Below are 60,948 nucleotides of genomic sequence, written 5' to 3' on the forward strand. Positions count from 1 at the left end.
CGTTCGTTGCAGTTGTTTTGACATCTTAAATCTCTCTTTTTTCGTTTGATGCATCATCACGCTTTTTATATATGACATCAAAAAACTGCAGTCATGTAAAGTACTACTCTCGTGCTCCAAATAGTGGTAAAGGAGAAGTGAAATGAAACAAGGATGAAGTAATATTTAGTCGATAATATTTTTCAGCTTAATTTCTGACTTCTTTTATTGACATTAATTTTAGAGTTTAGTAATTTTTTTAATTTATATTTAAATTTAGATTTTGTTTAGATGTGATGGTGTGACATTTTAATATTATAATATTTTATTATTTTAAAATTTTAAAAAATATATAAAATCTAAAAAAAATTATAAAGAAAATTTTATCAAATAATGAACTTTAATGTAATCTAAATTCAAGTATAAAATTTAAAACATGTCAAGTTTTAACTAATATGAACCAAAAAAATTTGAGTATCAAATATGAGAAAAATTATGAAATCTAGGGACTAAATACTACTTTATCTCATGAAATAAAGAAAAAAAAAACATTTCAAAATATTCTTCCTAAATCCCTTAATATAGGATCTTGTCACCCCAATGATATTTTTGCCTTCACCTCTCACTAGGACCCATCACTAGGATCCAGGAATAATATGATTAGTGGAGCTATTATTGTTGAAGGAGCAATTGACATGCAACTTCTCTAACAAAAGATTCATATGGACAACTAAAATTCAGGCTAGATTATTACTACTAAGATCCATTATTGTGATTCTTAAATTTCTCAACATCTTTTCTTGCAAATTACTCAAAACAAGCCGCAAATGGGACAACAGTAACCTGGGCCACTCCAAAGTGGGGTGGAAAGTGGAAACTTTTTCCAACCCTTGATGACATCCACCTCCTCCAATTCGTCTCCTTCTACCAAGATGTAACTGATTTTCCGAGGCTCAGAGCTATGAGCTTTGTGCGTTTCTAAATTTTACATTAGTTTCTCTTCACCTTAACTTTTTTTTTCTTGAATTGTACCAAAAATAAAATAAGGCAGTTGAGAAATATTATTAATATATTACAAATTAATTGGCATGGAGAAAAAACAGCAAAAGAATTACTACCAACCACAACTCACAATATACAAACGTATATAACTCACCAACTTTTATTTTCGACCACTTTATGAGAGAAGGGAAAAAAAAACAGTTCAATGAACTTCCAGCCTCTCCCTTTCATAGTCTCATTCTTTGTAATTAAGTTGTATCTTAATTCAATTCATTATTTTCATTTTTAATCAATTCAATTCATTATTTTCATTTTTAATCTTTTTCTTTTATTTTGTTCACATTTTTTTGTGTGTGAATTATAAGAGGAGAACAAAGCTCTAATAGCAACACGACTAGAACCCAAGTCACAATTGAATTGATAGACACCCTAACCATTAGACTAACGCACAAGATTATTTTCACTCTTTTATTTAAGTTGTTGCCCACATGCATATACTTTAATTCTTCAAGTTGATTATCACACGAGATTATTTTCACTCTTTTATTTAAGTTGCTACCCACGTGTATATACTTTCTTCAAGTTGATTTTTCACACGAGATTATTTTCACTCTTTTATTTAAGTTGCTACCTACCTACATATACTTTCTTTCTTTTATTTAAGTTGCTACATATGTGCATATTCTTTCTTAAAGTTGATTCATAAACTTAAAAAAAATGTCAAATAAATAATTAAATAAGTATTTTTATGTGATTGTCTTAATAAAACCTTTTAGCCTTTACTTTATCCTGAAATTTGTATCAAAGTTCCATATTGACGTTTAAATTTCATGATTTGATGTTGAAATTTGATACTAAATTATAGATTCTTGCATCTTAGACTTATCATTATAATTTGTCTTCAAAATTTTAAATTTTGAATTCAACATTTTTTATTTAAGGGTTATATAATTCTTTAAATTTCAATAAAAAAATTAATTAAATCATTCCATAAAAAATGCACTTAAGTCTTCAAACTCTTAAATTGTATTAATTAAGTCATTTGATAAACTACCCACAGCCTGATTTATTGAGCCCAGCCTTATACTTCTGCTATATCCTCCACACCCATTTGGCAACTACCTACAGCACCGTCGGTATCAATTTTGATCAACCCCTCTTGAGGAGCTTCCCACCCTATCTGCCTCACAACTCGCATATGCCTCTTTTTATCCTCTTGTAAACTTTTTTCAACACTTTTAGCAATATCCTCAGTAAAATGATTGCCATTATCAAAAATCACAATATTCCACTGCTTCCATAAGTTTCAACTAGTATCCCAAATAGATATAGTCTCCCATTCAATATCCATGAGACAAATACCAAGTTCATTTCTAATATTAGACAACAACCAACCATTAAGGTGAGATTAAAAATCAAACATAAGCTGTATTGGGAACGATTCTGATGTCGCGCGTGCCAACTGCCACCCATGCAGTCTCGAAGCACATGCAAACAAGCAGGGGTCTTTCCCCCTTGGATAAAACGGCTATATTCCAATTTTAGACCCCTTAAAAAAACTATTAGTTCAATTTAACCCTTTTAACATAAAATCTTTAAGTTTGGCCCAAACCAAAAATTTCTGTCTTTGTCCCCTGCAAGCAAGCCTCCTCGCAGTGGCCACATAATTTGCATGCTGCAGAATTCGCCATATTTCGACAACAGCACTCGCGATCAGTCAGCAACTTTCCTTTGAGAACAACCCATAAAAACTGCTTTATCCTCTCAGGACCTTTATACTTTCAAATACGTGACTATGCCACAAGCCCACATCTCGTGGATCCAAGCTTCTTATAGTCAACATTTTATAGGCCTTCTTGATATACCGCCGCCACATGAAACCATCGGGCCCAGCTAGTCGGTGGAGTGCTTAAAACGACAGAGTGAGCTAATTTGTCCGTGGACTTGGCCCAACGCCATTTGCCTTGTTTATCCACCATATATAGGACTAATACAATGTTCCTTGAGAGTCCCCCATTCTGAAATCCATGAATCAGTGTAGCATTTTTTTTCAAAAAAAGAAAAAGAAAAAGAAAAGTATCAGTATAGCAGTTTTTGGTTCTTGAACCGTCACCATAGACCAACCATGCACACTGTAGCACCATATCCTAAACCTCTGTCAAAGACCTCCAAACATAAGAGATATAACATCAAACACACACACTGCCCCACCATGTTCTAAACCTAAAATTTTCATCATTTTAATAGCACCCAAGAACTAGAATATCTTTTAGTTACTTATAATTGTTTATTATTTTATGTATTTATACGCGTTACACTTTAATTTTTTATTATTCCTTGCTCATACAAAAAATATAAAAATAATATATTTCAAATATAACAACATGCATTGATATCAAAAGTAAAAGAAATATATAAAATCAATGAGAAAAAGAAAGAAAGAAATGTTTATCAACAAATGGCATCTTTTATCAAAAGAGTTTATCAACGAATTGCGACATATCAAGTACCAACATGAAAGAATGTGTCAGGGTCAAGGACCAAATGTGTATTTAAGATAAAGAAAATAAAGGAAAAAAGGATTAAATTTCTAGAAAAGCATAGAAATTATACTTGTGTAACTTGACCTAAATTTTCATCTAAAATTATGATAACGTGCCACATTAGTTTGTCATTCCATCGTCAATGGAAGTTAATGGCTCAGTACCCTAAATGTAATAAATCGATAACATTAGTAATTGTATTGTAATTTTTAAAAAATTTGACAAACAAAACGTAATTTAAACCATAAATAAGTGACTAAATCTGTAATTTACCCTGTTTTCTAAACTGGAAACACATAATCTTGTTTATTGTTCAAACAGAACAATAACTCACGTGCTTTGGGTGTAGGGACTACGGGAACAAATGAGCAAAAAAGACATACTACCAGCTTCACCAAACTTCATTGGGTGTTGCATTAGTGATTTCTGACATCCACAAAAAAGTTCGTAATCAATGACGTCCACAGAATGTCACAAAATAACTGACCAATCGTAACCCTTGTCAAAGAATCTCAATAATAGCATAAAGTGCACTAGGATCTAGAATACCATTCAGTTGGTCATAGTTGATGATTATTCTATGTATTTATGCAAGTTTCGTTTTGGATTTTTATTATCTCTTGTTCGTACAGAATACACAAATTCCAACTGTAACAACCTGCATTATTGCTGGAACTAAAAAAAGATATACAAATTTTAGGAAGAAAAAATGATTATCGACAAATGGCACCACCTCTTACCAAATAGGTTACAATTATAGTGTAAAGCCAACTAGAACCACGTAAGCTTTTTTTTTTCCAACGTAAGTATATCTCACGTGCTTCGTGTGCAGAGACTATGAGAATAAATAAAGGACTTCTTACTAGATTCACCAAACTCCATTGGGTGGTGCATCAGTGACTAATGACATTTACAAAAAGTTCGTAATTAATGAAATCCGCAAAAGGTTGTATTTATGCATGTTTTGCTTTGGACTTTTATTATATTTTGTTCATACATAATACAAAAATGCCAACTATAATAACCTGCATTATTGTTGGAACTAAAAAGAGATATATAAATTTAATAAAGAAAAAATGATTATCGACATATGGCACCACCTCTTACCAATGAGGTTTCAATAATTGCGTAATGCCCAACTAGAATCACATAAGGTTTTTTTTCCAACATAAGAATATCTCACGTGCTTCGTGTGCAAAGATTATGAGAACAGATAAAGGACATATTACTAGATTCACCAAACTCCATTGGGTGTTGAATTGGTGACTGACGGCATCTATAAAAAGTTCGTAATTAATAAAATCCGCAAAAGGTTGTATTTATTCATGTTTTACTTTGGACTTTTATTATATCTTGTTTGTACAGAATATACAAATTCCAACTATAACAACCTACATTATTGCTAAAACTAAAAAAAAGATATATAAATTCAAGGAAGAAAAAATGATTATCGACAAATGGTACCACATTTTACCAAAGAGGTTTCAATAATAGCGTAAAGCCAACTAGAATCACGTAAGCATTTTTTTTAAACGTAAAAATATCTCACGTGCTTCGTGTGCAGAGGCTATGAGAACAAATAAATGACATCTTACTAAATTTACCAAACTCCATTAGGTGTTGCATCAGTGACTGATGACATCTACAAAAAGTTCGTAATTAATGAAATCCGCAAAAGGTTGTATTTATGCATGTTTTGCTTTGGACTTTTTATTATCTCTTGTTCGTATAGAATACACAAATTCCAACTGTAACAACGTGCATTGTTGCTAGAACTAAAAAAATATATATATAAATTTAAGGAAGAAAAAATGATTATCGATAAATGGCGCCACACCTTCCCAAAGAGGTTCCAATCATAGCGTAATGCCCAACTAGAATCACATAAGCTTTTTTTTTTCCAATGTAAGAATATCTCACGTGCTTCGTGTGCAGAGACTATGAGAACAAATAAATGATATCTTACTAGATTCACCAATCTCCATTGGGTGTTGCATCAGTGACTGATAACATCTACAAAAAGATCGTCATTGATAATGCTCTAGAATAAAGTATTTTTATGTATTAATCATGTGTTTATTCTGGGCTTGATCCTACTAATTTGAGCTATTTATGCCTTTTTATCGATTAGGGACTGATTTGGAGGCAAAAGCAAAATTAAGGGACAAAAGTGCGAATTTGGAGACACAATGGGCTGATATGCGACGCAGGAAAAAGATTGTGCCAAAAGTACAAGCATGGAAGACACAAGGACTAAAAACGCAAAAAGAATAGATTTTATTTTATAAGACTCCATTTTATTAAGATAATTATTAGGATTATTTAATTTTAGGATTTAATTTTAATTATCTTTATTTATCTTTAAGTAATTGTATTTATCCTTTTAGAATTTAAGTTAAATTAGACTATCTCCCTAGCACTATAAATAGGGGGTGAAGTGACTCTATTGGGGGTTCATTTTTTTCTATAAACACCCTCCCCTAAAAGTTTAGGCTCTTATTTCTTCATATTTTCTTTCAATAAAACCCCATTTTCCATTTTTATATTTATTTTCTTTTCCACCATTATCATGAGCCACTAAAACCTATTAGCCAAAAGTTGTCAATATTCCCCAAAAAAAGTTCTTGAGGCCTAGAATCCGTACTTAGCCTTCTCGCCAAGTATTCATCGTTTCTCCGCACTACGGACTGACGCTTCCGTCCATGGCCCTTAAGAAGTAAGCTTTTCAGCATATGCAAAGGCGGCTGCTTTGTATGTTTTGGAAGGATTACACAGTCGGTTCGTTAACTTACTGCATCAGAGGTTGGCAAGCCAAAGAGACAAAATGACGTGGGATTCGCCATTGAGAAGTGTTGATCTAGCATAGATTACTGGCTAGAGTCAGGTTCTCTAAAAATCATGAGTCTAATCTTTGGAGCTGGTGGTCGTAGGCGTCCTCTTCCACTATAACTGGCTTACTTGAGTTGAGAAGGGTTATTTAAAAGTCGAGGATTGAACCCTAGGCGGAATGAGACAACTGGAGGCTGGAATCTACCAATAAGAATTTCTTTTCCTTTAACTCTCTTTATTATTTTTATTAATTTCGTAATCACAATTTCAGTCAACTTTAGATTCTGTTTTTTCATTTTTTCCAAATCAAATCATTAACTCTGTTATTTTTATTTTCCCTCTGTCACGCAGGTTTTCTTGGGCACGATTCTGCCCAGGATTTCGAGAAACAAGTATTCGTATAATCCGGTCCCTGAGGATTCGACCCTACTTCCCATTTACTGTTCTTTTTCATTATTTCTACTATTTTATAGGGAATAGGATATTTTTGGTGCTCTCAACGACCGCATCAGTCATTAATGACATCCGCAAAATGTTACAAAATATTGAAGTGATATCTATTAGCCAATGGCAACCCTTGCAAATGAGATCTCAATAATAGGATAAAGTGCAACAATATCTAGAATATCTTTTAAAATATCTTTTAATCGGTCATAACTATTGATTATTCTATGTATGTTCCACTTTAGGCTTTTTATTATCTCTTGTTTGTACAATAAAAAAAACACATAGTTTAGGGTAACAACCTACATTGATGGCAAAACTAAAAAAAAATAAAGAAATTACAGAAGAAAAAATAAGAAAATTCTTATTGACAAATGGTACCAAATATTATCAAATAAATTTTAATAATGCCTAACAAGAATTAAAATATCGTTTAGTTACTTAGAATTGTTTATTATTTTATGTATTTATGTGCGTTTTACTTTAATCTTTTATTATCCTTTGCTCATAAAAAAAAACTAAAAATAATATATTTTAAATATAACAATGTGAATTGATGTCAGAAGTAAAACAAATATATAAAATCAAGGAGAAAAAGAAATAAAGAAAGAAATGTTTATCAATAAATAGCACCTCTTACCAAAAGTGTTTATCAACAAATTGCGACAGATCAAGTACCAACATGGGAGAATGTGTCAGGGTCAGGGACCAAATGTGTATTTAAGCCAAAGAAAATAAAGAAAAAATGATTAAATTTCTCAAAAAAGCATAGAAACAACTTGTGTAACTTAACCTAAATTTTCATCTAAAATTATGATAACGTGCCACATTAGTTTGTCATTGCACCGTCAATGGAAGTTAATGGCTCAGTAACCTAAATGTAATAAATCAATAACATTAGTAATTGTATTGTAATTTTTTAAAATTTGGCAAACAAAATGTAATTTAAATCATAAATAAGTGACTAAATATGTAATTTACCCTGCTTTCTAATCTGGAAACACATAATCTTGTTTATTGTTCAAACAGAACAATAACTTACGTGCTTTAGGTGTAGGGACTACCGAAACAAATGAGAAAAAGACATCCTACCAGCTTCACTAAACTTCATTAGGTGTTGCATTAGTGATTTCTGACATCCACAAAAAAGTTCGTAATTAATGACGTCCACAAAATGTCACAAAATAACTGACCAATCGCAACCCTTGTCAAAGAGATCTCAATAATAGCATAAAGTGTACTAAGATCTAGAATACCATTCAATTGGTCATAGTTGATGATTATTCTATGTATTTATGCATGTTTCATTTTGGATTTTTATTATCTCTTGATCGTACAGAATACACCAATTCCAACTGTAACAACCTGCATTATTGCTGGAACTAAAAAAAGATATATAAATTTTAGAAAGAAAAAATGATTATCGATAAATGGCACCACCTCTTACTAAAGAGGTTACGAGAATAGCCTAAAGCCAACTAGAATCACGTAAGCTTTTTTTTTCCAACGTAAGAATATCTCACGTGCTTCATGTGCAAAGATTATGAGAACAAATAAAAGATATCTTACTAGATTCGCCAAACTCCATTGGGTGGTGCATCAATGACTGATGACATTTACAAAAAGTTCATAATTAATGAAATCCGCAAAATATTGTATTTATGCATGTTTTGCTTTGGACTTTTATTATCTTTTGTTCATACATAATACAAAAATTCCAACTGCAACAACCTGCATTATTATTGGAACTAAAAAAAGATATATAAATTTAAGAAAGAAAAAATGATTATCGATATATGGCACCACCTCTTACCAAAGAGGTTTCAATAATTGCGTAACGCCCAACTAGAATCACGTAAGCTTTTTTTTTTCCAACATAAGAATGTCTCATGTGCTTCGTGTACAGAGACTCTGAGAATAAATAAATGACACCTTACTAGATTCACCAAAATCCAATGAGTGTTGCATCAGTGACTGATGACGTCTATAAAAAGTTCGTAATTAATGAAATCCGTAAAATGTTGTATTTATGCATGTTTTGCTTTGGAATTTTATTGTCTTTTGTTCGTACATAATACAAAAATTCCAACTATAACAACCAGCATTATTGTTGGAACTAAAAAAAAGATATATAAATTTAAGGAAGAAAAAATGACTATAAAGAAATGGCACCACTTCTTACCAAAGAGGTTTCAATAATTGCGTAACACCCAACTAGAATCACGTAAGCTTTTTTTTCCAACGTAAGAATATCTCACATACTTCGTGTGCAAAGACTATGAGAATAAATAAAAGACATCTTACTAGATTCGCGAAACTCCATTGGATGTTGCATCAGTGATTGGTGACACCTACAAAAAATTTGTAATTAATGAAATCCGCAAAAGATTGTATTTATGCATGTTTTGATTTGGACTTTTATTATCTTTTGTTCGTACGGAATATAAAAATTCCTACTGTAACAACCTACTTTATTGTTGGAACTAAAAAATATATATATAAATTTAAGGAAGAAAAAATGATTATCAACAAATGGCACCACCTCTTACCAAAAAGGTTTCAATAATAGCGTAATGCCTAACTAGAATCATGTAAGCTTTTTTTTTTCCAACGTAAGAATATCTCACGTGCTTCTGTGCAAAGACTATGAGAACAAATAAAAGACATCTTACTAGATTCGCCAAACTCCATTAGGTGTTGCATCAGTGACTGATGACATTTATAAAAAGTTCGTAATTAATGAAATCCGTAAAAGGTTGTATTTATGCATGTTTTGCTTTGGACTTTTATTATCTTTTTTTGGTACAGAATACAAAAATTCCAACTGTAACAACCTGCTTTATTGTTGGAACTAAAAAAATATATAAATTTAAGGAAGAAAAAATGATTATTAACAAATAGCACCACCTTTTACCAAAGAGGTTTCAATAATTGCGTAACACCCAACTAGAATCACGTAAGCTTTTTTTTCCAACGTAAGAATATCTCACGTACTTCGTGTGTATAGACTATGAGAACAAATAAATGACATCTTACTAGATTCGCCAAACTCCATTGGGTGTTGCATCAGTGACTGATGACATCTAAAAATGTTCGTAATTAATGAAATCCGCAAAAGGTTGTATTTATGCATGTTTTGCTTTGGACTTTTATTATCTTTTGTTCGTACAGAATACAAAAATTCCAACTGTAACAACCTGTATTATTGTTGGAACTAAAAAATATATATAAATTTAAGGAAGAAAAAATGATTATCAACAAATGGCACCACCTCTTACCAAATAGGTTTCAATAATAACATAATGCCCAACTAGAATCGCGTAAGCTTTTTTTTCCAGTGTAAGAATATCTCACGTGCTTCATGTACAGAGACTATGAGAACAAATAAAGGACACCTTACTAGATTCGCCAAACGCCATTAGGTGTTGCATCAGTGATTGATGACAGCTACAAAAAGTTCGTAATTAATGAAATCTGTAAAAGGTTGTATTTATGCATGTTTTGCTTTGGACTTTTAGTATTATTTTTCATACAGAATACAAAAATTCCAACTGTAACAACTTGCTTTATTTTTGGAACTAAAAAAAAGGTATATAAATTTAAGGAAGAAAAAATGATTATCAACAAATGGCACCACCTTTTGCCAAAGAGGTTTCAATAATTGCGTAACACCCAACTAGAATCACGAAAGTTTTTTTCCAACGTTAGAATATCTCACGTACTTCGTGTGCATAGACTATGAGAACAAATAAAGGACATCTTACTAGATTCGCCAAACTCCATTGGGTGTTGCATCTGTGACTGATGACATCTACAAAAAGTTCGTAATTAATGAAATCCGCAAAAGGTTGTATTTATGCATGTTTTGCTTTGGAATTTTATTATCTTTTGTTCGTACGGAATACAAAAATTTCAACTGTAACAACCTGCATTATTGTTGGAACTAAAAAATATATATAAATTTAAGGAAGAAAAAATGATTATCAACAAATGGCACCACCTTTTTCCAAAAAGGTTTCAATAATAGCGTAATGCCCAACTAGAATCACGAAAGCTTTTTTCCAACGTAAGAATATCTCACGTGTTTTGTGTGCAGAGACTACGAGAACAAATAAAAGACATCTTACTAGATTCACCAAACTCCATTAGGTGTTGCATTAGTTACTGATGACATCTACAAAAAGTTCGCAATTAATGAAATCCGTAAAAGGTTGTATTTATGCATGTTTTGCTTTGGACTTTTATTATATTTTTTTTTCGTACAGAATACAAAAGTTCAAACTATAACAACCAGCATTGTTGTTGGAACCAAAAAAAAAGATATATAAATTGAAGGAAGAAAAAATGATTATTAACAAATAGCACCACCTCTTACCAAAGAGGTTTCAATAATTGCGTAACACCCAACTAGAATCACGTAAGCTTTTTTTTCCAATGTAAGAATATCTCAAGTGCTTCGTATGCACAGACTATAAGAACAAATAAAGGACATCTTATTAGATTCACCAAACTCCATTCCGTGTTGCATCAGTGGTTGATGACATCTACAAAAAGTTTGTAATTAATGATATCCGCAAAAGGTTGTATTTATGCATGTTTTGCTTTGAACTTTATTATCTCTTATTCGTACAGAATACACAAATTTCAAACTATGACAGCCTGCATTATTAGTGAAACTAAAAAAATATATATAAATTTAAAGAAGAAAGAATGATTATCGACAAATGGCACCACCTCTTTGCAATGAGGTTTTAATAATAGCGTAATGCCCAACTAAAATCATGTAAGCTTTTTTTTTCCAACGTAAGAATATCTCATGTGTTTTGTGTGCAGAGCGTATGAGAATAAATAAAAGATATCTTACTAGATTCTCCAAACTCCATTAAGTATTGCGTCAGTGACTGATGACATCTACAAAAAGTTCGTAATTAATGAATTTCGCAAAATGTTACAAAATATTGAAGTGATATTTACTAACCAATGGCGACCCTTGCAAATGATATCTCAATATAATAGCATAAAGTGCAACAATATCTAGAATATTTTTTAGTTGGTCATAAATTGTTGATTGTTCTATGTATGTTCCACTTTAGGCTTTTAACTATCTCTTGTTCGTAAAAAAAAAACACATTTCAAGGTAACAACCTGCATATGTCAAAACTTAAATAAATAAATCAATTACAAAAGAAAAAATTTCTTATCTACAAATGGTACTACATCTTACTAAAGAAATTTTAATAACGCCCAACAAGAGTTAGAATATTTTTTAGTTACTTATAATTGTTTATTATTTTATGTATTTACGCGCGTTTCACTTTAATCTTTTATTATTCCTCGCTCATAAAAAAATAAAAATAAAAATAATATAATTTCAAATATAACAAGAAGTAAAATAAATATATAAATTCAAGGAGAAAAAGAAAGAAAGACAAATTACACCTCTTACCAAAGTGTTTTATAGTAGCATAACGTCCAACAAGATCTAAAATATCCTTCGATTATTTATAATAAGATTTAGAATATCCTTTAGTTATTTATAATTGTTATTATTCTATATATTATGTATGTGTCACTTTTGTATTTTATCATCCCTAGTTTGAAAAAAACTGGTAAACTTGCATGGATGTCGGAACAGAAATAGAAAATATGTTTACAAAGAAATGACACTTCTTGCAAATGAGTTCTCAATAATAGTGTAATGTGCGACAAGCTCTATAGTATCCTTTAGTTGGCTGTACTTATTGATTATTACGAGTATTTATATATGTTAATTGCACTTTTATCTTTTATTATTTGTTGTTGGTATAAAAAATCATATAATACTGTTGATTGATTCTTAACTCAATTTATATGAGTATTGTTGTTAATGTAAGAGAACGTAGATTTGAGTCTATTGAAACGCATTATTCTTATGGGTTGATGAGGAACTGTGGATAATTATAAATATCATGCTAAAAAGAATAAATATAATCGGAACATATAATGAAATTATTTTAAAAAAACACATAATACTAATACAATAACTTATATTGATGACAGAAATGATAAACATGTATAAATTTAACGAGATAATTAAAAAGAAAAAAAGTATTAATTAATATGAGAATTACAACCATATCTTACTTAATTCCCACTAAAAATATGGAGGGTAATAAAAGGTGTTTGGAATCAGCGAGGATGTATAAATAATAATTCAATTTATAAAGAAAAATATTTTACATGGATTAATTATGGATAGAATTGTCTTTTCTTAAAGAAAAATCAGGAGAATAATATTTATTTCTGTTCAACAATATGTCATAACATCAATAATTTTCATTGCTATTGTGCTTATAAATTTTTTGCTTTCCACTTAATGGCTTGAAAAAATCGTAAAATCTCAACATTGAACCTATGGGATAAAGGGTGTTCACTCATCTTCAACACATGGGATGTATTCGTAAACTCAACATATGTGTAGTAACATAGTGCGTGCATGTGTAAAGCGTAGGATGAGATGGATGGCTAAATTGCGCGACAAAATCCTCATTACAAGCATATTCCTTAAGATGCCAAAACAGCAAATGAACGTTACGTTACTCCAGTTATTTTTGTTGTCTCAAAAATGCCCCAGACCAAATATTAAAAAGAAGAAGAAGAAGAAAGTTTATGCGCAGGAAAATAAGAAACAGAAGAGAGAAAAGAAGTCGAGTTGGTAAAATCAATAAGAAAATTCTAGAGAAAAATAAATAAGATTTTTATTTGCTGCATTGTTAATGAATAAATGTATCTACTAATAATGAATTATATTAGAATAATTAAGCAAATTATTTCCCAATATTACTAAAAGTAAATGTAATAATTTTTAAGTATATACGATTCATTCTTATACATTGATAATCTCAAAAACGTATATTTACTTGCTGTCAAATAAAACTATTTTAAGTTATAAAAAAAGTACTTTTTAACTCACTCAGAAGTATACAAATTAAAGGCAGGTAAGGTGATAATATGAAAATTAATTTCTACAGCTTGGCTTGACAGAAGTTAGTAAGGAATTAATTACGATTTTTTTTTTTCATCCAAGAATTAGTTATGAATATTTGAATAGGTAATAATTAATAATTAGACTAGTGTGAACGCAAGGAAACACAAAAACTGATGAGGCTGTATTACCCTATATATTTTTATGTATTTATATCATTACCATATATATTTCTATATTCAACTTATCATTTGAATCTTAACTCTATTATGAAATTACTTAATACGTCTTTCTTTACAAAAGAAAAAAAATATTATAATAGAGATTATTTTTGTATTATATAAAATCTAAGTAGACATAATGAGATTTTAATATAAAATAATATGATTTTTAATATCTCAATTCCTCCATTTTAACTAAGCTTAAAGCTTTGTTTTATATATATATATATATTTATTACTTAGATTTTTTAACTCACATCTAAGTTGATATTACGAGTCAACTTCACACTAATTCAATTAGTAAAATTATTTAAACTTTTTTTCGAAGAAAGTAATAAAATATTTAAATGAAACAACTAAAAATCAAATATTTAAAAATTAAAACTTAGAATTGGTGAGAGTTTAATCATATGTATCTTATCATTTTACCTATAATTTAATTGTTTTATGAGTATAATTTTAATATTCAAATTTCTTTTAACCATAATATATATATATTAAAAAGGTAATAAATAGAAAGTGTGAAAACATGGAAACACTACCTTTCCAAAAAGAAAAAGAAAGAAAACAAGGAAACACACAAAAATAAACATATATATTTGAAGGACTACCATATATATATATACAATGTATCTTTCGAAAAAAAATAGAATGCAATGTTATTTTTTTTACGTTTTAAAAATAAAATATTAATTGAATTGTATTTTAGTTGGTATTATAATAATTATATTCAAGAGGATATAAACTCAAATATGTCTTTTTTTTAATTTTAAATTGTTATCTATTAATTAAGTGTTTGTTTTCTTGAAAATAATTTTAGTAAATTTTTGTAAAAAATATTTATTTTCTTTTACTAAAAATTTTAGAAAAATTTATGGGTAGTAATAGATATTGTATAAAATACATAAAATATGTTTGAAATTTTCGAGTAATGAACCTGCAAGAGTTTATATGGGGCGTTACTAATGGCATCCAGTAATGTATTTTGTTCTGGAGTGACAAAACGCTTCTCATCACTCCAACTCTTAGATTCCTTTTATGCCAATATTTCCCTATAAATATCGACACTCACCATCTCAATTCACCACAAGAAAAACAGTAGAGAAATTCCCTTCTTAAGTTAGCCATGGATAACGCAGCTACTGCATTGTTCACCTCTTCCTTGAGTCCTTTCACCGCTGTGTCCTCAATTTCTGTCGCCACTTTCCTGAGCATCTGCTCCACCTTTGCTGTCATGGCATTCGCTTTCTATTTCCTCTTCAAGTTCCTGTCTGGAGGTAACGGGAAAGCAAAGCAAGCCCCTCTCCCACCCCTCCTACTGAAACCTTGGCCTATTGTGGGAAATCTCCCTGAGATGCTTATAAACAAGCCCACATTTAGGTGGATACATGAACTGATGAAGGGTATTACTACGGGCATTGCATGCATCCGCTTTGGAAATGTGCATGTAATTGTCATCACTTGTCCTGAAATAAGTTGTCAATTCCTGAAAAACCAGGACGCTGTTTTTGCGTCGCGGCCAGTTAGCATGTCCACTGATGTCACCACTAAAGGTTACTTAACAACAGCTCTGGTGCCCTTTGGAGACCAATGGAAAAAGATGAAGAAAGTGCTGATGGGCGAATTGCTTTCCACAACCCGCCACCGGTGGCTGCATGATAAAAGGGTTGAAGAAGCTGATAACCTTGTGCGTTACGTGTATAACCTGTGCACGTCTGCAGGCGGCCTGGTAAACGTGAGGGTGGCATCACAACAGTATTGCGGCAATGTGCCAAGAAAAATGCTGTTCAACAGGAGGTACTTTGGGGAGGGTAAGGAGGATGGAGGACCTGGGTTTGAAGAAGAAGAGCATATCAGTGCTGTTTTCACCATCCTTGCGTATCTTTACTCGTTTTGCGTATCTGATTATCTTCCACGCTTGAGAGGCCTTGATCTGGATGGCCATGAGAAAGTTATGGCTGGCGCTCTTTCAGTTATGCAAAAATATCACGATCCAATAATCGATGAGAGGATTCAACAGTGGCGAAATGGTGAGAAGGAGGACGTCGACGACTTGCTTGATGTCATGATTAGTATGAAAGATGCACATGATGACCCCATTCTTACCCCGGATGAGATCAAGGCTCAAATTACTGTAAGCTAGCTTATCCCTCCTTCACATCCACCTAATTTTTTTCATTTTTTAAACTTTTTATTATTTTTTTAAGCTTAGTGAGTCAAATAAAACTTTATTTCATAATAAGTTCAAACTGGGATGCACCACTCTGAGCAAGTATGCAAATTGAAATAAGAGCCCTACTGATATTACAAAACCTTAGTTATTATCACCACAAACAAAAATAAAAACACCTTAAAACCTGGCATGGACCAGAATTTCAGGTAGTATAAGCCACACTAAGCAAGAACGCAAGCTAGAAACAGGAACCCAGTTGATGTCACAAAAGCACAAAGACAGAAAGAAAAAAGAACCCTTGCAACTAAGCATAGATAAGTTGGACGTTTCACTCCCATCTTTTCTAGGGTGTTGACAAAAATGAAACTTTTCTTGGTCGGTGGGGTTAGCAGTTTCGATACCTTTTCGTTTTTCGATGTATGTTTTGCTTTCTGTTGTTTCGTTTTGTACTGACCTGGAAATAAAGGATGCATGCAAGTGGAGTAAGTAGTAGAGAAGAGATGATATATTTTTCACCCAAAATGAATTTAAGGTTGATTTGGATTACTTTTGAAGGAAATTATGATCGCAACGGTAGACAATCCGTCGAATGCGGTAGAATGGGCACTAGCTGAGATGCTGAACCGGCCGGAGATAATGGAGAAAGCTGCGGAGGAAATAGATAGCGTTGTTGGAAGGGAGAGGCTGGTCCAAGAGACTGATTTCACCAACCTCAACTATGTCAAGGCATGCGCCAGAGAAGCCTTCAGACTCCATCCAATTGCACCCTTCAATGTCCCGCATGTCTCTGTGGCTGATACAACTGTTGCCAATTACTTCATCCCAAAAGGGAGTCATGTGCTTCTTAGCCGCACTGGTCTGGGTCGCAACCCTAAATTCTGGGATGATGCACTCAAGTTCAAGCCAGAGCGGCACCTCAAGGGGGGTGGGGTCTCACTGGCGCTAACTGAGTCAGAGCTGCGCTTCATCTCCTTCAGCACCGGAATGCGTGGGTGCAAGGGCGTCCTGCTGGGGACTTCCATGACTGTCATGCTATTTGCAAGGTTGCTGCAGTGTTTCACTTGGACCATCCCACCAACTAGTCAGAAGCCCATCGATCTGAGTGAGGCCAAGGACAATCTGTTTCTTGCCAATCCGCTTGTTGCTGTTGCCAAGCCCAGGCTTCCCTCCCATGTTTATGCGTCGCTCTCCCTTAACTAGTTATAGCTATAATAATAAACACCAACGCATGCCTGTTGCAATGCCTTAGCATCGCATTGCATGCTACTAGTACTATGTTTTCTCTTTTCTTTTGTGTGTGCGTTTGAAAGCAAACTATGTTGCCTTGCATTGCAGTATATTGCATGCAACTATGTATTAGGAAGCAACTATGTTTTAGGAAACTACTAAGTCCAGGCTCTCCCCCTTGGTTAGGTGCTTCTCATCTAAACTTTAACAAGGTTAAGGTTAGAGAGAGCTGGTAAGCAGGAGAAACTAAGGAAACAGCTATGTTTTCTCTTTGCTAATATATATCAATATAAATATATTGTACCATCTTGATACTTGTTTGGAGATATATTGTACCAACTCCCTCTCTTCATTGACAATCTTAAAATTACCAAGTGTGAACCTTTTCAGTTGATATCAGCATTCTAGTATTGAAAAGATTTAGGTGAAAAACTTTACATCATTCTTGAAAACGCTTAAGAGTAAGAATTGAGGTTTCTCGGATCAGAAATATAAATGCTTGCTGTAGATCTTCAAGATCCATTGTCCTGGCGAAGGAAAACAACACTTCCTTATTATTATTATTTTTGGTAACAACTTCCTTATTTTGATCATCAATACGCAGTCTATACCTATTCCCGCTTGACCTTTCTTCCTTGCAAATATTCCAATGCACTTGTAGTCTATGCTATCATTGACAACTAATCTTGTTTCATTCCACAAAATAAAATTATTCCCTGTGCGCGCCCATTTTTTGAGCATCTGAAATGAAAGCTTCTTGCCAATTGTTGCTTAGGACTCTAGCTCTTCCTTTGAAAACACCATTCATTTCTTTGTAGCCCATATGCTCCAAAGAATGCTAATAAAATCATATTTATCAGTACTAGTGTTGTCTTCAGTTGGAAGAGGTTCCGATCTCCTTTCTGTTAAGTTCATGTTAAGAATAAAATGTCTAACATCATGATTACCAAGCTCATGTGTTCTTATGCTAAAAAAATGAATATTGATATATTATCATAATTTTTAATGAAAAATATTAGTTTGAAGATCCTTAACGAAAACACGTGTAGCATGAAGATGAAATTAATTTTCCACTAGGAAGGAGGAAAATAAAGTAACGCATAAGCCAAAAATGGTCAAGTGAAATGACGGGGATTACAATTAGGGATTGGGAATGGGCCAATGGGCTTATGTCATAAGCTGCATGCATTAAGTAAGTGAAGTAGAGACTAGTAGCAGAATTAAATTGGATTAGATATTTTTCTTTTCCACGAGTAATTGGATTAGATTATAAATAAATTGAAATACGGTAAAAATATCATGAATATTTTTATATTAAGAATTGAATTATATTTTGTTTCATTTTTTTTTGTTATAAATTTTATTTATTTTTATTGTTTAATGTTGATGTAGTTGACGGACTAATCAAATAGTGACACAAGCATGCTGTGATAATATTTTAAAAGAATATAAAAAACTTAAAAATAAATATTTTTTATAATTATTTAAAAACTATATCTAGGATGAACTTAAACAACCATTTGTGAAAATTGTGGTCTAAATTTAGTTTTTATCAATCAAAATCATATAAATTGATGAAAACATTAATGTTGTGATTAATTATACTTGAACACTTACTTCAAAATTGATACGAATTAAAATTATTCTATTTTTTAGAAAAATCAATTTACTTACGAGTTATTATTCAATATACTGACAGTGTATTTTTTTATTCCACAAATAACCTTAAACAATTATTATGTATTTTTTTAAATATTTATTTTTTAAATATTTTACTATATACTTCTAAAACACTTCTGAAGTGTAATAACCCAAACAAATATTAATGTTTTAAATATTAAAATTGAGATTTTACGATTTTTTCCCCCGCACCAATACCTTTACACTTCATTAGAAAAAATAAGAGTAATAGTGTGGTGAAAATTGCAAACTGAAATGCATTGCCCAAACAAGAAAATAGTACAACAAAAAAGTTCCATCTTGCATACATTTGCATTCAAAGCTGAAGGCCCAACAATACAATTATTACTTTGACCAAAAAAGAAAACAAATTATTGCCGCATGGAAATAAAATAAAATAAATTAATAGCCAATAGTCAGAAAAAATAATTTAATAAAAACATAAAAAAAAACGTTGAAGTGTAGATGGGTGAAGGATCAAAACTTGGAGACCTCGTCCAAAATAGTAAAGTCCAACCTGTAGCGAAGTAAAATCGGGAAAACTAAACAGCAAAAAGGTATATATTTGCTCTCTTAAATTGGTAAACAAAAAAAAGAAAAGAGAAGAGAAGAACCAGAAAGTGTGCGTGTGCGTGAACATGGCGGTGGAGGAGTTTTTGAAGCAGTGCCAGCAATCGGGTGATGCTGCATACGCTGCCTTCCGATCGCTTCTGGAGAGGCTTGAGGATCCGAAGACGCGCGTCGACTCCCGGGTCTTCCTTTCGGATCTTTATTCCCAGGTCGGATCATCAGATGATTGCTTCAACAAGTACCATTTCCGGATCCAGGACATTCAGTTGGACCAATGTGAAGGTAGGTGTTCAATGCCATTGTGCCTTTGCCCATAAATTTCATTTTTTATTCCTTAGGAATTATTCCTGCTTTGTTTTCGATTTCAAAGTGTTTAGTTCAAAGAAAGTGGAAGAATACGAAAAGAAAAAAAATATTTTTTGGGGATTATTCTTTTTCTTGGTTTTACAAACACGTTTATTTTTCACATACTGAAGGTAATATTTTATTTTGGTGCATTAACAATAGATATGCAACTTAACAGTATAATTACTGAAAAAATAAAATATAAATTAAGAGGATGCGATAAGCACTGCTATCAAAAGCCAAAAGAACCCGTACTTCTTGGTTCTAAAATATTTTATGCTTTTTCAGTCTTTCTTTCGAATGGTTTTTACTTTATCGTCTATCCAGAGAACCAATCAAGATCGCTGGGATTTTCAGAATAAGAAAACTGATAACAAATTTTGGTTTTTGTCGTTTAATTCGGATCACAATTGCTTCTTCCTGTTTGGTTCTTTACTTTTAGTTCGGCCCTCAGCCTTATCCCTAGACTCTCTTGGTCCACTAGCTGAACTTGATTAGTTTTGGGCTCTTGACTTAGGTAGATCTATTTTAATTTTAACTTTTTAGTAAAAAATATCTTACTCGAATTTGTGGAGTTTTATCGATTCACGCTAAACATGCTAATGGCTGGCCATATGTAAGATTTGAGTAAAGTACGAGGTTTAGAAAATGAATTTAAGTAAAATTAATGGTCCATTTTTTATATGGGTCGAGTATTTAATAAGATTTTTTTAGTGTAAACTTGATTAAAATATTATGTTATAAAATAATATTATATTAATTATAAATAATATACTTTTATGAATTGAAATAATTTAAATTTAATTCGAAATGACTTGAAGTATAATTTATTTTTTTAAAATCAACTTAATAAACACGTAACTGAAACATAAATTATTAACTTATTTGAATGTTAAGACTTTTAATTACTATTTTTGAAAATGATTAAATAGTATGTTTTATGTAGGTGGCAAGTGTCCGAAAACTTGAAAATAAAAAAGAAGCATGATGTAATTATAATAGTGTTTTTAAATGGAGTTATTGTAATAGTGGTAAAATTTAATTAATCGGTTGTAAGTTAAATCTCATGTCTTTATTTTTAATCAAACTGATGGATTTGACAAATAATAAAATTTGTTGTATTTTTTCCTTAATAAGTTTGTTATATTTTTACAATAGTAATCTTTTAAATAAATAATAAAATGCTTTAATAATGATAATCTTATAATAATATTTAAAATAAATTATATATTTTAATTACTATGGGTATACTTATTATTATTTTACAATATTCTTTTATCGTTATACATATTTATTTAATAAACAATAAGTTTAAAAGCATTATTTTTAATTAAAAAGTATAATTCATTTTCATGAAATTTAGAATAAAGTATATAACATACACCCGTTCATAATGATTCATGTATTTTGTCATAACAATTTGTATGTAATGTTATAATAATATATTATTATGTAATTTACGCCAAATCTTATTAGTTATTAGTAACAAACATTGATAGCAGCTTGTTAAATTGATAGTAACTGGGTTTTTTTCCCTGTTCGAATCAGTTCAGGTTTGGTTTAGTTCGGGTTTAGGCTCAATCATTTTGAGCACAAATTGTTTATTAGTTTAGATTGTTAATATTTTATGAAGTTAAATTCAAGTAAATTAGGTAGAGGTTTTAGATTTGAGTCAAAATTAATAAGTCCAAATATAATGACATAGAAGCATTCTTTGAGATGAAAGTCTCGTTTCAGAAAGATTTTCTGCTAAATCACATGAAATATACTTTGCAAAATACAGATGAGATTGTAATGCTAGCCCACCAAAGGATTCCTTAACCAGTATAGTGTTTTCAAGTCGTCAATGTCCAATACCAAACACATAATTGTGGCATAATTCTTTTGTCCCTTATATTGGCACATAGCATTGAAGCCAAAGCAATAGATTTTGAATTATTCCAATGTCTATCACAATCTTCAAGATCGATTTGTAGATGTTTGCTTCACGAACCTTAAAGTATCTTCATTTCTCTTCTTTTTTCTCTTTTCCTTCAACTAGAGTATCCCAATTATCCTGTAGGGTCGAAAGTATTGAAGGTAAAGTTCTTTCAACATGTATACTTCTCCAAATTCGAACTTGTGTTCTCATCCTTTTCTAATTACATAAATATATGCCCATAGGATGTATTAATGAGTTTGGATTGCTTGTCCTGAACCATATTCCTTCAACATCTTAACATTTTTCTTTTACCGACATCTTAAATATTGATTTTTATAGTTTGATTGGATCTCTATTGTTTATCTCACGCCAATTTATTTCAAATGAAAGATGGGTGCGAGCACGTGTCCATGCATTGAATCCCATTGTGTTAGCAGTTATTCCTCCTCTATCTATTTTCCTTTTTATATAACAGAAGCATTTATAGCCTGTAATATGCTTGTCATACGGCATGAGTTCTGTTGCTTTAACATATTTTGCGCTATGCGTAGGCTATCCGGGAAGGAAAAAACTGACAATGATGGTGATTCCGAGCATTTTTGTACCAGAAGACTGGTCATTTACCTTTTATGAAGGACTCAATAGGCATCCAGATTCCATTTTCAAGGACAAGATAGTTGCCGAGCTTGGCTGTGGAAACGGATGGATATCTATAGCCATTGCTGAGAAATGGTTGCCTGAAAAGGTTTTAATTTGTAGTTTTTCTCCCTAGTGGCACAAACATAGAATGTTCCTCATGTTCCATATGCATGGAGAATTAGTTGTTCAATCCTTTCAAGTACCAACCAATATGTGCCTGCATTAATCTTCTGCAGGTCTATGGCCTTGATATAAATCCACGAGCAGTGAAGGTTTCTTGGATAAACTTGTACATGAACTCTTTTGATGAGAAAGGCCAACCAATTTATGACGTAGAAAAGAAAACCTTACTTGATAGGGTGGAGTTTCATGAATCTGACCTGCTATCTTATTGTAGGGAACGTGATATTCAACTTGAACGGATAGTTGGATGCATACCTCAGGTACTGTGACAGTTGATAACTGGTATAGCTGTGTAGTAAATAATGAAGTTACATAAAATCCTGATTCCGCAATACTTCTATCATTTTTTCTACTTGCAGATTCTTAATCCAAACCCAGAGGCAATGTCAAAACTAATCACTGAAAATGCAAGCGAGGAATTTCTACACGCCTTGAGTAATTATTGTGCACTTCAGGTTGAATGTTTCTTTATTGGTTCCATGTTACACAGTATGTTAGAAAAGTAATAAGGTGCTACAAGCTCACATTTCTGACTATTTACTCTGGCTTAGTTGTATTCATGGATAAGGTTCCTTGGGACAGTTAATTATAACCAAGACACAAACTGGCTGGTCCTCTTTGAAAGAAATATGTTTTTTTATTCCATATTGGAGCTTTTTCAAGATCAGCTTGGCTTAAATCTGGACGCCTAGGCACATTATAATTTATTAGGTTGCATAGAAGTTTAGAAACTTTTCTGTAGAGAAACATTTTGGAACTTTGAATTCTCTCTCTTTATTAACTTCATGCAGTCTAGTTATCAGTCATATGAATTTTAACTCCGTTCAATTCTTGGATTCTTCCTTTATATAATATGCTAATTCAACAAGATTGCTGTCAAATTTGTGAATATCATGTGCGCTTTCATTCTTATAAAAAAAGACAAAAGAAATTTAAAAATCCTCTCTCTGAATGCATCAACTTTAATTTCATTCCCATGTAGGGATTTGTTGAGGATCAATTTGGCTTAGGTCTGATTGCCAGGGCAGTTGAGGAAGGAATAGCTGTCATTAAACCCACAGGGATTATGATCTTCAATATGGGAGGCCGTCCGGGACAAGGCGTCTGCAAACGCCTGTTTGAAAGACGTGGTTTCCGTGTTACCAGGCTTTGGCAAACCAAAGTTCTTCAGGCAAGTAAATCCTTCAAAGTTGTAACCATTTCTTCAACCGGGTGTACTCAACTGAAATATCTTGTTGCAGGCTGGGGACACAGATATTTCAGCTTTAGTAGAAATTGAGAAGAATAGTCCACACCGTTTTGAGTTCTTTATGGGGCTTTCAGGAGATGAGCCTATTTGTGCTCGAACAGCATGGGCCTATGGAAAGGCTGGTGGCCGTATCTCTCATGGATTATCAGTTTACAGTTGTCAACTTCGTCAACCAAACCAGGTGGGCATTTCATAATGATTTTGGCTTGTAGTTAGTGGATATCTTTTCCCTGCTTGGGGAAGAATAAAATGGCTGATAATTCTTTTAAACTGACAGGTCAAAGTAATATTTGAATTTCTTAAAAGTGGCTTCCAAGAGATCAGTAGCTCTTTAGATTTATCTTTTGAAGATGATTTAGTTGCAGATGAGAAGATTCCATTCCTAGCTTATCTAGCCAGTATTTTGAAAGAGAATTCGTACTTCCCATATGAGCTACCAGCTGGATGTAAAAGATTTCGCAATCTAATTGCTGGGTTTATGAAAACGTACCACCATATTCCGCTTACTTCTGATGTAAGAAAACATTCTTGACTTTCCCCCCACCCCCCCTTTTCCCCTCTCAAATGACGTGATAAATCAGTTTGCCTGCTTCTAAATATTCATTATCTGCTGGAGTTTTGTTTTTCTCTTCTGTAAATCAAGAGCTTGCGAGTTTCTGTTGTACCAAGTGATTTTGATGTGAATTGAATAAAGGATGGTTGGTAGTGGAAATAAGGATAGGCTAAGGTGTCATTATAAAAATGTCGAAAACTCATGCAATATCTACATGGTTTCAGTTTTTGATATGATATAAGCATAATGATCTAGTAGGCCGATTGCTCCATGTATTTTCATTTTCTTATAGAAGGCACCTTGATTTTTGGAGATAGTTCGACATGCATTCTTCTTGTATTATTGTACAAGACACTGAATTTGCCTTTCGACTTCTGTTGTGTGTCATTAGGTTTAACTCTTTAAGGTATGGAGGAGAAGAAAGAAAACTCTGTGTTGAATATTTGTTATAAATGAAAAGTGCAAAGGCTGTTACGGGAAATTAATTTACATGCCATTTGGTGCTTCAGAGCTAGCCTTTCTACTTTGAAAATAAAGGAATATCAAAATATTTATCTTTCAAATATGTGCTAGTGCATTAGACAACTATAATTAAATAAAGCCCATCCTTTTAAGAGATTTTCAATATCCTTAGTCATATTCTGCTGTATGATATAGGCAAGCCTTTGCAGGTTATGCTTATAATGGTTGATTGGGCATATTGGAAACTAATGTAATATACCTCTTTCTTCAAGGGTCTCCTTTGTAGTTTCTGGTTTTTGAGCTTAGCTTTATGACCTTGATCAATAAAATGGCATTGAAGGTGACCTTATGGCTTTTCCATTTCATTACTACTTACTACCAATTCTGATTAATGCCTTTTGGGTTTCATCTTCTATTCTTAATGCTGTCCAGTTAGGTGGCTTGAAACTTTTGTAGTAATACTGGATGTAAGAATTTTTTGGTAACATCTTCTATTTTGATGCTAAGATTTAAATTCCTTGACCATTGCAAGTGATGATACATCATATAGCTGCAGTCTTGTCCTATCTTCATAATTCAAAGTAGTTTGCACCTTGGTACAATGTTTTTGCATTTTAAAGTATTCCACATGCAAATGCTGTTTAGCATATCTGAGTACCTTATCTATTTTCTGCACTTCTGACATTATTTTCAAAAATATGCAAGAATGTTGTCATCTTTCCTTCGAGGACTGTGGCAATTGAGAATGCTCTTCGGCTGTTCTCCCCCCGTCTTGCCATTGTTGATGAGCATCTGACCCGAAACTTACCCAGGAAATGGTTAACATCTTTGGCAGTTGAGGTATGTTTTATTTGTGATTTTGCATGTAAATCAGTCAAGCTAGTTTTGAATTACCTGAACTCAGCTGCACTATTCAGACTCTGCTTGTTTTCTGTTGATCTGTGCTCAATCTCATGCCACTTAGATCTTGAGTTGATCTTTGTTTGAGCATTTTAGTACTCTACACCAATTGAAATTCCGAAAAATTTAATATTATATATGTACAGATAAGATATAGTATTAGTTTCTTTACTGGATTTATTTTAGTTTTGAATTTAAGTTCAAACAGGAGAAGTCCACCTTCAAGCTCCTTGTCTAGGTAGAGAAATTGAGCTTAATTGAGTTGAGCCAAGTAGCTTGGTTATTTTGTTGTGCCAAGCTTGAGTACAAAATGTAGACCTAACAAAGCTTGAACTTTAAGCTTTTTAGTTGGGCCAACCTTGAGCTTGTGCTCGTCAGCCATTGACTCACCTTAGCTTCATTAACCTCAATTACCGATGCCCTTTAATCTAAGTAAGTCGCTCAAAAGTGGACATTCAATTTGAAATAAGAGGGATTTCTTTTTGTTGGATAATTAGAGGGAATGTTACTGATAGGCAAAAGGAGCAAAGGAGAAAAAAGAGGAAATAAGGAGAGAAATAGAAGAATTACGGGAGAAACCAGAAAGAACCAATAGAAAGAAGATCCCAATATTGAGTCTTAAATAGTCATCATCCAAAACTTTGTCAAAACTGAAGTAACATGATTATTCATAAACTTGAATCCTAAATTAAATCCTGACTCTTCATCAACGTCATTGCTGAGTTTTATATGTCCATGTTGCAGACTGCAGAAACTGGCTTGTCAGAGGATGTTCTTACCGTCATTGATGCACCGCGCCAGTCAGATTTGATGGTAGAGCTGATAAAAAAGCTGAAGCCACAGGTTGTGGTTACCGGGATAGCTCATTTTGAGTCGGTTACTAGTTCAGCGTTTGTGCAATTATTAGATGCCACCAGAGAAATTGGGTCTCGTCTTTTCTTAGACATATCTGACCACTTTGATTTATCAAGCCTTCCAGTTACCAATGGGGTACTGAAATATCTATCAGGAACTCCTCTGCCATCACATGCAGCGATCCTTTGTGGCTTGGTAAAAAATCGGGTATATTTTTAAGGCAACTTGGTCAACCTATCAAATGGTGTTTTCTATTTACAAGGGCTAATTCAATAGTCTTCTATTAATTTGACTTTCAGTCTCTTTAATTTCCTTTTAGTTTGTTTATGATTTGACAAATTCTCATATGTTGCTGCACAAACCTTTTCACAGGTCTATTCAGATTTAGAAGTTGCCTTTGTGATATCAGAAGATGAGGCTATCTTAAAAGCCTTGTCAAAAACTGTCGAAGTACTTGAAGGGAATACTTCATTGATTAGCCAATACTACTATGGACATCTGTTTCACGAGCTTCTAGCCTTTCAACTGACAGACAGGCATTCACATTTACAGGTTGGTACATTAACTGTCAAATATATAGAATAGAAATCACCATTCTTCCATTGGCAACACTTACTTTACCAGTGAAAGTATAGATGTGTTTCATTTTGACATAAAAAACAACTAGGAGTCGTTTTTCTATTGATAATAAGTAAAGGCTATAAGGTTTTGGAGGAGATGAAGAAGGGAGTTGTGTTTTATTCATTGATGATTGGCTGAATTTATACGATAATGAACTGAACATGCTAATAACTATTATTCAAATAACAAACCACAACTGAAATGCTAACAAATAGAAACACAAACTGACTAGGTGTGGAAGATTCTAAAGTATCACTAATACGCCCCCTTTAAGTTTGGGATTGTGGAAAAACATCTAACTTGGGAAGTTGATGAACTAAGGCAGGTTTGAGTAAGGACTTTGTGAGTGTGTCAGCCAGTTGATCGGCTACATGAATGTGGTTGACTTAAAAGTTTTGCGCTCAACATGGTCCTAAACACTCTGAAAATTGATTTTCATGTGCTTCATCTTGCTATGCAAAACAAAATGTCAACATTAATATGTGGTTTTAAGATCATCATAGAAAATTTAAGGAGTACAAGAGAGAGGAGCCTGGAGTTCTTGCAAAAGGAGCAACACCCAAAGTGTTTTAGCAGCGGTGACAATGACCAGCTTTAGTTGAGGATCTGGCTATAGTTGACTGTTTTTTTATGACCAGCTAATGGGAGTATGTCTGAAGAAGAGAATGTAGCTAGTGGTGGAAGCATGATCTATTGGGTTTCCAGCCCAATTGGCATCCACGTATGTGTTAAGATAGTTTTCGCAATGATGTTTGATTCGTAGCCATAATATGCGGTGTTTTTCAAGTATTTGAGGACCCCGTTTGACCGCTTTTATCATCTATTCTAAAACTAATTACAAAAATCTGGTGAAGCAAATCCAAAATATAACAGAATGAAAAATTCAAAATCTAACCATTACAGTATAACACCAATTGATCTATGTTTCTTAGAGGTGCACTTGTCCAAGGTTAAATATTTCCTCTTCTTCTAGATATCATTCAAGTTCCTATCATGTTGTTGGTTATATGTATATGAAAGATTTCAAGAGAGCTTTGAATAAAATTGTACTTCTCTTATTAACTAAAGAATTGAACTTAAATAGAGAAAAAAAAGTCCTAATCCTAATTGAGAAAATAGTTCCCTTATTCTAATAAACTACTAAAACATAAAAAGAAAATAGTTCCCTTATTCTAGTAAACTATAAAAGATAAAATAAAAAATATTTCTAGAATATGAATAAAACTTATCTATCCAAATAAGATTTATCTACCTAAATAAATTTAAAATATATACATATTTCAACACCCTCCCTCAAGTTGGTTCATATAAATCAATCATGCCCAACTTGTTTACAAGAAAATCAAAGCTTGTCTTAGAGAGTCCTTTGGTGAGTATGTCAGCAATCTATTGTTTTGAAGGAACAAACGGCATGCACACTTGGCCTTCTTCGATTTTTCCTTGATAAAGTGTCTATCAATCTCAACATGTTTAGTTCTGTCATGTTGGACTGGGTTGTGAGCAATGCTAATGGCAGCTTTGCTATCACAGTACAACTTCATTGGTGAAGTTATTGGTTTCCTCAGCTCTTCCATAATTCTTTTTAACCATATCATTTCACAAATTCCTTGAGCCATTGATCTAAACTCAGCCTCTGCACTACTTCTTGCTACAACAGTTTGTTTTTTGCTTCGCCAAGTCACAAGGTTTCCCCAAACAAATGTACAGTATCCTGATGTAGATCTTCTGTCTATTATTGAGCCTGCCCAATCTGCATCTGTATAAGCTTCAATTCCTCTTTGTTCGGATTTCTTGAAGAATAAGCCCTTTCCCGGTGAACTCTTCAAGTATCTTAGAATTTGAAACACTGCTTCTTCATGTTCCTCCATTGGAGAGTGCATAAATTGACTCACTAAGCTTACTGCAAAAGCTATGTCTGGCCTTGTATGTGATAAGTAAATTAACTTACCAACTAATCTTTGGTACTGCCCTTTATCAACTAATCGACCTTCTTTATTTTCAAATTTTACATTTGGATCAATTGGTGTGTCAGCTGGGCGGCAACCACTCATCCCAGCCTCTTTTAAAAGACCAATCACATATTTTTTCTGAGAGACCATAAGACCTTTCTTTGATCGAGCAACTTCCATTCCAAGAAAGTATTTCAAAGGACCCAAGTCTTTGATCTCAAACTCCAATGCTAGATGCTCCTTGAGATGTCTTATTTCATCCACATCATCTCCTGTAAGAATGATATCATCGACATAAACTATAATAACAGCTATTGTACCTTTTTGTGAATGTCGATAGAACATTGTGTGATCAGCTTGCCCTTGTGAGTAACCTTGTTTTTTAACAACTTGAGTGAATCATTCAAACCAAGCTCGAGGAGACTGCTTCAGACCGTATAAAGATTTCTTGAGTTTATATACTCGAGTTCCAAATTTTTCTTCAAAACCTGGAGGAGGATCCATGTAAACTTCTTCTTCAAGTTTTCCATTTAGGAAAGCATTCTTCACATCTAGCTGCTGTAAAGACCAATCAAGATTAACAGCAATTGATAAAAGAACTCTGACGGAATTTAATTTGGCCACTGGAGCAAATGTTTCAAGATAATTTATCCCGTATGTTTGAGTGTACCCTTTTGCTACCAACCGGGCTTTGTATCTATCTAAAGATCCATCTGGTTTGAATTTGGTTGTGAACACCCATTTACAGCCCACTGTTTTTTTCCCTACAGGTAATTCCATTGTTTCCCATGTACCTGTTTTTTCAAGAGCACGCATCTCCTCTAAAATAGCCTCCTTCCACTTAGGAACCTGTAAAGCATCTTTCACATTTTTTGGTATTTGGACAGTATCGAGACACGAAACAAAGGTTGAGAATGTCGAAGATAAGGTTTTATAGGATACAAAGTTAGACATGGGATATTTGACAATATTTCTAATACCTTTTCTTTTGGCAATTGGAATATCTAAATCAGAAAATTCATTGGCTGGATTATGAGCTTTACCTGGGCGTTTGACAGGATCTTGCGGGTCGGATTCTTGGTGAGGAATCTGGTGGATTCCACTTTCTTGATTTCGATTTCTTCTTGAGTAAACAATTAACTCCTTTATTTGTTCTTTATTTTCATGATCAGACTCTACACCTTCATCCTCCTTTTCATTAACATTAACATCATTAATTTTTGTGTTAATTATAAATTCGCCTTCCCCATTATTAGAATCCCTATGTTGTATATTCCTAATCTCTTCTTGATCAATTATAGAATCTTCTTTAGTATCATTCCCTCCCTGAAGATTAGAATGAAAATAAGATTGTGTTTCAACAAATGTGACATCCATGGTAACTATAATCTTCCTATCAATTGGATCATAACATTTGTAACCCTTTTTATTAGAAGCATAACCAACAAAGACACATTTTTTTGCTCTAGGATCTAGTTTACCTTGGTTGTGAAGATAAACAAAAACACTACACCCAAAAACTTGGAGGGATAAATCTGTAATCAATTTAGAGTTAGGAAAGTTATCTTTAAATAGACTAAAAGGAGATCTATAATTTAGAATTTTACTGGGCATTCTATTAATAAGATATGTAGCTGTTAACAAGGTTTCGCCCCAAAGATAACGTGGTACTTGACTAGTGAACATCAAGGTTCTAATTACTTCCAAAAGATGTCAGTTTTTTTTTTCTGCAATCCCATTTTGTTGTGGTGTATTTGTACAAGAACTTTGGTGGACTATTCCATGTTTGGTTAAGAAAATACCTAATTGGTCGCTAAAAAATTCCCCACCATTGTCAGTTCGAAATGCTTCTATTTTCACACCAAATTGTGTTTTCACCATAACATAAAAAGACTGAAACATATTTTTAACTTCGGACTTATCTTTTAATAAAAACACCCAACAAAGTCGAGTATGATCATCAATAAATGTGACAAACCAACGTTTTCCTGAAAAAGTCGAGACTCTTGAAGGTCCCCAAACATCACTATGAATTAACGAAAAAGGTTTGGAGGCTTTATATTTTTGAGGTGGAAAGAATGACCGATGATGTTTAGCCAATTCACAAAATTCACAATGATATGAAGAAGGACTTTTATTTTTAAATAGATTAGGTAACAAATATCTTAAATAATAAAAATTAGGATGTCCAAGCCTATAATGCCAAATCATAACCTTATTAAAATCAGAAACAGAATTTAAACATAAAGTAGTTGTTGATTGACTTAGATGGTCGTCTTCAAGAAAGTAAATTCCACCAAATTCTTTAGCATTGCCAATCATCCTCCCCGAGACCATGTCCTGAAACTTACACATAGAGGAGTCAAATATAACATGACAATTTGAGGACTGGGATAATTTACTGACCGATATGAGATTACAAGCTAGATTTGGCACATGTAAAACATCATGTAGAACCAAGGAAGATGAAATTTTAACAGTGCCTTTCCCGGCTATTTCCGAGAAGGACCCATCTGCTACTTTGATCTTTTTGTTTCCTGTGCAAGGTGTATAAGTTGAAAAAAGAAAATGACTGCTAGTCATGTGATCACTAGCTCCAGAATCAACGATCCATGTGTTTGTTTTACAAGGCTTGACACTGAAAAAAACAGAAAAATCAGTACTTGATTGGGCAAAAGAGGAAGAAGGATTATTGGATGAGTTAGGAATAGAAGAATTCATCCGAAATTGTGGCGATTAAAAAAACTTGTGTAGATGCTCTAATTGTTCCTTAGTGAATGGAGACCATTCCAGAGAGCTTTGGCCCTCATAATTTCCATTAGTTGTTTGGAAAGCTCTGCTATCCCCTGATTGTGAACCACGACCATTGCCATTCTTTTTCCTTCCATTTGTCGGTTTCCCATGGAGCTTCCAACACGTTTCACGAGTGTGCCAATATTTTTTACAGTGATCGCACCAAGGTTTTTTCTTTTTTTCACTATCATCATTATTTTTAATAGTTACAAGAGCAGAATTATCATCATTAGCTTCAAACCCTGGCTTTAACATTACTTTTCTCCTTGTCTCCTCTCTTCTAACCTCAGAAAAAATCTCACGAAGTTTTGGAAGCGGTTTTTTTCCTAGGATCCGAGATCTCACTTCATCAAATTCTTTATTTAAACCAGCCAGAAACAAATAAGCTCTTTCATTCTCTTCTTTTTTCATAGCTTTTACACCATCTCCGGGACACTCCCATTCATCATTGTAACACTGATCCAGTTCTTGCCAAAGAGATATCATCTCATTATAATAAAGAGTAACTTCTTTTTCCCCTTGCCTAGCTTTCCACAGTTTTATTTTTAACTCAAAAATCTGTGAAACGTTTTCTAAATCTGAATAGGTGTCTTTCACAGCGTCCCAAACATCTTTAGCAGTTAGGAGAAAAAGAAAAGGTTTACCTATGGAAGCTTCCATGGAATTAATAAGCCACGCAATTACCATAGAATTTTCTGACCTCCACTTGCTCATCTTTGGATTACCCACCTGTGGTTGCTCAACTTCTCCATTTAAATGACCTAGCTTGCCGCGCCCATCAATTGCTAATTTTACGGACTGCGACTATTCCAGATAATTCTTACCATTCAACTTGTGAGATGTCAATTGAAAAGAAAGGTGAGACGCCTCTGTCCCTTGAATCATTGTACTCTCGGTAGTTGTTTCAACTGTAGAACTTTCTTCCTTTGTTTGATTGCTGAATCTCTTATCTCCAGTGAAGGTTGTTTTAACTATGATGTTACTAGAGATTTTAACCTAGCTCTGATACCATGAAAGATTTCAAGAGAGCTTTGAATAAAATTGTACTTCTCTTATTAACTAAAGAATTGAACTTAAATAGAGAAAAAAAAGTCCTAATCCTAATTGGAAAAATAGTTCCCTTATTCTAATAAACTACTAAAACATAAAAAGAAAATAGTTCCCTTGTTCTAGTAAACTACTAAAAGATAAAATAAAAATATTTCTAGAATATGAATAAAACTTATCTATCCAAATAAGATTTATCTACCTAAATAAATTTAAAATATATACATATTTCAACCGTATATATAGGCCCTGTTTGGCAATTGCTTTATAGTTGATTGCTGATTGCAGTGGTTGGTTTTGACCAACTAATTCTATTAACTGTTTATTTAAAAGTGTGGTAAAACTTAGTTAATAGTTAAAAGCTGATATGTATACGACAAATAAGGGCATGACATATTTTATTGTTAAGTATTTATTTATGAATTAATGAGTGAATATTTTTGAAAATTTAAATAAATAAATTTCTTAAGTTCCTTATTTGCAAATTTCTTAAGTTGCATAAGAAATCATTTTACACAAGTACATATATTAATTAAGACAATAGAGGCTACTGAAATCTTGGCAGTAATTTTTGAGAGTTTTTTGTTTTGAAAGTTTTAACTCAATAAATTCTTGCAAATTTCATTCACCAAACACTACAATTAGAGGGTTTGACCATTTATATCCAAATCAACTAAAAAAAACTCAAAACTCTATTTAGCAAACACACTCGTAATAAAATTTTACCATGCCTAGTTATTTGTGAATCTAAGATTTCTTCCCATATGAGTAGCCTTTTTCTACTTTCTTACAGAGATCTGAAAAGTCCAAATCAGTTGAGGTGATTGGTTTCTCTACGTCAGCAATCTCAGTCCTTAATAATGCTGAATTGTCCATTTCTGGTGACGAGGACTCTCTTATACATATGGATGTCGATCAATGGTTCTTGCCAACGCCTTCTCCAGTTAAGGCTGCTATCTTTGAAAGTTTTGCACGACAAAATATGGGGGAGTTTGAAATTGATGTTACTCACAGTATACAGCAATTTGTTAGGAGCAACTATGGGTTCCCAATTGATAGCAACACAGTTTTTATATATTCAGACTGCTTGCAAGCTCTTTTTAGTAAACTGGTCCTTTGCTGCGTTCATGAAGGTGGAACTATGTGCTTTCCAGCTGGTTCAAATGGTAATCATGTTTCTGCTGCCAAATTTTGAAAGCGAACATTGTAAGCATCCCTACAAATTCTGAAGAAGGATTTAAGCTGACAGAGAAAACACTCAACAAAACACTAGAGACTGTGAAAAACCCATGGGTATATATCTCTGGTCCAACAATCAACCCAACCGGTTTGATTTATAGCAACAAAGAGATGGAGAACATTTTAACTGCATGTGCGAAATTCGGGGCAAGAGTGGTAATAGATACTTCATTCTCAGGACTGGAATTTGACTTTGATGGTTGGGGTGGATGGAATTTGGAGGGATTTTTGCCGAAGCTATCTTCCTCTGGCAACCCTGCTTTCTGTGTTTCTTTACTTGGAGGACTGTCTCTGAAACTGCTTAGTGGAGCAGTAGAATTTGGGTTTGTGGCTCTAAACCAACCACTTTTAATTGACACATTTCATAGCTATCCAGGCTTAAGCAAACCTCATAGCACAGAGAAATATGCAATCAAGAAGTTGCTGGCTCTGAGAGAGCAGAAAGGAGGCATGTTGGATATTGTCAAAGAACAAATTAGAAATTTGGAAGTCAGAACTAAGCGTTTGAAAGAGGTAACATCTTCTTCCCCTTCCATCCTGATGTGTTCACTCATACTGTCTACCATATATAACTTGGCATCTCTTATCAAGGTGTGAAAGATATATTATTTTGCTTTATTGAAGTGTAAAACTATATCTAAAGCAGCATTGATTGATTTCTTATCCCAATGCAATTTTAGAAAAAACAGGAAGTTGATCTCTATCAATTACTAAACTGTGTTTTGACAGCAATTACACTCAGCTTCTTCCAAATCAAGTTATTCCATGCCTGGCATTGTCTTATTTATTGTCCTTGAAGGGATTGTTTTGAATATTTGTAAGCGGCAACTGTTTCCTCAAACTTCGCAGTTAATTTTTCCTTGTTTTTATTCTTCTAACAGGCCCTTGAAAAATGTGGATGGCATGTGCTTCAACCCTCTGCTGGTGTTTCAATGATGGCAAAGCCCCCTTTCCTCGACAAGACTGTGAAGCTGAGCCATTCACTTAAGGACACTAATAGTGGTGAAAAGGATGCTGCCTATGAAGTTAAGCTCAATGATGCAACCATCAGGGAAGCCATTGCCAAGACCACAGGCTTGTGCATCAACAGTGGCTCATGGACTGGAATTCCTGGCTACTGCCGCTTCACTGTTGCCTTGGAAGAGAGTGAATTTGAGCTAGCATTGGCTTGCTTAGACAAATTTAAAAGCATAATTGGTAACTGAATTATGGTATCATTACCTACCTTCTAGTTCATCACTTTCACAACAAAGCCATAATGAAAAAAACCCATTCCTTACCATAGGAACATTCTTCATAAAGCTGTAGTTACAGCAAGCTGTTAAAAGACAGGTGTTTAAAGAAAGTTGCTCCTCCTAGAAGTTGATTCCTATTTGCTCTGGCTATTGCTTGATAGCCATAATGAAAAAACCATTCCTTACCATGGAAACATTCTTCATAAAGCTGTAGTTACAGCAAACTGTTAAAAGACAGGTGTTCAAAGAAAGTTGTTGTTTCCACAAGTTGATTCTTATTAGCTTTGGCTACTGCTTTATAAAAGCTATGGTTTCTTATTTCTTCCTTTCCATGTGAAGAATTTCCAAGCATACAATAATCAAATCATTTTCTTTTTGTTTCAGTTCATTCTATCACTACTTTACATTCTTTTTCCTTGTCTTTTGCACATATCATGTACGATGGCATTGATGATGTCCCTTTTTTACTTTAATATGCAAAAATTTGATAGTTAAAAAAAATCAGTCTGATTAACGAAATAAAGTACTAGAAAAGGGCAGGAGCCTTTTGCAACTGCTAAGCTTGCAGAATTCCAGGTGACGAAGTTGAAGAATTTGGCACTTCATTTTTTGCTGCAACAAGGTACCAACTAGACAGGGCCTAGTTCTAGTTATAATACACCATATATCTGGAACCATTGAGAGATAGGCAACCTAAGGTAAACTGGCACAGTGTGGTTGTCTCTTGGATGGCTAGTTTGGACAGATTACCAACTAAAAGCAAAGTGCGTTGTAGAATATTCAGGGAATGCCTGTTTTGCAGCGAGGAGACCAGAGATCAGTTGTTTTTTGGGTGCAGAAGCTCAAAGCTCATACGAGGGAAATCCTTTCAGTATGCAATTTTAATATAAATGTAAAAAGTATATAAAAATTATATTTAAAAATATCAAAAAAATGTAAAAAAATTTAAATCTAAAAAAGTAAAATTAAAAAAATATTTAAAATTATAAAAATTTAAAAGAAATAAAGAAAAATATGAATAAAATTTTGATTTTTTTCATTTAACATATCAACAAATTTATAAATTTATCGTGCTATTGGTGAAAATTTCAATTTTAAAAATAAAGACATCTATATTATTATTTGATTCCTTGATTGAGTTAATTGAATAACAAGTAATTCACGAAATGATTGTTTTTTTTTTTTTTTTTGCAAAGATTATTATCACGATAATATTTGAACGTTGTAACTTTCAAAAATAATTTTCTTAATAAATATATATTTTAAAGATAAATAATATTTTCTTTTGGCAGGAGAATAAAAAATAGCATTTCACAGCGTTTTCATAAGGGGGAAAGAGAACACATTCCAGCGTTCGCTTGAAGACCATGTTGATTAATCGTATGTTATTATTTAAGTCTTATGAAAATTGTCTAAATTAAAGGAGAAGAGGGAAAAAAAAGAGAGGAAAATGGAGGAGTTTGAGAAACCACCAGTTTCCATGGAAGAAGACACTGAAATGGAGGAGAGCGATGCTGTTGAAAACCCTAAAGCCAGTCAGAAATCCAGCAGCGATTCGGAGTCAAGCGATTCAGAAGAGGAAGCAGATCAGAATGAACAGCTCTTAGCCCTAGAATACGAGCTCTCCACCAATCCTTCCAACTACGATGCACATGTTCAGGTAAACAGTACTCCTCCTCCTCCTTAGTTAAAGTAAACGTAAACGTATTTTCCTGCTACTACTAACGCTACTATTTCCTGTTATTTGATTTGATTTCACAGTACATAAAGCTTTTGAGGAGAAGTGCTGAAATAGAGAAACTAAGAGAAGCAAGGGAAAACATGAATACGCTGTTTCCATTGAGTCCTGAAATGTGGATGGAATGGGCCAAAGACGAAGCTTCTCTTTCTAATGATTCCAATTTCGAGTCAGTCGAGAAGTTTTACGAGAGAGGCATCTCTGAGTATCTGTCTATCCCGCTTTGGTGTGAGTACCTAAATTATGTGCAAGAACACGATCCAAAAGTGCGTGATTGTTTAGCTGATGGAATTTCGAAGGCAAGAAATCTGTTTGAGCGAGCTGTTACTGCCGCTGCTCTTCATGTTTCTCAAGGATCTCAAATATGGGATGCATATATCCAATACGAGCAAGCTATTTTACTAACGATTGACCAATCTGACATCCAGGTCTCAGCATGATACCTTTTTCTTTACACTCAGATACATTTAATCATAAAGAATTTGTTTTTGAGTTGGACTGCTAATCATCCGTTCCTTGTTCAGGCTAAAGAGAAACAGGTCCAGCGCATACGGAGTATATTCCATCGATACTTGTCTATTCCCCTTGCTAGCTTGAAGTCTACTCTTCTAGCCTACAAGGCATGGGAGGTGGAGCAAGGAAATTCTCTTGATGCTGAACCTGGCGATGTTTTAGGGATTTCTTCCCATGTTGCTTCGGCTTACCAGAAGGCAGAGGAGATGTACAATGCCCATGTACATCATGAAGAACAGATTACTAGACAGGATATATCTGAGTCTGAAAGGTTTCAACATTACATGGTATACATATCATACTCTAAAATCTCTATCGTGTGGAAATTCTTTTATTTAATACTGACTTTGAAGTCAAATTTGGTTTCTTCATGTATTCTTTAAGGCACTGTTTCTTGTTTCTTATGAGACTGAAATATTGTTCTTGCCTCTTTACCCTATTGAAGTCTTGGCTTTAGCATCATTCCGCCTGGTTAAATTGATTAATAATTCATTTGTTGCAGAGCTACTTGGATTTTGAAAAATCTTTCGGTGATCCAGCCCGAGTTCAAATTCTGTATGAACGTGCCATAACTGACTTTCCTGTATCAAATGATCTCTGGCTTCACTATACTCACTATCTTGATAAAACCTTGAAGGTTCTTGGTTTTACTTTCTCTTATTCAATTAACCATTAAAGTTCTTGCTTTTACTTGTTATAACTTCTAATTGGGTTTGCCATACTAGAAATTATTCTTGCTTTTCCTTTTAGGTGGGAAATGTTGTGAAGGATGTTTATTCGAGGGCTACAAGAAACTGTCCCTGGGTTGGAGAACTTTGGGTTCGCTATTTGCTGTGTCTGGAGCGTGGCCTTGCTTGTGAGAAAGAGATATCTGCTGTATGTTGTGTTTTTCAGAGATTAGTAACTCTTGTCTCTGTCTGGACTACATTATAATTTATCAAATAGTTGTTCAAAGTCTGATCTTCAGTCATCATTGTAGGATAACATATAGCTTCTGCATATAATACCTGAATTTTGGCTTGGAGCTCTAGGAAGTTCTTAAATATCAGTTGACCAGGGAAAAAATGCGTATATATATTTTGTTTCTGCTAGTCAAGCATTGCGGTAAGGTTTACTATGAGCTCAAAAGAAGAACATAAAAATGTGGAGAGAATTTATCCAGCCCTATAGAAACATCAGTTCAATTTCAAAATCGCCTATGTCACCTTTTGAACATGCTGTGGTCTCAATGTTTCCATCATGTAATATGATCTTATTTCCACATCAAAATAAACTGAATGCTATCACGTTTTCATGGTAGATTTAGGGCAGTTCGATTTTGGTAGTTTGCTTTGGAACTATTAGAAGTTTTATAATCGCCTATAATAGTTTCAAGATTTTTGAAAAGGAAATTTCCTTGACATGTTTGCAACGAGTAATGTGTAAAATACTTTTATTGTTTTATGATTCTATTTAAGGTCGTTTAATTGATTTTTTTCCTTAAATTTATTTCAGGCCTTTGAGAAGTCCCTTAAATGCACATTTTCAACCCTTGAGGAGGTATGGATTTTTTTTTTTAAATTGTATCTATTTTAGACTTCATTTGATACTGTTCATGTGTTTAATAGTTTTGACCTCTTTTGTGTGTTCTAGTACCTCGATTTGTTCCTCACCCGAGTAGATGGCTTGAGACGTAGAATTTCATCAGCTAGTGGAGATGGTGTGTTGAACTATTCAATGATTAGGGAATCTTTTCAGGTTTGAATGCATACTTTTTCATCTCCGTATTTAAAATAACTTTCATAGTTAAGCAAGTGTTATTGAAGATTATGAAGCACATTGAAGTATTGTTCTTGTTTTGAGTCATTTCAATTGTATGTAAAAGCATTTTGGAATTCATGGTCTTCTTGATGTATGGGCTTGCAATAGGTCCCTTTTGTATGCTTGAGTCTGACACTGTAGTCTCTCTTCCAGCAAGCAGCGGATTACTTATCACCACACATGAAGAACACTGATGGTTTACTGCATTTGCATGCCTATTGGGCCCGTTTAGAGCTGAAATTGGGCAACGATTTAATTGCAGCTCGTGGTGTTTGGGAGAGCTTGCTTAAAACTTGGTTTGACTTTTCAAAGCTTGCATGCATTATTGTATTGTTATTTTAAATACCTGCTGTTTCAGAGGTTTCACGAATGTATCCGTCTGTGCAGTGGTTCAATGTTGGAAGCATGGAAAAGTTATATAGCAATGGAAATTGAATTAGATCATATAAATGAAGCCAGGGCCATATATAAGAGATGCTACAGCAAAAGATTTAGTGGAACGAGTTCAGAGGTACATTTTCCATGTTTAATGTAAATATAATTTGTATGACTTGATTATGTTCAAATGTTTGCTCAGTCTTCAGTTCAGTGGGTTGTTAAAATAATAAATTGATGTATTTTCTATCTGCATGGCAAATATTTATGTTTCCTTTTTTGCTTTTTTCCCTTCTTTTTACTTTTCTTACTGTTGACTACAAGGCAGAATGTGAGAATATAAGAAACATGAATTTGGAACAGCATTGAAGTTTTTAGATCATATATAGTTTTCCTACTTATTGATTAGTTTAACTTGTTTACTTTTGGGAAAAGGTGTTAAGGTGCTCACAGTAACGTGGCAATTTAGAACATCTCTGGGAAATGATGCCTATTTAAGTTTTTTCCCTGGGGCTAGAAAATTAAGAGGTTTTAGGGTTCATGGAGATTAAATCTTCAAAGGGCCAGAATTAAAGGGAAAGGTCGATGGAAGTTTTGTGCAGCAGGTGAATTAGAAGAAAGAACTTTTTTTTTTTTTAAATTCATGTGCTTATGCTTTGAACAGTTACTGATAACATTGTAGCAAGAGAGGGGAAAGGTGAAGGACGAAATGTGCTTCTGGACTTCATTCTTAGTAATGAGTATTCGCATTTCTTATAATTTCATTGATAAATTTCTTAATAAAATATAAAGGCTCTTCCTAGACCTGTAGTAGTATGATTTTTAGTTGGCAACTTTCTAGAGTGATTTCTGGAAGGATACAAGCTAGATAAAAATGATGCCCAAGTTACAGGATGCATAAAATTATTTCCACTTTGCATAAAATGGCCAGAAACTATGAACTGAAGTCCTAAATTGCTAGTATTGAAAATCCATATATGAAAAGTAATTTTCTTCTTCATTTGTTGTATCAATTTTAATTGTAAACTATAGTGGAGTATATCACTGTTTACTTCTATGCCCAATATGAAGTTGCACCCTAGGAGCCCACAGTAGTTTTATCTATTTGAATGTATAGCAGATTGTGTCAATGCTCATGGAAACCAGAAAACACTACGAATCAGATTTAACAGATGACAGCAGATATCATTCCCTTTTTCCTTTTCTATCATATGGAAGTCAAAATTTTCTCAATTTTAACATTGACTGTTCAATCTCTAGTTGATGGTATGATGTGGAACCGATACTATACTAGACTTTTTTATGCACGCGCATGTGTATATGCCTTAGTGTGCATGTGAGCTTCTATATGTGCATGTGTGTGTACGGGTACAAATGTTACGAGATAGAGCTATAATTCATTTTAAGGCCATAGATCTAATATTCTTCTGTGATCTGGTTCATTTTTTTAAGTTTTACTCTTCTTGTCGCTGCCATCTTTTTTAAGCTTAATTGATTTTTTTTCTCTCAACTGATATAGCCAACAACCTGTCTTGGTTCTTTTTTATAATTTTATAGTTAGTCTTACTACAGTGACTATGATAACTTAGAATGGTTTACTTATATTTTTAAGATGAATAATATCTTTTGGGATTGTAATTTGTGTTGGCTCTTTTATGCCGTTCTCCAGAATTTTCTTCTACTGCATTATAAGTATCCTTTAAATTAGATGATATATTCCTGCCTAAAAAACAGAATCATTCAGGACATCTGCCATTCTTGGTTACGCTTTGAGAGGGAATTCGGAACACTGGAAGACCTCAACCATGCTGTGCAAAAGGTACTGAATTTTACTTTTTTTTCCAGTTCTGCTGCTCATGTTGTTTTGCTTCAGATAATTAACACATTTCCTTTTACAAGTATGGAACTCCACTTCCTTGTAGATGGGTTTAAATTCAATTCAATAAATAAATATATACTAAGTAGGAAAAGGAAAATACATTCTGGAAGTTGTCAGGAATTTAATAATTTTATATATTGGCTAGCTATCTTTTTTATTAACATCAAAGTTTCTTAGGAAGGGTAGGCAGTTTAGTCAACAAAGAAGCAAGTGTTGTATTACTTCATCTTCGAAAAAAGAATACGTACTGTGGAGTAAAAATTGAAATCTTAAATCACCTGCTTTCTCCATCAACTGCCCTACCTGCACAACTTCGTTAGGTGATTATTCTGTCTACTTTCTAAGTCCATTATCCTGATTAATCCACATGTATAACATTTTTTTATTGCATTCGCTACTCATTGGCTAGGTGGAGATTTGCCATTAGGTGTGAAATGGATGATAGATCTGATCTAATTTTATTATGCTACCTTTAGTAGTAACATGCTGCAAATCATGGTTCCATTAAAAATTCTCTACTATTTAGTCTTGAACAACTGTATTTTATTTACTTACTGAGTTTCAGGGTGAAGTTTGAGAACATATTTTATCCCTGTTAAACAAAGATGTACTGTGCCTTTTAGGTATTTTCTTATTTAGTGAAAAGTTACTAGACTGGATTCTGTGTTTTCAGTACTTTCTTTCCCTCTTTAATGTGATGCCATTAACTATTTATGTTTCCTTGATATTTGTTGGTCACGGATAGTCAGTTTGTAAGTGACTTATGCTTGTGAAGCGTTATGATTTGTTGATCCAAATCTAAGTATTAAAGTACCCTTTCTGCTGCCCTTGGAAAACTACCTTTCATGAGTCTGAAACATCATTTTATTACATTTTTAACATCCTCTTGTACTTGCTGTATGCTTAGAAAATTCACAATATTGTAATGTCTGGTTATGTTAAAAACAAAGTGTCATCTGGTTGATGAATAACCCTGTCTGCCTTTAGCAAAGTCAGAATTACTCTTGTTTTCCATACCATTTCTCAGGTTACTCCTCGTCTTGAGGAGCTGCAATTATTTAGGTTACAACAGGAATCTAAATCTTTCACTGGAGCAACAGATCAAAGAGAGGAGACCCTTAAGAACACATCTCGTGAGAGGAGGAAATCAGGTTCAAGTGCAATTGATGAGCAGCCTCCAGCTAAGTGGCAAAAATATACTTCTCAAAATAAGAAATTGCACAAGAAAGAGAACACACAAGGGCTGAACTTAGCTGAAGCAAACGATGGGGAAGAGAAAGAAGGCAAGGTTGAGAAAAAGGTAAATGAGAAACAGATGAAAGACACTAAGAATACTACATCAAGATTATATAAAGATCAGTGCACTGCATTTGTATCAAATCTTAACATTACGGTAAGTAGGACCCTTAATTTGCTGCTCTTCTACTTTTTATTCAAATAAATGGATAGACTTGCTCTTTTCTGATATTGTTTACTGTTGGATGTTTGGATGACAAGTTTATGTTTTTGGGAGCAGGCAAAAGACGAAGATCTCCATCAATTCTTCAGTGATGTTGGGGGGGTCACTGCAATTCGAATTCTGCATGACAAGTTCACTGGAAAATCAAGGGTCTGTCCCCCCCCCTCCCCCCCTCCCCCCCCCCCCCCCGGGAGAATGTGTACTTCCACACACATGCACATGCTTTGTTTTTTTGTTTTTGAACTGCACATGTTACAAAAGACATGGGAAACTAGCTGCATACGTTGCTTACTAGAAGTCAGTCTGGTGCTTAGGCTGAATTTCTATATCACAATCTTTCTTGAGTAGTATAAATTATGTCCTGTACAGTTTAAGGTCCTTTATGAGCGAGTTTTGCTGTCTCCTTTGGTAGACTAGTCTATGGCACACCCATTTTGTGGTGACATGAAACAATTAATAATAATATTGTTAGATAAATGTTTAAAAGAACATAAGAACCAAAGTTATTTGAAAACATAAATTACTTGTTAAAGAAAGATAATGTGTAATAGAGAAAAGTAGGAATGCAACTGTCATACAGTGTTGAAATAGAGAAAAATAGTAAAGTTGTAAGTTTAAGAGAAGAGTAGATTTGAACCATATTTTCTAAGAAAGTGAAAGACTATTATATCCTAAATAACTTGTGTTTTATTAACTGGTGGTTCTTTTTTCTTTTCTTTTTTTTGCCTTTTTTTCAACTGAGTTGGTGTTACTTGCCTAGTTAAAGCAACTTGGTCAGCGGTTTTATTTAGTATAGTGATAACTTTCCCTAGGAGGAATATTGTGTTTAAACAATCTCAGGCTTTCTTAGTATTTTGCATGCATCATTCTATGATAAAGAATGTCATTTCCTACTGTTTGTGTTTAGTTCTTGCATTCACAGCTGATATGCTCCACCGAGCTGTCTCAAGCATTCAGCAATGTTAAGTAAAGTCTAATGGTTTATTGTGGGATGATTAATAGACTATGATTCTCTATGGATATTATTAGTTATATGTCTATGATGGTATTTTCATAGTCTAGAAAATTAAAAATTTTCAATGTTTTAATCTTTTTCGATGTGTTTTACATAATTTTAGAGCTATTTATCAGTCGTATGCTCATGTAGTGATGCTCTATACCTTTTATTGAATTTTGAAGGGACTGGCATATGTGGATTTTAAGGATGATGTACACCTTGCTGCAGCTGTAGCGAAGAATAAGCAAATGTTTCTTGGCAAGAAGTTGAGTGTTGCACGGTCAAATCCAAAGCAAGGCAAGAGAGAATCCCTTGCTCATACTGCACCTGGTGGTAAGCAGAAGGGATATAATTTTACTCTCTCCTTTCTCTCCTTAGACTTTTATTTCCATTTGCATATACATCTCAAGCTATTGATACAGATGCTTAATTTATTAAATGCATCGCAAACCTTTTCAATGTGCAATGTGTTGTTTGCATGAATATTTGAATTCAAAATTGAGAATATTCATTCCTGAAGGCTAGTATGCCTGCAAAACATTGGAAATAAAATTCCTGCTAAACAAATTTGGCTGAGTGAAAATACTTTTTGCCTGAGGTTTGATAATTCCTGTCCTCTAATTTTGTCATATTAGAAAAGCCTCCTAGAAGTGCAAAAAATGCCAGTTGGCCATAAGCCTAACAGTTGTTAAGGTAACGTGATATCTTTCTGGAAGGGCTTATCTTGGTATTTTAATTTATGAGAAACTTGAGAGGGCTTATCTTGGTAACGTGATATCTTTCTGCAAGGGTTATCTTGGTAAAAATCATAGAATAGATATCCGAAGTTATGTTTCTATTTTCTTTTTGAAACTTACCTTTAGGTCTCAATCCCTTAAAAAATAGAAAATCCCATAAGTGGCGTGGGATGGAGATCTAAAGGTATGTTTCTTCTTCCTTTTAGTTCTTTTGTGGCCCCATTGTTAAAATTTTCTTGCCATATCTAATTGACAACCCTTTCAAAGTATTCTAAAATGAAGATTTTCACTTGTGCAGTTAGGGCTAGTTCTTCCATCTTTAAAAGTTTAGAGCTTAATTTGAGTCTTCCTACATTTTAAGGGTATATATGTTCAAACCATGTACTTTAATCAGACTGTTGTGGAAAATTATGTCCGACCTCTTTTGTATATGCTGGTTCTTTTCTGTATTATGCTGTAGTATCAAGTCCAATGCCTTGAATTAAGGCAGATGGTGCATTTTTTGCTAGGTATTTTCTTTTTATTTGTATCACATTTACATTTATTTCTCTTCCTTCATCTATTTCTTAAATTACTGCGTCTGAGACATATTCAGACATAAAAGTATGGGCTATGGTTCTCCAAATATATGTAAAAACTCAGCACAGCTTAAGCATACCTGTATCTGACACTAACCCTCCAGTCTGGATAACGTGTGTCACCCTTCGTTTTTGTTTTATCCTAGTTTTACAGTAATAAAAGTTTGCTTCTTTAGTGTGTGGTTTGCTGTATCCCCCTTAGCTTGCTTGGTTAGTCTCAGATTCTAATGTTTTCTAAACTGAAATTGCAGAAGAAGCTAGTAATCAAAGTGGAGGCCATGGGAGATCTGTATCTAAAGAATCTGGTGAAGATTCAAAGGGATCTAGAGGTCGTAAGCGCGTTGAGAACATCCAGCTCAAAGGGAAGAACACATTTGCAGTGCCAAGAAATGTTAAACCACTTGGATGGACTAACAAACCCGGAACCCGGGAAGAGGAAGATGAGAAGCCAAAATCAAATGATGAGTTCAGAAAAATGTTTATGAAAACCTGAGGTTCACTCTCAAGTTTCTGGTTAAGATCAATGCTCAGAATGAATGTTATCCTAGTACAAATTTTACTAGCAACACACCAATTTTTGTGATAAATTAGTTGTGGGCATTTAGTAACCTATTAGGTCTAGGCTGCTATATAAATTACTAGAATTAAATTTGGTTCTGAAGGTTATCGATGTCTTTAAGGCTCAGCCCATCCTTAGTAACGGCTGTATATTGGTCTTTTCCTTTATGTTTACACATTTTGTTGAAGATCGTCTACTGTCTTTGAAACATTTTGCAGCTGGGTTTAGGGTGGGCTTCTAAAATAGGTTTTTCATCTTCAATGACACAAACAAATTAAACTACAGCTCTTGGCTTTGATTTAGTAGCGTTGAATATTTATATGAAAAATTCCGTACCGGGCGGTTATGTTTGTACTGTGTAAATTCGCGGTGATTTACTCCTATCAAGCTATGTGATTCCATGGTGGGCAGTATTGTTTGTTGTGTGTAAATTCACGGTCATATGCTATTTCATTAAGATAATAAGGTTGCAGAAGTTATTCTCACAATTCTTTTCAACATGACAAGAGAAAGCGTTGAAATTGTTGACATTTGTGCCTATGGTCCCTGTATTTTTTAAAATTAGGAATTTAATTTCTCTATTTTTTAGATTTTAAAATTTTGGTTTAACTATTAATACATTAAATTTTTTTGGTTAAATTTGTTGTGACATTTTGAAATTAAAAGAAAAAAGAAGCGAAACTACTCACTTGGTAACCATGTAATTAAATTGAATTTAACAAAAAAAATTATCAAATATTAACAGTTGGATTTGAATTTAAAATTTGAAAAAGAAGAACTAAATTTTTAATTTTTGAAAAATACAAGGATTGTAGGCACATTTTAACCTTTCATAAAAGAGAAACACTTAAGACTAGGCAATTTTGCGTCGTATATGTTTCATGAAACGGTCAACTAGGTGATGTACTAGAAGGATTATCTAGTGCCATATTCCAAAAATCTACTAACAAGCCTCGAATGCAAAAGAACTTCGCATCAGGTGGACGATTGAAAATATGCTATAATAAGGTTGTAATTAGAAAAGAAAAGTTGGCGTTGTAATTTTTTAGATTTTTTTACGTTGCAGATCCCGATTTAGTTTCCCAGTTTCTCCTTTCTAAGTCAATAGTGGTTACTCTATATACCCTATTGTATTCCAACTTGAATAAAAGTGATTTTCCCTTCTTTTCTAACCTGTCAAAATTGCTTCAGTAAAAACTACAACACCCTTTTATCCACGCGGTTCTGATAGCCAAAAACTACAATGGAACAACTTACCTTCTGCCATGAGTTCCATGATGCTTTTTTTTTTTAATTTATAAATAAAACCAAAATCACAACTATATTTTATTTCAAAGTAAACTCAGACCACCATTCATTGGGATTCCAAGCTGTTGCCATATTCCTGTCTTTTTTTTTTGGGTATAAAATAATAGTAGTCGAATTCCTTCGCTATTTAGAACCACCAAACCAGTCGCATGCTAATGTTAAGAATCAATGCAGCAACCTTTTTATTTTTGGTATAAAAGAACAGAAATTCGGGATAGGAGAAGATATAAGAAAGAACTCAGATTTATTGGATGTCACCTCCTAAAAGGGTGACCAACTAGAGACTTAACATCTTTACTAACAGCTAAATCATTTACAAGGGGAGACTGGACGTGGTACAAAAACAAAGCGCTGACATTGTTTGTAACTAAATCACAATCGCCAACTTTACAAGAGAACAGCGGTTAAGGCTCCTTGTTTGACACCATAGTGACTAAAGCTACCCTATTGATATAATCCCCCCCCCCCCCAATTTTGTAAGGTAATAGAAAAGAAAAAAAACTAAATCAAATGACCATATCTGACCAGCTAATGCGTTCCACCAATCAAATACAGCTTTTCTCCATCATTTATCATGTCCACATCAAGAATTTTACCTCCATTTTCAGTTAACATACAAGAAGCACCTGCTAAGTCTAGCTGCTCGGCGGCAGTTGTAACAAGCGCTTCCATTGTGTGAGGAACCCATAATACAATTCCATGTCTCCTCTGATCTTTAGCATCCCAGGGGTGGAAAGGAAAAACCGTACATTTTTTTGGGTGTATTTTATCTGGATTTAGCAACAGAAAACTGTCATTAGTGCACAACCAGAGATTAAACTGCAAACTTTGTAGAGGATAAATTTAAAAAAATAAAAAATAAAAAATCAATTGCATATTAGAGCCAAATTCTGAACGTGGAACAGAAAAAAATCAAGCTTTTACTACTGAAGAAACTAATAGGTAAACATAGACGCGGACGATGAAAGCAAAGGTAGAATCATATGTTAGGAAAAGATGGTAATAGAGGTGGAAGTAGAATCATCTCATCCCCGATTTATTTTTCCTCTTAAGTTTGATAGTATTTCCATTTGATAAATTAATCTATTACTCTTAACGGATCTGAACCTGGCACTTAGTAGAACCCTGTGGGAACTTCGGTGTCCTTAAATTCAGTTTGATTTCTAGTCAAAATGTTAAACCATGTGGGACAATTCTCAATCACTTGTTTACTTTATACCAGTCAATAAGTGGTCTGAAAATAAACTATAGTCTCGGTTTTACCAACTTTCTGTCAAAACACAAGAATTCATTGTTGTAAGCAAGCTATGATCAGTAAATGACGGGGTCATGTGAAATGCAAATTAGAATTGGTTACACAGGTTCAGCAATACCTGTAAATTCTTTTGAGCAATGAGGGAGTTCTGATAACTGAGTAGATTTTGCATCTTCCAGTAACTTGATCAAATTCTTGTTGCCACACATCCGGGCTTCATCAAGTGGAGTGTTTCCCCATCTGCACAGAAAGGCATAATTATTGGAAAAACTCGACATACTGAACTAATGCAAATGTCTATGACGTATGTCAGTACCCTCTAAAGACCTAGAAGGAAAATAAGAATCAGAGTAAATAGAAAATAACAGTGAAAAATAACAGTTCAGTTAACCTATAAAAGCAAATACAGCAGAAATACCAGAAAACAGACAACTCCACTAAAATCAAGCAATCAGAAATACATCTAAGATTTGTGGCTGACAAAATAGCTGCATACTGAATAGTCAAACCATCTAGTGATTACTTTATAGAAAATTATGCTTGCACTTGGAATTTCATATGCTCACTTCTGAAGTATTCATACGTAAATATTATAAACAACAACGAATTGACAAAGGAAAGAAAAGACTCATAGGGAAAAATAAGGGATGATAATTTATAAGCAAATATAGACAATCGAATAAAAAATGCAATAAAAGCCATGTACTAAAACGTCTGAACAGAATGCATACGCTGCAAGGAAGCTAAAATGGTGACATGTTTAACTATTAATCCAAATCCAGATAGAAAGCAGACAGCATAGCTAGAAACAAATAATCTCAGATAAATAAGCTAAACATTGATCAAATTCATAAATACCAAGTGAAATCAATGTCCCAAAGGTACCTGTCTTTGGAAAAAACACTAGCCCCAGCCTCTATCAAAAGCTTTGCCATTATATATAAGCCCTCAGAGGCAGCTACATGAAGGGGGGTTCGATGGTCGTAATCTCTAGAGTTAGGATCAACTCCATTAGACAAAAGCCTTCTCAAAAAGTCTGAGTCCCCCTTTGCCACTGCCGTACACAGATAACTACCAGCATCATCTATGTTTAAGGAAGCTCCTTCTTTAATTAGTAAAGCAGCAAGATTGTCGTGTCCATTTTTTATTGCTTCTAGCAAGGGCGTATTCCCGAACTTATCTATAGAAAAATTTAATTTATTATCACAACAGAAGATCAAATAATAAAGACTAGAGTTTAATTAACCGAAGTAGCATTTTAAAATATTTATAAAAGATAATTACCTTTAAGATTGATATCTACTGGATGTCGAATAAGGAAACTTGTAATATCTTCATACCCTTTCGATGCAGCAAGATGCTATTTAAAACAAACAATTGGTTTTAGATAAGACCTTTATTTCTGCCATTCATTTGTAATGTGGCTAAAGAGCTATAAAATTACCAAGGAAAAAATAGCTCTCTATACTCATTTGCAGCACACTTTTTGTCTAAACAATTTGAAAGATGCTGCACTTATATGCAAGATAAAATAGCTGACTAAGCTAGAAGGCTCCAGTGGTTTATTCATAGGCTCCCTAATCCTGATGAGGTTCTTCATGATAATTTTGTATTCCATGGCTAAATATCTATGCCCGTTATAGAGAATCAAGCAACTTGAATGAAAGTTAGCTTTTACTGCAGTTTTGTCTTGAAGGAAAGTGGAGACAAGACATACATGTAAGCAAAAAGAGCATTTATAAGACTCCATTTGCTTATATACAACTCTTCAAAGCATAAAGTAGGTGAACTATATAGTTTACCACCATATTTAGGAAGTTGTATTAATTTGCGATGGTTTATAATCCTCTATATTCACTTTTCCTTGCTTACTTGGCAGTCTATCTCATATGTCCCAGGCTCACATATCCCTGTAAGATCCCTCAGAATTCCTCCATAAATTATACCTAGAGAGCTATTTAAATCCTTATGTCATACAAATTAATCTACAGGTTGTGTTTTAAGGCATGCTTTTGTCATAGAGGAAGATGGATACAGTAATTGTTATGAGCTAAAAGAGAACACCCGTAGGACATGACTTGTGCACAAGCAAATTTTAAGAGTATATAATAAGGAACCCATGCAATTCAACTTAACGTTGAGACTAATTGCACAATATATTAGCTAAAATTTGTGCTCACCAGCTTATTGCAAATCCTATACATGAGGTTCTTATATCTCATTCTCACCTTATGATAGCCAAATTTAGGCATTGCACATATGTCTGATCATGACTAGGTAAAACACCCTGCACTTGGGACCAGCAACCATTGAATTTAAGAGCAATGCTACAACTCTTTATACATAATAGAGCAACTTGTCTTTGATGGATAACTTAGACCAACCACAATTTAAGGAGTTGAAAGGTTGAACCAAATGTAACTGACGGTTCTGGAGTTTTATAAGGTAAATCTGAACTAGAAACCATCTCAAGGATGTGGAGAAAAAAATCAATGGACGTGAATATTTCTAAACTAGGGAACTCCTTTTAGCAATCTTCAAAATAAGTAAAACACAAAATACTGAAATTTAAGCCGTAAATGTGGAGTTTTATATTGCAAAGAAACGTACTTCTATAATGCTTTTACAGTTTTACCATGTCTTCCATTTGTTTTTATATTCAGTACTTGTACAAGTACAGGATTTTCTTTAAAAGTTAAAGAATGATAAAAAAAGAATAAAGTTAAGCATCAAATAAAGTGCAAAAACCTATAGGTATGGTGACCACACGTACTAGATTTTTTAATTTGGCTATCACAATCATGACTTAGACCATAGAATGAACAATCATCACAATCATGACTTAAGACCACATGTATTAGAACAGACATTTGAAGATCAACCTAAAAGCTTCAGTTCAAGTCATGCTTACCAAGGGAGATCTTCCATCATAATCGGTTTTGTTAGGATCAGCTCCTGCTCGTATCAAACTTTTGAGCTGATAAAAATCTCCATTATATGCAGCACAGTTCACCCTCAAAGCTAGCTCAGCTTCTTGTCTTCCGATGTGAAATGAGATGTCCGATTCCAGTTGCTTAACTCGGAGATTGGATTCTTTTCCCTGAAAATTAAAGTAAAATGCCAGTCCAAAATTGTGTTAGTCAACTCTTGTCAGATTTATATTCAAATGAGTTGCTGATCAAACGATAAAACCCAGTCTGCATATAGATTTCTCCGATAAAGCCAATAATAGGAGCAGAAACACGGTAAAAAACAATACAGATATGAGGAAACAGGACTACCTCCAAAAGGTTGTTCAAAACTTTCCTTCCATCATAGAAATATATCTCGAGGATATTTGAGAATGATTGCTTATCCAATCGCAGAAGCCTACATAATTCACAAACCCGAACTGTATAAGGCTGAGGGATGTTGCAGAGAATAGAAATTTCTCCAAATGAGCTATTGGGTTCCAGAAGCGAAACAGTCTCTTCTGATCCATCTTCCCCTATAGCAATCCCCTCCTGTACAAAGGTACTGTGGGTTAAGCATCATTTAATCAATTTATAAGAACATTGAGATCAGATTTCAATAAAAGTCTACGGGCTGCATGTAGAAAAGGTACAACAAGGTATTGAGCAAAGAAAATTACAATGACGGGCATGAAGAAGCATATTTATAACATTCTGTGGCATGGAAAATATTTGAAAGCCAATTAAAGCAGCTAAATACCAAGTGAAAAGAGCAGAATCTTCAGGTTAAGAAATACATAATATGGTTCACGCTTCCAGGAAATTTTTTTAGAAAAAATGTATTAGGAGATGTCTAGGAAAAGGTAAAGGTAAGGAAATAAAACAAAAGCATGTAACCAACGAGATGTATTTTAATGACCACGCAATAAAAGCATAACAAATCATACCAGCACACCATGACAGACAAAATAAAGTTGATCCACAACATTTCCCTGTTCCATTATTACTTCTCCTGGGAGAAAAAATTCTTCATGGAGTCTAATAACCTGCAAGATCAAAATAATCAAGTCTTAACTTTATAATAACAGTTATTGCTTTCCGTTCCTCTTTTCCTTCTTTTTTATGAAATTGTGAAGGCGGAATGTAGATACAGCAACAGACAGAACAAACATTTGATGGCTTTTTTTTTGTGATATAAAAAGATTATCAACAGCAAGAGACCATTACTTTGAAAAAAATGATATCATGCTGCTTCAAATAATCATTTGGAACAGCACTCCGGAAGAGCATTATTTCAGAAAATTTCATTTTAATCAACTTGCCATCCATTATTTGAGAACAGACACTTACAATCTGATTAATAAACTCTGAAGAGCATTCCTTGAAAAGAGATGCATTTTCAATGTATGGCAGATATAAAGATTGGGAAATCTGCAAGACCAGAAACGGAATAGAAACCATTTAAGGAAAATAATAAAGAATAAATATATTGAATACTAGCGAAATACCAATGAAGAAAAGATCCAGAAAGATAGATATGATTGTTATCTTTCACGAGTTGAAAAGAAATTATTCTAGTCACTATAAATGACAGTCTATTCTCGTCGCAATATTTCACCCACAACTGAGGAACAAAGGCTTTGCAACAGTTTAATTCGTGATTGGAACAACAGATCTATGGATTGATCTAATAGTTCAAAAACCAATATCAATATAGAAGAGCAAGATAATTAATTTTGCATTGAAACAAGTTATTAATCTAATTTATTAGTATAAAAAAAAGGTTGTTTAACAAGAACAAAATTGAGGTAGGTGCTTCCATTGAGATCTGATATACGATAAATACCACATCTTAATAAAGAGATGGTTTTGTGTCAGCTTACATCCTAACAAATTATTGAGAAGATATATTTAGAGAAATGCTTCAATATATTTATGATTCCTTTATATTGATGTGAAGGATCTTATATTGATCTCGTTAAAGGAGCTCAACGCACATATCAAAGGTAGTGAGGACAGATTTTGGTGTAGAGCTCTTTCAAACACTTTCTCGACACTGGGTATGGGTTGCCTCCTCCTTAATCTCAATTCACAAGTAAGCAGGAAAGAAAACAATGGACAATTAAAAAAAATCTTCTGAAAGTTTTGTGGGAATTTCGCTGCATAAGAGAGGACATTTTACCTCTCTTTAGTAGCTGGTTATCCAATATTGGAATTTCAGAATTTTTATCCACTGCTTTTTCCCCCTTATTTTGTTTCCGCTGAAAATAGTTTCTGTGCTAACAGAAACAATAAAAAAAACAGCAGATTGCAATTGCATATCATTTATATGTTACCTTAGCTCTGATAGAGATGGGAATATCCTGAAGAACGGCAGCCTCAGTGTATGTGCTTTCGTACTGTAAACGCAAGTGGCCTTTGATCTGATTACGGAGATCCCTATCAAGTTTATTTCTGTTCATATACTTAATAACATCTGCCATTTTATCTCTGAACTTCTCTGTCTTGGATCCTTTTACGATTAACGCTGTCATGTTACCAATGAGATAGGCACCAAGAACCATGTCAAAGGAGACATATATCATTATGAATATCATTTCCCTCATATTGACTGCATGTATGTCTCCATAACCTGTCACAGAATAGCAGATTAATGAAGAATGAATTTAAGACCAACTGAAAAAAATATATGCTGCAACCGTTATAGTATATAGATTATGAACATTAGCAATTTTAGGTGAACATAAATAAACACTGTTTATGGAAAGTTCATTCGCAATTAGAAGTCACATATATATTTCTGTATAAGAATATCAAGAACAATGCATATCACCATAAACATGATGAAGCGACAACCATAGGATATCAATCCTCCAGCAATGTCAATTAAATCAATATAAAGGTAAATCCCTTGTGTCTGCAACGTAGCCTACCTATACCAATCAAAGCTAAAGAAAAGTCCTAAACTTCTTTAATTTCCTTCAGAAGTATTTTCTTTTTCTTTGAACGGTTTTCCCACAGAATTGAAGTGTCCCAGAGAATAAAAGAAATAAAATTGCTCCTAATAAACCTAGCAGCAAATCTATCTTTCCTCCACTTCCAGATAATTCTAATAATATGATTCCAAAGAGAAACATTTTTCTTTCTTACCTTAATCTTGATCATCACATATTTAATTTCAAAATGCATATTCTTTCCACGCTATTTGATTAACTGAGAACTTTGAGGCCCCAGGTGTTCTGGTTTATTAGTTGGATAGTTCAGTTCAGTTAGTCATTCAATGATTTATGGATGTTCAACAACATTTACACTTTCAACATAGATAAAATCAGTTCAGTAATATGCAGGATAAAGTAAATTAAATGGGTTACTTACCAACTGTAGCCATTGTGACAATAGCAAAATACATTGAAGTTGTGTACCGCTTCCACAAATCAATTTCTCTGAAGCTAGAATAACTATAATCTCCCAACTTTAAGCTTCCAATCCATGTGTATCCCTCTTTTTCACGAGGCAGTGTGGTAGCCAAATAGTAAAAGATACAAGCGGCTGTATGTGTGCAATAGAGTTCAACAAAAATAAGTTTTATAATCCTTGTAAAAAGATAATTAATCCGTATATCCTTCTCCATCTTTCTGAAGAAAGCCGTGACTTTGTGAACCCGGTATAACCTAATCCACAAGAGATACCTCACTTCTTCTTTTCTTCCAGAAGCCTGCTTGAAAGAAATTTCTCAAAATGATTATCAAAATGGCGACAAAAACAAATATTCAGCTTGAAGTAATCATGAAACCCTCACAGTTTCCATCATATCGCCATTTCATTTCTTGAAAAGATCTCATGCAGGGTATGTTTTAAGCTATCCAAGAGGAATAGTTTTAAGGGAACAATGCATGAACTATTTCAAAACTTTTGCAAGGCATATATGTTGAAAACTTTATCACAACACATATAGAATACTAGAATTTATTTGTGGAAAGTAATGTGTCTAACATGCTGCATATGGATAAAACAAATTTTAGAAATATACGAAGAAAAACCAGAAGGTCGTAAAAGAGAGGGAGCTTGTAGGGTGTTTTGAGGGCCAAGTGGCAGGATCAGAACCATTTTATAGCTCAAATGTAATTTCAGAATTAATACAAAAGCTTTCCTAATTTTACCATTATCTTCACGATGAAAATATAATCAGAATAAACATTTTATTTCTCCTTTAACACAAAAACATTTTTTTAAAATATACGCAGAAAAATGTTGATAGCACATACATGCCCGATTTCATATGCAAAGAAATGCAAGACCCCACAAGTTCTTCATTATTGAACGAGATGTTACGAAATCGTCAAACTAAAGGAAAAAACCTGAGGAAATGAGGCATGGGTGGAGGAAGAAAGCAATACCTTGTAGATTATATCCCAAGGCATACAACCAAGTAAATCAATGAGAAAACTAGATTTCAAGTACCTGCAATGACACAATAGGGAATACAACCAGCACAAGGCTCACAAGGCTCACTAGCAAATCATCAGAGTGATTTGAAGGATTGCAAGTGTGAAAATAAATAAATAAATAATAACACGATGAATAGAGGCAGTGCCCACCACATTAGTGCTAGAATTTAATACATCTTTGTGAAGTAATAATTGGTATCCACTAGCTTGGATGTAGCCATACAATATAAACTTACAGCATAATAAAGCAGCTTTAAATGATATTATTTCCTACAAGTAGAAGTAGAATCTACTTTTTGAAATGAGCAAATGAATTCTGACTTATCCTGTTTTTACTGGTAATTTTTGTTGATCACTTGTTGCTAAAATGTAAAAGCGAGTGGTGAGAAAAGTAAGATCATACTTTAAAAATTACTTTTCAGAAATCTCAAGCAGATAGTTAAAATGAAAGACGATTCAAATTATAGACATTAGATAATGAAGGGAAAACATAAGAAAAGAGAAGCTCTTATCTTTTAAGAGCATAAGAAAATAGTAACTAACCGAATAGCAATAGAAGTTCGCTTATAGACCATTCTGTAGGTCTGGGGGTCTCTATAGGCAAGGAAGAAATGCAAAATAATGTCGAGAAGGAAAGCTATTTGTCCTGCAATGTCTAGTACAAAAAGATTTTCTGGCAATCCCCTGAAGAATCCAAACTCGAAAGGAGTAAAGAAGGAAGAGTACAACGCCCATATTAGTATGAACTTGGTCCATGCTCGATACCACCTGCATTATTATACATATTATAACATCTATCTTGTGTCACTCAGCAGTTAAAACAATCGTAAAGGCAAAACACAAAGAAAAAGACAAATACCCTTTTGGTGAGGAAACAAATTTAATAATGAGACTTTAAGGTGTAAGGAGAAAATTGAGAAAGAGTTAGAGTAGGCAGAAAAATGTAAAAAGTAAATTCTGGGATGTTAAAGGTTTCAGAATCAAACCTATAATTGAATTCAATTAATCTAATGCCTTTCTTCATACCAAACATCTTGATTAAGGATTTAAAAATTGAGAACATAAGAAAATTTAATATTTTCAAAATTATTTAATATTTTTAAATTTTTATAAGGATAAAATAATATAACTTTTATTTTTTAACTCTTACAAATAGAAAAGTGAAATAAAAAACGTTTTTCTTCTATATTAAGTATGATACGAAAATTATTTTATTTTCTCTTTCATCTCGTCTATTATCTCTCTATTTTTATATCACTTAATCAAGCAAAACTTCAAACTGGCTATCTATAAAATTGCTATTTATACCATCTGGTCGATTAATCTGTTTCTATAAAATTGCTATTTTATAATGATTAGCAATCATTTTTATTTATCACTTTCACTAATTAACTTCCATTTTTCTTTTCTGGTCCACACTCATCTATCTATCGGGTAATGTCATCTTTATGGTATTACTGGTATACTTGTTTTAAATGTTGCTTATAACAAATCAATATGCATAGGGAAAAAAAAAATTATACTTACGAGAAAATGGGGTGGTTTCATATATTCATTTATTTATTATATAATTATTCAAAATATTACTTGCGAGAAAAAATTTTAAACTTCCGATCTAATCTTAAATTACTTTTTAATATTTATTTATTATATGAAATTAATATTACTTATTAATATTACTTTTTACTTTTTAATCTTAAAATTTTAAGTGATGGGATTTTAATTTATCATTAATGATCATCTAACGTGAGCTAACAATGAATATTATAATAATCCTTTTAAGAATAATTTAATCTATTAATTTAAGGAAAGATTAATCTAAACTCTAACAGTCCAATTTTTAAAATATTGAGAAGCATAATTGATATTTCATACTCCAATCACCAATATATAAAGAATCGAACCCAAGATATTGATTAGATATTTAATTTTTTAGTTCAACCATTCTCATTAAATTACAAATTAATTTTGAAAAAAAAAGATTTAACTGTTGAATCCAATTTTCCGTCGATTTTTTTGATTGGTTTAGCATCACCCTGACTCTTATATATCTGTTGGACCGAACATGTTATCAATTTTTATTCGACTGATCAGTTCGATTATTTATTCCATGCAAATCACTTAGATCAATGGAAAAAAAATAGATTCATAAGTGATACAGAATTCATAATTGATATATACAGTGAAGTCCCAAAAATGTATTTAATTTGTCGGCAATAGCAGGTAGAATTGCCATGTGATCCGACTGTCAAGCAAGCAACATTATAACTCATAATATAAAGCACCACTTGTGAAAATTGCACTTATCAAGTTAATTTCTTTCGGTCAGTACTACATTCATATAAAAAATTTTAAAATATAAATATAATTAGCTGTGATATTTTTTTTAAATTAAGTTAAAGAATTTATGCAAGGAAAATTTATTATATTATTTATATATTTTTCATTTTTAGAAAGGACTATTCACTTTTTAGTAAAAAAGATTAATTTCATAAGTAGAATTTAATACATAATTCGTGTTTGTTTTAATTTATTTTTAATTTTTAAATAATTTTTTAAAACACATGAGGATATTTTACTTCACTTAACCGTGGACGAAATATTTCCCCCTTAAAAAATCAAATTTAACTACTGCTTTTACATTATACTGTTTTAGGGTTAGCGTCACAGTCAAACCGTGAGGCGTGGTTGTTAACTTGGGTCGACTGTGACAAAAGTTAGTGTTATTTAAGTTAAATAGAAAGCCCCCCATCAAATCCAGCAAAATGTCCTGATAAGGAAAACTAATAAAAAAAGGACCTACCAAAAATTTGAGCCGTCGATTCATGTTAATTTTAAAAGTCAAAGCAAGTGACCACGACAGCTTGGACAACTGTGACACAGCGATTAAACCCAACTACATTACGCCACGGGTAAGACAAAGGCCGGAATGACGGCTGCTCTCTCCTGACGCCACAAAATTTTACAACTGTACCGTTGTTTTGTTTTCTTTTATTTATGCTACGTCTTTTAATAAACTAAAATCAGAAAAATGATATCACAATCTAAACTATATATTGTTGAGTAATTATTTGGTTAATGAAAATTTTCAAATTTTGTCAAATGCTTTTTTTAATAAAATTTAATTTATTTACAAAATTAAAAATTTACACCATCAATATATCAAATAATTATTTTATATAATTTAATTTTTAAAGAATAATGTTTTTTTTCAGTTAATGAAATTGCATTAACTTCATAAACTCAATGTAAAAGTGATAAAATTTTAAATTATAAAAAAATATATATTTATATAATTTTTTTAAATTCCACAAATGTAACTTATAAATTCTAAAAATTCTACTTATAATATATCAAATATTTTCCTTATAGAATTAATCGATAAATTTATTTGAAAATCACTTTTATCTATTATTTTTTTTCATTTTAAAAGCTATTACTTGCCTCACCATATCTTTTTTTTTCTCAATCAAGAAAATCGATTTATTATAACTTCATAAGAAATTACTTTCATTAAAATAATTAAATCGGAGATTAATGTCTTTCAATTTTTTATATTATAATTTCTTAAGAAATTACTGGATTTGTTTTGAAAAATTCAAAACCATTATTTTTATTCTTATTTAGTGTTCAAATTATTCATTCTTGTAATAATAATTGTAGATGAAGGGATGGACGGTTACCTGTTATCGGGATGAATAGGGCCATCGGAGAGGTCTTTGATCCCATTGAGTACAGACTGCCGACTTAAATTCATCCGAGCACGAGCGGCGACCAATCCAAGCTCATTAGCTATCAGATTAAATCTGCTTCCTCTCGACGATTTGTTTCCTTCTCTGAAGTCCTCAACCTCGTACTCTTCCTCATTCGCCATCGTAGCGCACCTCTCATCTCTTACTCTTCTACTCCTCCCAATGTCTCCCATAGCCGCCGCGCCAGCCACCGATCCAACAGGTTCAATGCCTTTGCCGTAATCTGTCCACACCATTGTTACTTTCTTCATTAGTTGAATTATCACGCCGTTGCATCACAATTCGAATTCCATAAAAAATCATACTAAACAACAACCACCAACAACAAAATCATTCTACCGAAAGTACAAACTAAAAGTTAGGAGGACTAACCGTAGACGTTGGCTTTTGCTCGGTTAGATGAAAAACGAGAAAACGGCCTGTTGATCTCGAAGTTGGAATATTTAAATGGATTATTATTCTAGCAACTCCCTAACTTACGAGCAGATTCATATAGATTACTATTTCAGAGACTCCTCAACTTACCAACAGATTTCTGTTTTGCTTTGTTTTTGGTGTAAAAACAGAGAGAATTGGAACAGCTTTTCGGTTTTGGGAAAAAATGAAGAGTTCGTTGGATTTGATTGTGTTGGTAGTAAGGGTTTTGTGCAAAGAGGGCAAGATACTGGTCACCAGAATTTATACGCAAAAGCTGTCCCTTTTTCCCTTTTTTCTTTTTCAAAAAAGTTTTCCTCCTTTTACCATAGCCATAAATAACACTGAAATAATTTTAAAATGGTTACTGTTGTAGTAATACAAATACATGGCTGACGTGTTCGCGAGAGTTTAGGCGCCCCAATTTATTTATTTATCATCTTACGATGCGTTTATCTGGTCGCTGCGGAAGGATAAGGGCTTCAAAATTTTTTGAGGTGTAAGATTCAAATATTAGATTAAAAAATATTTTTAATAAATATCATATAAAATTTATTATTTG

General features: G+C 33.2%; 4 protein-coding genes across 6 annotated transcripts; 3 read left to right on the forward strand and 1 right to left on the reverse strand.

Moving 5' to 3' along the window:
* The first annotated feature begins 15,051 nt into the window (after window positions 1–15,051).
* LOC107958525 (phenylalanine N-monooxygenase CYP79D16) lies at window positions 15,052–17,688 on the forward strand. Its single transcript, XM_016894337.2, has 2 exons — window positions 15,052–16,116; window positions 16,711–17,688. Exons 1-2 carry the CDS (start codon window positions 15,109–15,111, stop codon window positions 17,353–17,355), a joined length of 1,653 nt encoding a protein of 550 aa, XP_016749826.2. The 5' UTR covers window positions 15,052–15,108; the 3' UTR covers window positions 17,356–17,688.
* Window positions 17,689–19,494: 1,806 nt separating this feature from the next.
* Window positions 19,495–36,006, forward strand: LOC107958524 (methionine S-methyltransferase). Its single transcript, XM_016894336.2, is given in 13 exon segments — window positions 19,495–19,914; window positions 22,450–22,643; window positions 22,774–22,980; window positions 23,080–23,175; window positions 23,703–23,891; window positions 23,962–24,150; window positions 24,247–24,483; window positions 25,690–25,824; window positions 26,629–26,946; window positions 27,112–27,291; window positions 33,943–34,339; window positions 34,342–34,901; window positions 35,270–36,006. Coding segments are annotated over 13 exon segments (3,240 nt in total). The 5' UTR covers window positions 19,495–19,700; the 3' UTR covers window positions 35,594–36,006.
* Window positions 36,007–36,906: 900 nt separating this feature from the next.
* On the forward strand, window positions 36,907–46,608 carry LOC107958523 (squamous cell carcinoma antigen recognized by T-cells 3). Of its 2 annotated transcripts, XM_041113292.1 has the most exons (14): window positions 36,907–37,283; window positions 37,385–37,789; window positions 37,886–38,161; window positions 38,377–38,511; window positions 38,625–38,750; window positions 39,369–39,413; window positions 39,507–39,611; window positions 39,828–39,970; window positions 40,062–40,185; window positions 41,794–41,868; window positions 42,956–43,321; window positions 43,445–43,537; window positions 44,567–44,717; window positions 45,951–46,608. In XM_041113292.1, exons 1-14 carry the CDS (start codon window positions 37,074–37,076, stop codon window positions 46,190–46,192), a joined length of 2,496 nt encoding a protein of 831 aa, XP_040969226.1. In that variant the 5' UTR covers window positions 36,907–37,073; the 3' UTR covers window positions 46,193–46,608. The 2 variants fall into 2 exon arrangements, with proteins under 2 accessions (XP_040969226.1, XP_016749824.2); XM_016894335.2 differs by lacking the exon at window positions 43,445–43,537.
* A 1,183-nt stretch (window positions 46,609–47,791) lies between these two features.
* Window positions 47,792–60,683, reverse strand: LOC107958522 (potassium channel SKOR). 2 transcript variants are annotated; one of them, XM_041113293.1, is made up of 15 exons: window positions 60,498–60,683; window positions 60,345–60,391; window positions 59,904–60,195; window positions 56,764–56,988; window positions 56,170–56,233; window positions 55,148–55,487; window positions 54,109–54,404; window positions 53,123–53,203; window positions 52,720–52,818; window positions 52,103–52,324; window positions 51,733–51,921; window positions 50,106–50,181; window positions 49,707–50,001; window positions 48,940–49,061; window positions 47,792–48,336 (listed from the first exon to the last, which is right to left on the reverse strand). In XM_041113293.1, exons 3-15 carry the CDS (start codon window positions 60,143–60,145, stop codon window positions 48,095–48,097), a joined length of 2,493 nt encoding a protein of 830 aa, XP_040969227.1. In that variant the 5' UTR covers window positions 60,146–60,195; window positions 60,345–60,391; window positions 60,498–60,683; the 3' UTR covers window positions 47,792–48,094. The 2 variants fall into 2 exon arrangements, with proteins under 2 accessions (XP_040969227.1, XP_016749823.2); XM_016894334.2 differs by having other exon boundaries at window positions 60,345–60,683.
* Between the last annotated feature and the right edge of the window lie 265 nt (window positions 60,684–60,948).

This window comes from Gossypium hirsutum, chromosome A05, assembly GCF_007990345.1.
Source record: "Gossypium hirsutum isolate 1008001.06 chromosome A05, Gossypium_hirsutum_v2.1, whole genome shotgun sequence".
NCBI classification, from domain to species: domain Eukaryota; kingdom Viridiplantae; phylum Streptophyta; class Magnoliopsida; order Malvales; family Malvaceae; genus Gossypium; species Gossypium hirsutum.

Bases quoted from the DNA above. Each gene is read 5' to 3' on its own strand.
- LOC107958525 (XM_016894337.2), top strand. From the start codon at position 15,109: ATGGATAACGCAGCTACTGCATTGTTCACCTCTTCCTTGAGTCCTTTC. The intron at 16,117-16,710 runs GTAAGCTAGCTT...TTACTTTTGAAG, and splicing joins AGATCAAGGCTCAAATTACT to GAAATTATGATCGCAACGGT.
- LOC107958522 (XM_041113293.1), bottom strand. From the start codon at position 60,145: ATGGGAGACATTGGGAGGAGTAGAAGAGTAAGAGATGAGAGGTGCGCT. The intron at 53,204-54,108 runs GTAACATATAAA...CTGGTCTTGCAG, and splicing joins CCATCTCTATCAGAGCTAAG to ATTTCCCAATCTTTATATCT. The intron at 50,002-50,105 runs GTAATTATCTTT...ATTTTTCTATAG, and splicing joins AGTAGATATCAATCTTAAAG to ATAAGTTCGGGAATACGCCC.
- LOC107958523 (XM_041113292.1), top strand. From the start codon at position 37,074: ATGGAGGAGTTTGAGAAACCACCAGTTTCCATGGAAGAAGACACTGAA. The intron at 38,512-38,624 runs GTTCTTGGTTTT...TTTTCCTTTTAG, and splicing joins ATCTTGATAAAACCTTGAAG to GTGGGAAATGTTGTGAAGGA. The intron at 40,186-41,793 runs GTACATTTTCCA...AGAATCATTCAG, and splicing joins TTAGTGGAACGAGTTCAGAG to GACATCTGCCATTCTTGGTT.